This window comes from Melopsittacus undulatus, chromosome 4 (genome assembly GCF_012275295.1).
Source record: "Melopsittacus undulatus isolate bMelUnd1 chromosome 4, bMelUnd1.mat.Z, whole genome shotgun sequence".
Taxonomy (NCBI): domain Eukaryota; kingdom Metazoa; phylum Chordata; class Aves; order Psittaciformes; family Psittaculidae; genus Melopsittacus; species Melopsittacus undulatus.
In genome coordinates this window covers 89,363,109-89,425,001 of record NC_047530.1, presented here as the reverse complement: position 1 = coordinate 89,425,001, position 61,893 = coordinate 89,363,109, and the positions used below count along the sequence as shown (strand labels likewise).

Here is a 61,893-nt window from a genome sequence, read left to right as displayed (position 1 = left end):
CCTTCTGCCGACCACTGCTGGGCACAGCACTTATGTGCACAGCCCTGGGTTCCAGCTCTCTGCCCTGCATGGTGTGGGCTGTGTGTCGGCTGCTCCAGCCCTGGACAACCCTCTTGCAGTGTCCCAGTATCTGGGTTTGGTTCACCTTGAGGAAGGAGCTCCCTCCATGCTTTTTTCTAGATTTCTTTATTAGGATGTTTTCACCCAGGTTTTATGGCTGATGTCTGCAAAGATTTCTTGCCTGTGCAATTCCAAGGTTGCAGCTTGGCTTCCTGTACTTGCATCACCTTGGGATCTGTGAATTGGGCACCAGCCTGGATTGCTGATTCTTGGAGGCGTTATTTGTCTTTGGAGAGCCTCCTTAGGTGATACAGGGGACTTCAATGAGGACAGTAATTTGGGACTCTGCTGTGACCCAGACCCCCAGAATGAGCCTCACTCCCTGCTCCCACTGCCCAAGCTACACTGTGCTCAAGGCTTCACAGTGGTTACCCAGCCTCCCCTGGGCTGGCTACCAGCCTGTCTGCCTCTCCATGGTGGTCACTGTGGTGGGGACTTCTCTATTGTGCCCCAGTGCAGCAGCCCCAATCTCTGCCCTGGGTATCAATGTATGTTCCCTGTGCAAAGCTACCAAGCCACTGCAATTCTAGGAGCCAGTCTTGAGGACTCAGATAAGGAAGTGGTGGTTCCTCTCTTGTTGCTGTCACCATTGAAGGCTGTTGACCTACAGTAGAAGAGCTGTCCTACCTCTCCTGTGCCCTCTGGTCCTTGAATACTTGATGCACTTTTCCCTTGTGCTTGGGAGCCAGGCTGTTCCATTGCTCCCCAAATCTTGTCTGCCTATGCCTGCTGCTTGTCAGGGCTGGCTGCTCCAATGGCAGGGAGAGTGAAAGGGCTTGGGGTCTTTTTGTTTGTCAGGGATGTTGGCTTCTGTCCTGAGAAAGCAGAGGGGTGTGAATTTGGGGCTGGGGAGAGCCCTACAGCCTGCTTGATGGTGGAGAGACAGTATGGCAACAGGTGCATGGGAGCTGGGGATGGAAAGGGACCTTCTGTACCCTCTGTCCAAGTAGGGCATTTTACTATGGGGTGACACACCCCAAATTCCCTTCTGAGCAAATCCAGCTCTGGGCTGTACATAGGACTGATTCCTGCCCTCCTCCCTCCCAGAAAAGCAGCTGGAAAGGGGCAGTTGTGCATCTATTCCCACACAGGGGAAGTTTGGGGCCAACCCAGTAAAGCTCCTGAGTGCTGGGCTCAAGAAGTGAAAGGAGGAAGTTGTCCCACACGTGGGACCTTTAGAGCTCCCTGCAGTGGATGTCACGTGCAGGGAGCCCAGCAGGCTCCACACCAGGCTGGGTGGGCATGGGGAAGAGAAGCCCCTGGGGTTACTGAGCAGAGAAAGCAAAGGAAGCTGAGGAAAGCCCCATATGCTCCTGCCTTTCCTCTCCTTGGGCAACTGCTTGCAGCCTCTGTGGAACACAGGATACAGGGGGGGGACCCATCTCTTGCTCAGGGAATATTGAGTGAATATGAGGGAATATTCCACAGCAGTGCTGGAAATGCTAAATGGGGAAGAAATACAGGGATGGGAGCTTCCTTTTAGCCACCTTAATATTTAGGCAGGGCAATAATGGCTTCCTCACTTGCCTTTTGAAGAGCTGGACCCATCATTGGGCAAAAAAAAGCAGAGGCTTTTCTCACTATGCCAGAATGATAAAATAAAGTGGAACCCAGAGACACACAGCTGCACTTGTAGGCACTCTGCCTCTCCCTAAACACCAGTGCAAGGACATCTGGCCCTTTGGACTAGCTCTGCTCCTTCTCACCCACATCTCTCAGACAAGCAAAGGTTCTCCTCTCTACCCTTCCCTGGTGCTGGTCTCCAAGCTGTGTCCTGTCCGAGAAAGATAAGATCAAGCAAATGAGTGACAGTTTGCCTGCAAGCACCTGCTTTGTTGACATGGGTGATGGAGGGTGATGGCCTCTGTGTCCAGTTCAAACCATTGATCTTCCTGGCCCTGAGTGATGCACTAGGAAAGGAATGGCACAGCTGGGTACTTCTAGTGATTCTTTTTGCACTGGGTGTGAAAGACCCTGCCAGTGGGTGAGGGCCTTCCCTGCCCTCCCAGCTAGGCACTCTGGCCCCAAGTGCCTGGGGGCTCTGCAGAGCCAGGGCAGAACTGGAGTGAGTCCAGCAGGTCTTTGCCTCCCTGTGATGAAGTCTGTTGAGTCTCTCCAGATCTCTTCCAGCCATTACAGCCACAAACCCTCTTCTGTATGGAGGGTCTCTGAGGAAAGCGAGGTTGGCTTTGCACTGGGACAATGGGCTCAGCACCCTGGCCGGCGGGTCCTGCAAGCCGCGTGTGCACCAGGGCTGTGCTGGGTTGTGAGGCTGGGGAGGAGGCAGAGGGCTCCAGGTCAGGCGCTGGAGTGTCCCTGCTGCTGCGGCCGGGGGATGAGGCAGCCGGAGGGGAGAGCCCGGCCGGGGCCCGCGAGGAGGCAGGCCGGGCCGGAGGGGCGGGTGGCAGGCGCGGAGCCAATGGGGAGCCGGGGCAGTTGGAGGGAGGGTTAAAACCCCCCCGGTGTCGGCCGGCGAGCGAGTGCCTGGGAGGAGGAGCGACAAGGAGGGCTGCCCCCGAGGGCAGCCCCGCGGAGTGCGGCGCGGCGGGATCCCGCCGGCGCTGGCCCGGGGCTGCCCGGCCCGGCTGTGCCCTGGCAGGGGAGCAGCGCAGTGCGGGGGGGCCCGGCGGCTCCGCAAGCGGCCGGGCCATGCACAAGCCCATGGAGAAGTCCCAAAACTTCCGCATCGAGGCGCTTCTGGCTGAAGAGCCGGCACGGAGCGGGTCCCCATCGGGGCTGAGCCCCGAGAGCCCCGTAGCGAGCCCCGACCCTGCCGGACGCTCCGACATCGCTTCACCGCGGGCACTCCCGGCCTCCGCACCCCTTGCCCCAGCCGGCTTTGTCCCCAAACCCGGCTTGCTGCATCTCCCCGGGCTCGGGGCCCTGCCGGCCCTGTACCCGTCCGCCGTGTACCCTCTCCCGGCCCTGGGGAGCCAGCACCCCTCTTTCTCTTACACCGGCATCCCCCACCTGCCGCCGCCCGGCCCGGAGCACCTGAAGGCTGCCGTGGCCGGCTCCTTCCCCCTGGAGCACTGGATCCGAGCCGGGATGCTGGTGCCGAGGCTCTCCGACTTCCACGGTGAGTGACTCGGGGACCGACCCTCCCGTCGGGCAAGACGCAACTGTCGCCCCTTCCAACTATCGACACAACGGGGAGTAGGTCCCCTCCGGAGAGGTGAGGTTTTCCGAAGCCGCACCTTCGTGGCTTCTTGGCCGTTATTGTCCGAAGCCCGGAGGAGCGGTTCGTTTCCTGCCTGACTCTAGTGCAGCTCTCATGCTGCGCACTGACCTGCTCCCCAGCCAGGGCAAGTTTTGGGGTCCCACTGGGGAGGGGTCCGTGCTTCGTACACCTCTGATGGCTGCGAGCCCCTGGGAATCTGATCCGAAGAACAAAGTCTTGCCCTACCCCAACCGGGTACGGCCCCGAGGGGCACTGTCTGCTCCCGGGCTCGCCGGGCTCCGCCGCGGCGAGAAGAAACGAAAATAAATAAGTAGTGGCCAGAACCGGCACCGGGAAACGAATAAATCCTTCCCGGTGCGTCTGGGAACGAATCGGCCGGGGTCACCTGGCAGCGGGGCCCGCCCGCCGGGATGGAGCACGGAGGGATACGCGGGCCCCTGGTCTGGGGAGGGGCCGGTGCTCCGAGTCCCTGCCCGCTGCCGTGGGGCGAGGAGCCGGATGTGTCGGGCCGGAGAGCCCGGGGCCAGATGGAGCTGCGAGAACCTGGCGGCGTGCTCTGCTCCAGCCCAGCCCGGTTCCTCCTCTCATGGAAGGAGGATGCATGTTCTGTACACGGCACTGTGGGCACGGCTAAGGCTGCGGGCAGGTACCAGATCCTGCACTGCAGTGATTAGCCGTTGGTTGGGGGGATGTCCTTCAGGGCATGGACATCACAAAGACCGACTTCAGGCTCTTGTCCCACCGGGGACTATCGCTGCTACCTCTGGCAGTGTCACCCTTCTCTGTGCCTGTCGTGAGGGAGGGTCAAAGATGCGGTCGGTAGGCAATAAGCCAAGAGTGGCTCGTTGATAAACCCACGGCAGAGTATCTGGATTTATTAGCTAAGTTCAGTGTCTTAATAACATGGGAGCCAATAGGAAAAAATAATTTTTAAAGGCTGGATAAATTAACACTATGGATACAAAAATAGAGAATTTACATGCAGGATAAATCTAGCTATAAAGTGGTGGTGGCACCTTAGAGTGTAGAGCAAGTGTCCAGTGCTAGGGACTGTGTGCACTCTTCAAACATATCATTAAGAGCAGAGGGAGAAAATCTTTTATTTGTTAGGTGGTGAAACAACTTCCCACTCCTCTGCAGAGGCTGTGTTGCTCTCACACGGTCTATCAGTATCAGCATTCCAGTAGCTTCACCCAGGGCTGTGTTTCACCAGAGTGGGATCACACCACAGCACCTGCCTTTGAGCACAGCTTCTGGCTAGGATAATGTAGAGATATTTGTGCACCAAATTTGCATTTGTACATCAGCCCCATCCCTCTCATGTGCAGGATCTACTCCATAGCTGGTTGTTTCCAAAACCCTGTTGAAAGGAACCAAAGCCCAAATCACTTGCATGAGAGCAGCTTGTGGAAGAGCTTTTGGGCTGTGCTAGGGTGCCCAGGAAGAGCATGTTTAATGTGGGTCTTGTGGGAAGCACTGAACTGGGCTCAGGGGATAAAAAGCAGTCTCTGACCCACCTGCTTCCATACCCTCTGGGTCAGAATTCCATTCTGATGGCTTTCAGAGTTTCTTTCCACATGTCCTACTGACTCACAGCAGAGGGACCAAGCTGGGTGCAGAGCTTGAGCTCATGCCTTCCTGAAGTAGAAGGATGAAGCTTTGTGCATTTGCAGCTGCTCTGCCTTCCTGTGCTTCCCCGCAAACATCACTTGAGATTTGGTAGACTTGTGCTTACTTGAGGTCTATTCTCCTCTCCACATGGATCCTGGTCCTTGTTTTGTGTTATACTCAATACCATGAGGACTATGTAATCAGATCCTGTTCATTGTCTACCTTCAGATTCTTGTTTAAATCTACTGGGAGGATTTAGGTTCTCACATGTATCCTGAGCCTTTCCTCCTGTGGGCTTGCTGCAAGCTTCAAAAGCAGGTCTCTTTGCAGCATGCCTTGTCCTTGTAGTCACCAGGACCGGCCTCAGCTGTATGTTACCATTGTGTGGGCTCCTGTTTCCCCAGTGTGCCGGCCATGCTACTCCACAGCCCTTCCTCATTTGTCAGAGGGTAGAGGGCTGGGCAGGAGCCACTGTTGCCTCAGGGCTCCTGAGCTGCCTGTGGTTCCTTGGTGTCCTGTTCCAGCACTCAGCCTAGGCAGACCTACAGACTTGCCTGGCTGAGGTTTGCAGGGCACAAATGACTGCTGCCAGGGTTGATCATGTTTAGGTCTCCAGACAGTAGTGGACAGGACAGATAGCTGGAAGAGACAAACCTGAAAGCCTCTTAGGGCATTTTCTGGTGTATCACAGAGGGAAGTCACCCTATGATTTATTTATAGAGAATTCCAGGACTAAATTCTGGAATTAATCCATTCTTTAGCTGAATGTGTAGAGATGTTTCGCAGGCATGGTCTGGTTTGATCTCCTGGGGACAGTCAGTGTTGGAGAAGGAGCAGGACAGCCCCTGATTTGAAATTGCAAGCTCTGTGGGATGCATTTCACACACTCACACTGCTCTTACCTGCTTATAAGGGAGGTAGGATGCCAGGGAGATGGTCTGAGACTGAGTAACCCTTAACCTGGCCTGGGCTTGGGTGCTGGGATCACTCAGAGAAGTGCTCCTGCTGTGATGCAAGTGGGTACTGTGCCTTCCTCACTTGGTGCCTCTGTGGAGCTACGGGCAGCACCTGCCATCCCCTCACTGCAGCCAGCAGGAATATTGCCCACCCAGGTTCTGCTGCTCACAGCCTGGGTCCCTGTTCCAGAGCTTTGAGCACCTCCTAAACCACACAGGGGGAGCATTTGGCACTGGGGTGCTGTGCCTATTAGTATTTCTGGGAACTCTGATTTATTTGCCCTGGCTATCAGTATGAAAATGCAGCATGGCAATGGGAGCCAGGTGCAGAGACCCACCTTGGAGAGTTGTAGGAGTAGAGAGTGGTAACATCCAGCTGCAGACTCTCAGGAAGAGTGAAGGATTCCCCATGAAGGACCTGGCTCCTGGATAGCTTTCATCAGACACTGCTGCTCTGCATCACCCACTCACCACCTTGCTAGCCTGAAGCCCAGCTCAGATCCTGTCTGCAGCAACAGAGCTGGCTGATGGGCTATGCTGGGCTAGGACAGTAGGCAAGAAAAGTATCAAACTGCTTCCAAAAGCAACATCTTCCAATGCTTACCAGGTGCACAGAGCCTGGCATCAGCAGGAAACATGGGCTGGAAAACAGTCGGCAAGCAGCAATCAAGGGTCACTAGTGGAGCAAGCAAGGGCCCAGCAGAGGTAGCAACTGTCTTTACACATGCTGCCCTATAGGTAATGGTCAGGGCTGCCGGCAGGCCAGGAGAAGACTCTGTTGATGGCCCCAGTGCTGATGAGGCTTCTCTCCCACCAGAACTAACATTAGGGAAAACACCTCCAAGGCTGCGAGGGTGCTAATTTCCTCTCCTTTATCTGCCAGCCCACAAAGTTAAGTGAACTATAGCTAAACAAACCAAATTAAAACCAAGTGGGTTAATATCAACCTAGGATTACCCTTGTTATCAAGAAGACAGAACTGTATCAAATAAACCAACAATTCTTTATAAGCTTTATCTAATTATCCAGGAGGCAGCTGCCTTCTAGAGCTCCTGGCCTCAGACTTGGAGGGCATTCCTGGCTCCAGGCCAACCATTTATTTACCAATATTGCAGCCAAATAACAAACACCCACTGGAGGTCCAAGCCCTGCCAGGCTGGATATATATCCTGCCAAGGATATTGAGATGAGCTCTGATCCTGGATGTAGCACTCGAGGAGATGGCTGGGCAGATAGGAAATCCTTTGGCAAGCAAAGGCGTGATGCTGAGGCAGTCACTGGTCTTCTTGTAGGAGCTGGAGAAGAGGGAGAACGTTCCCAAAGAGTTACTCTTTCTATGGGATGCTGGTTGTGATGGGGATGGTGGTGGCATAGCTCAGCTGGCAATGACTGGGAGAGGTGATCCCTGGGGGGATGCTTGCAATGCATCTCTTGGGAGGATGCTGTCCATGTGCACACTGCTATCAGACTGTCCAATCAGACTGCTACAGGACAGCAAGGTACAGGACTCCACAAAACACACTGGCAGGAGAGGCTGGAGCTACCAGCAGTAACAAGGCATAGTTTCCTCTTTGTATGGGAAACTGGAGCCTGCTTGGTACCTCAGACACCACTTTCTCCACCTCCTCCCTTTGCTCCTTCCCTGGTGAGAAATTGAAGACCCTCTTCCTCCATACTCTCTCCATGCAAAGGAGCCAGGGCCCCTCAAGGAAGGTAACAGCAGGTCTGAGGCCAGAGATTCTGGTCATCCCGTCCCACACTGATGTGCTGGTGTGGGTGGCTGTGTCATTTGAGCTTTGGACTGGTGATGGCTTGAGCTGTATGACACCACCACTGAAGGGTTTGAGTGTTGGGTTTTTAGTCAACACAGGGGCAGGAGACAGGGTGGGTGTCCAGGGAAGTCAGGGTTTGTACAATGGACACCACTGCACTGAAATCCAATTGGAGACACTGAGATGCAGAAGTTGGGGCTGTTGGAGGGACCATGATCCAGCTGTCAGTCCCCTCATTGCTAGCCACTTGGGATATATCCTGTTTGGATTTATTTGGCTTTTGAGCAAGATTTCTGTTCTTTTCCTTGCTAGACCAAGTGGTTCTCAGGCTTTTACCCAGCCAAGAGTGAGTCTTTTGGAGGTGTTGTTAAAACGAGCTGCCTTCTTGCTTCCTCTGAAGCTGGACGGAGATCACTGCATTTGAGATTGAGACTGACTTCTGTCCTCCACTCTTCCCACATCTGTTTTTAGTCTGGCCACATCTGACCTCACTGAAGGAGGCACAGAGGAGACTTTCAGGGTGGTCTGGAGGATTTCTGTGCTTCCCAGAGCCAGGATGCAGTGCCCTAGGAGGAGCCCTGCACTTTCTGCATTGGGATGGCGAATTCAGGCCAGGAATATGATATTTCTTCATCCCTGGAAAAACAGCCTTTAGCTCAAGAAAGCACAGAATTCTCAGATTACTGGATGCTGGGGTGTGGGTACACCTTCTTCCCTTCTCTTTCTCCAAAGCATCCTCTACACACCATGCCCAGAAAGAGATACATAGAGCTGCTTTGTGTTGTGACCCAACCAATGCTGACTGAATGGATTTTCCCGCTGGTTCTTTCTGATACAACTCTGATCTTCCTCCCACTCCAAGGAGCTGCAGGAGGGTTTAGCATGTGCTACCCCACCCCTGCAGGTGTTAGTTCCAGTGGCACCTCCTTTCCTAGCTGAAGGGATCCTTTCCAGGTCTATTTGCTCTCCTGTATCCAGCAAGGATTTGTACAGTCAGAGCACCCATAGGAAGCCAGAGTCCAGATGGCAGTTGAGCTCTGCATAGCTGAGCCATCTTTCATGTGATATTCATATTTGTCCCAGAAATCTTGAGCCTCTCATTTCATGGAATCATAGAATAGTCAGAGTAGAAAAGGACCTTGAGATCATCTAGTTAGCTTTGTATATGTTTTGTACACCAAATAACAGTGTCTGCATGTGTGTCAGAGCTGTCGGTACAGTATGACTCTACTGAGTCCCTAGTTTAAGTGGCCCATGGCTGCAAGGTGGGTCCCATGTCTGTCTCTCCTGGCACCATGGGGCTGCAGGTGCAGGAGGGTCATGTCCATTCCATGAGGAGTTTGCAGAATCCCAGCCCAGCCCAGGCTCTGTCTGTTTGACCTGTTCCACCCGGCATCCAGGTACTTGGGATCAAACCTGGATCATGGTCGGTTATTGTCCCCTTCATAAATTCCTGCCTCATGTGTCACAGCTGTGTTTGTGAAGGGCTCTGTGGATGCTTCTGGAGATGGGAAGGTTGGGATCAGAGATGGAATCTGGGGGAGATGATGTGGATGGTACCCCAGCACTGTAAAGTGGTCAAGCCGAAGTGACCCTTGCCAAGCAGGAACGTCTCTGGGGCCATGATGCTCTATCTTTCCCCCTAAGACAAAGCAGTGGGGATGTGCCAAGGACCTTTCCTGCTAGTGCCCCCCCTCCACTGCTCCGGCACTTTACTCCCAGCTGCAAACCTCTGGGTATGGTTGCCACTGCGGTGCTGGGGGAAGCAGTAAAAGCTGAACCCCGGGGGGACAATAAAGCCAGCCGAGAGGAGATAAGCAGGGATCAAACACGGTGCGGCAGCCACCCCACGCTGGACTCTCAAAGGTCCCTTTGTTCCCGCTGCCTCCTGACTCAGCACCGCGCTGCCTTCAAGGGCTGCGGGGGAGATAGCGGGGCTCCCTGGCAGCCCTGCCTGCAGCCCCTGGCAGTTGGGCAGCCACCTGCACGCCCGGCAATAAAAAAGGAGGATTAATTCCAGTCACAGGACTGATCCCAGCTGCACATCGAGGCCTGATAAGGTATCTCGCTGGTTCCTATCAGCCAGGCAATAAAGCCATTACTGGGGTAGGAGATGAGGGAAGAGACACTCACTTTCCTCCTCATCCCAGCCTTGCTTGCAGAGGGGATGTCGCTCCAGCCCTGTTGTCCTCTGACCTGCTCTCTGCTCCACAGCAGCCCCACAGTCTGGCTTGATGGGGAAGTGCCGTCGGCCCCGCACAGCCTTCACCAGCCAACAGCTCCTGGAGCTGGAGAACCAGTTCAAGCTCAACAAGTACCTGTCCAGACCCAAGCGTTTTGAGGTGGCAACATCGCTGATGCTCACCGAGACGCAGGTACCTTCTTCCCAGGGGGATGGAGAGTTAACACCAGCCAGCTGCTAGGGAACGAAGTGTCAAGGTCATGGGCAATGCTGACGCCCCTCGCTTGGCTGCCATCTGCCCCACATCCCACTGCCCCATCAGCACCCATTCCAGGGTGTCTCCCACAGAGCCTGGTGAGCTCCAGGCTCTTCTCTTGTGAAGGGTATCTCAGAAGTACTGCTCCTTTTTTTACCCACAACCCCCAGCTTGGGTTTCAGAGCCTTCTCATCCCTCACCGCACTGTGGGAGGGGGCTTTTTGTGGGGCTAAAACGAACATGCCCTGGTTGATGTCCTTGGGCATCCTGCAGAAGTCAGGCAGGGGGAAGGGAGCAGCTCTCACAGGGACTTCTCTCCCCATTACAACCTCAGCCTCCTTGCACAGACCTGCAGCACCACGGGATGCCCCGCAACAAAGGGGCTTTTGGGAGGGCCACCATGCAGGGAAGGTGAGGAGAGAGGGGGTACGTGGGGGCAGGATGTTGCAAAGGGACACACTCTCCCTTCCGGGCTCTCCCTCGGCAGGTGAAGATCTGGTTCCAGAACCGCCGCATGAAGTGGAAGCGGAGCCGCAAAGCCAAGGAGCAGGGAGCTCAGGTGGAAGCTGAGAAGCAACGAGGGCTCAGCAAAGCCTGCGAGAAGCTGCTGTCCGGAGAGCCACAGGGACAAGCTCCAGGAAGCCCCGAATTCATGGGGTGCAGCCCCGGCTCAGGCTTCCTGCACCGCAGCTCCGCCCAGCTGGGCTATAGCCCGGACTCCTCCTGCTCGGGGGATGAGGAGGACGAGGAAGAGGAGGACGAGATGGGTGCCACGGAGAGGAAGATCGGCTCTGTGTTGTGAAAGGCAGATGAAGCCAGCCCGGGAGAGGGGCTGGGCTGCGGTGTCTGGGGTCTCTTTGCTGGCAGACACAGACTGTGCCTCGGCGGAGTCAGGGGGGTGTGCAGGGCTCCTGACCCACCTTTAACTTATGTGTGTTTGGATCCTATTTAACTCGTAATTATTCCTCTGTGTGTATCTGGGGGAGTTCCCACATCCCTCCCCTATAAAGCTGTTATCCGGTTGCCTGTGCTCTTCCTTAGGGGACAAGATGCTCTGCCCTACTCCTGCGCTGCGGTGCCCTGCCAGGGTCCCTGGGGAACCGGGTGGGGACAGTAGACTTGCACAGCTGGCAGCCCACAACACAGCTGGAGGGGAGAGACCCTGGACCCTCCTTCAACTGTGCACTGCCCTTCCCTGCAGATACAACAGTGACTGGAGGAGTGCATCTGTGCATGGTGCCAGCTGCCCTTCCTCTTGCCTGGATGAAGGGCTGGGAAGGAGGATGCCCAGGATGCCTGGCAGCCTGCCCTGCGTCCTGCTGTATCTACAGTGTCCCTGCTGGGGTCGGCACTTGTAGGACAAACCTAAACTGTCAACTCTGCAAAACAGAGCTGGTTATTAATTGGCTAAGGTAGTGCTGTTTCCCATGCTGCAATTAGTCTGGTTGTATCGGCATGGCATTGCCCCATAGTAAGGTGGGTATGGAGCCCTCCTGGGTTTAGGGAGGTGCTCAGGCTGTTTGTGAGCACTCACTGCTGTGGTAAGCCCCACTTTTTCTATGGTGATGTCTGAATCTCTCCGAGTCCCTTCATGGGCTGATTTCATGATCATCTTGGGACTCTGCTGGCTCTCACTGGGCTCAAATCAACCCCCGGTATTCGGGTGACAAAGGACACCCTTTGCCACCTCCCTATAAGCACCAGGATTAAGCCCTGACTGCCCCTAAGAGAGCAGGTTGCCCTTGTCCTCAGGATGCTGGAGGCTCCTGGCAGATCTCTTGTGTCGTCTGCATGAGGAGGAAAGTGAGCATCTCTTCCATCACTTCCTGCCCCAAAAATAGCTCTATTGCCTGGCTGATAGGAGCCAGTGAGACACGTCACCTTCTCCCTGTGTCTGCCTGAGAGTGGTAGGGATGCTGCCTGCCCATGGAACCTGCCATGAGGTGAGAACTGCTGAAGGGCAGCAGACCCTGTGGAGCCCCGTGTCACCTCCAGTAGCCAGTCAGCAATAGATGGGGCAGGTGAGGGTTGGTGTGGGGCTGCCAGCTTGCAGGGTTGGGGCTGGGACTGCTGTGGAGCAGCATCCTGGACAGAGGGACAGTTGTGATGCTTTTGAGACAGAGAGATGGACAGGGGAAGTAGATATTGGGAGAGCACGGGGATGGATGGATGGATAGAACAGGACAGGACACACAGGAGTGTGGGGTAACAGTGACCCGCAGTGGCTGCTGGCAGCTCAGCAGCTTTCCCCTAGGTTCGTGGCATCCTTTGTGCCCGAGTCCCCTGTGCCCAGACAACTCATCCCAGAGCACGGCAGGGCCTGACTACCCACCCAAGGAGGTGTCCGGATCCTGGCAATGCCCAGCGGGGGAGTTCTGGTGCTGAGGAGGTGCAGCTGTTGCTCTAAAGGGGGAAATGTGAGCCAGAGTAGGGACCAAGTGCCAGGAACCTGTGATGTCTGGTCTAACATGGTACAGGAGAGAAGTAAATGTGGAGAAGGGAAGGGGAAAGACAGGGAAGGAAAGGAGAATGGGAGAGAGAAGTAGGGAAGGATGGTACCCAGTTCCCCACCATTACCCCTGTGGGGATAGCAGGGCAGGAAAGATCCACTGTCCCAGGGGAGCTGTGCCCCCAACAGCAGGTGCACAGGACTGGGCACAGAGATGCTGGCAGATGCCAGTCCATGATTTTTGGAGCCTAAGGACCAAAGACATCTACTACTCGACTGATGTACAGCCTGGCCCTGCAGCAGTAGGGGAGCATGGAGAGGACCACGGGCTGGAGCTGGACACGCTGGGTTGGGGGTGAGATGGGGGGAAATGATGGCAGGGGCAGAGAGGAAAAGGAGAGAAGGAAAGCAACAACAGCAACAACAAAAGTGTCAGGAAGGAGGAAGGGAGCTAAAGGGATGTCACACGCTTAAAACGTTCACCTTGATGGGCCATGACAGGTTTAATTTCCAGAGTACAATCATTAAAGTGATGGATGGAGACGTTCATCCCTTCATCCCACACCTGGTGCACACGGGCCTGCTGTGGCTGCAGACGGGTTTGTTTTGTTGCTGTTATTTATGAGGTTGTTTCTGCAGGAGCCAAGCACTCATCCAGCACTGGGGGGACAGAGGACACTATTTGATGCTGGAGAAGTTGGGGCACTAATTTACAGCTGCTGAGCTGGATGTCTCATGTTGTAAACATCGGCAAATGTCATTAAAGCTGCATCTCCTTCCTGCCTCTGCCCTGGCACCCTCCCTGTGCTGTGAGATATGTCCAATCCTGCTATCCACCCCACTGCTGCCTGCGCATCCCAGGAGAGCTATCTGGCCCTCCTCACTAAAGACATGGGAGTCCTCCTGACCCTTGAGGGCCATCCAGGGCACTGGGACGATGCAGAAGTGTCCCATGGTAGTGGTGGCACCTTATGGGAATCATAGCTGGGATGGGCTTGTGCAGCCAGGGCTGCCCCCATCCTTCCCCCCCCTTCCCTCCCCCCCATTCCCCTTTGCCTGTCTTGGCCTCGTAACTTCTCATGGCAGTGGTCACAACTTATATGTGCCACAGATGCTCCAAGGAGCTCAGGGTGATCTGGCCTAGTTAAGGTGCCAACCCACTCTTACACCAGCACTCTCCAGCCTGCTGCATCCTGTGCCCTCTTGCCCCCAGCTTAGCTCCACAGCTTCCTCACCCACCCATCCCGTGCACCCACGTACTGCATGGCACCCCATCTGCTGACTCGGCTGTATGTTATCTCCCTCCCCTGCATTCATCCTCATCAGCCCTAAGCTCTCTCCTGCACCCCAGCATCCCCTGCCCCCCTCCATCTCCAACCTGCCCCCCTTCCATCTCCCCGTCCTCAATCAACTCCCGGTCCCCATCTGCCCCTGCACTATTTGCTCCCTCCCGTATCCCCACTGCACTCCTTCATCTGTCCCTGCACCAATCAGCTTCCCCATCGCATTCCTGAGAACTTCCCACCTGCTCTCTGAGACGCCTCATTTCCCCCCTGCACTCCTCCTTTTTTCCCGTGCACCCCTGAGAGCTCCCTATCTGCCCCTTGCACCCTTCCACCTGCACTTTGAACCCCCCCATCTTCCCCTGAACCCCTCCATCTGCCCCGTGCACCCCCATCTCCCCCGCTCTCCGCGTCCCTCTGCTGCCCCCTGGCGGTCGCCGCCGTCAGCCGTCACCACGGATTGACCCGAGGCGGCCGCCGTCGTTGCTCTGGGAAACGACGCCGTCGCGTTCGGTCCCCATGGCAACACGGGCCGGCGCCCAGCGGAGCTGAGCGGTCGGGTCCGGGCGGGCTCTTGGTGGGGAGGTGGGACCCCACCGGAGCCGAGGTGCGGCCGGGCAGGGCTTGAGGAAGCCGGGCTGGCCATGGGGGCCAGGGGGTGGCGGTGGCTCGGGGCCTGGGCTCGGCTCCGGGGGCCAGGCAGGTTTACAGGGGCCTGGGCCGTGCCCCAGGGAGCAGGGCAGGCTCGTGCTGTAGGGAACAGGCCGCGCCACAACCATCGATGTGGAGTTTTAGAGGGCCACGCAAGGCTATAGTGAGGGCTTTGCTGCACTGGGCTCTGTGGGTCTGTAGTGGGCTTCACAGGGCTGTGCTATAACTGCCTAAGGGAGCTCTGCCAGAGGGGTCTGAGCTGTGACTGAAGCTGGGTTCACCTGGCAGTATGGGGACAGTAGTGGGGACACTGCTGGGAGGTGTGCCACCCCGAGGCCCAGGAAGGGCCAGCGGATCTCTGGAAGCACCCAGGTCTGTGCAGCAAAGGCTGTCTGAATGCAGAAGCAGCGTGTGAGGACTTTTCCCTCTGGTTTCTCAGATGCTTGCTCAGGCGCATGGCGAGCCCCAAAACTCTGACGCTTTTCGGAGGCTGTCCTATGGTTGCGTCAGGAAGGTGAGTGGGGAAGCAAAGGTGCCATTGTGGTGCGGTGATTTACTGGCACGGCAAACCGGCGACAAAAGCAGAAAGCCCTTCAGGCTTTGCTTCACTCGTTCTTGGCATCCTTTAGAAGCTGTTGTTTGGGTTGTGGCCAGGAGGTGTCCCCTCCGGACCCCCGCAGCTTTGCCGCAAGGCGGCTCCTCCCGTGCTTTGCTAGAGTCGGGAGCTTTTAGCATAGTGGAACAGTTGTTTGAGTGATTTCCCCTCCATCCCAAACTCTTAATGTCCCTGTTACAGCTCCCTAAGCTGTCTGCAGGAAAAGCAAAGAAGAAGAAAGGCGTATTCTGGGGCATTGAGGTGACCAAAACACTCAGGTGGCATGGGTGGGAGCTTGGAAAAGAGACCATCAAACACCTGATCTTGAAAAATGTTAATGAGAAAACCCAGAAGCTAAGCTACAGGTGCGTGGAAGTTTCCTTCTCCTTTGCTCTCCTCATGCTCTCACTGAATCTTCATCCCTCCTGCTGCATCAGTCCCAGCAGCACCTTTGCTCAGATTCAGCTGGAGACAGCACTGTGCATCACTTATGTAGCATGAGAGAAACACGCTAATTCAGAAGCTTTGGAATTGCAGCCCTCGTTTCTGGCAGGAGTATTTTAAATTAAACATCCTTTTTGTTTTGGTTTGTTTTTTGTAATTCTGTTTTGCTGATACTTCTGTCTGTGAAGCATTTCCAGTCTGGTGAGATTTTAATTGTGGATGTGTGCCAGTCAGTCACTAGTGTGTCCTAAAACCATTGTTCACAGGAGACCCACTGGATGTTGAGCCACTCCAGTACTCCCTGTGACCCTCTCTGCTCTGAAACTGTTTCTGCCCAATGTGTTTTGCTCATGCTGCATGGTCTGGGAATGTAAAAAGTTGTTCAAGGAAAGGATAGGTGCCTAGAGCTGGGAATGGGTTTTCAGGACACCTGGGTTCTGCCCCTGTTTCTGCAGATTTGCTACCATGGTACAGCTGTGTGAAGTGCTTCTAATTGTGAGGTCTGGAGGGTTTTATGTTTTTCATTCTCTTTTATGCTGTTTAACTTAACAACAGCTCTATGCCCTCAGACAAAATATCTTGCTCTGATTTCAATATTTAGGTGTCCTTCCACGAGATTCTTCTTCACTGTTTTTCCACAGCCGATCATTCTGAGACCTGGAATGTCCTTAACTCTGCCCATCGTTTTCCGGCCCATTGAAAAGGTAAAGTGGCAATATTGCTCCCAGTGCCCAGGCTGGCCTCCAGAGGGGTGGTGGGCCTCTGCCTCTCTTGTCCTTTCTGGTTTGTTTTCATTTGAATGAATGGGTCCTTAGGGTTTCATCAGAGAAAGGCTGGGCAGTGGGATTTTCCTGCTCTCCCCACATTGTCAGCACCTGGAGGAGCCCTAACCCCTGACTTCTCTGCACAGTGTGCTATTAGCTGGGAGCGGGATCCTCACAAAAAGTATTCCCAGATTTTCATGTGCTGCTTCTGGCCATGAAATCACTAAGATAAAGCGCTTGAACTGTCCACATCTGATTTCATTCCAGGGAAACTCAGCTGGGTGGTTTGAGTGCAGAACCTTGGATTGAAGGACTCACTCTCTGCTTTCTTACAGGAGATCCCAAAGCCTGATTCTCTATAAGGCATATGTGAAGGGCCTCCCTTAGTTTGGATGGGGTGGGTTTCTTTAAGCTTTATTTTTAACAGCAGTGAACTATTCAGTGTTCCTTTATGAAATAGCTCATATTCATTCAATTTTCAGTGTTGACAAGGTCTACACCACATCAATCAGTGGAGCAGGAGGCTCCCTTTCTTAGACAGAGCAAGGACTGTGTGTGTTGCAGTGTTCAAGGTCTCTTAGCTGTATAATTGGTACTCAGGAAAGGTAACAACTGGGAGCATGGAAGACACGTATCTTGCAGTTCCTTCTATCTTGGCTGGTTAGCAGATGTCCTGGAGCTATTTGTACACAGTGCTGTCAATGCTGCATCTTTAAGCTATGTGTTATCTGTTTAGCTCTCTAGCTGACAAAGCACTTAAAGTGATATTTCTGTGTTTGTGAAGCTCAAAGAAATATTGTGCATGCTTCAGTTTAGCTGAATGGAGATCTTGAAAACACTGAAAGAAATCTTTCTGCATTGAAACAACTCAAGTGAAACAAATGTGGACTTCAACTGCTCATTCTGAGGGTGTTTGTTCCCTGACAGAGTGAGGAGTATGCCTGAGCACCTTCCTCACTGCCTGCCTTTTTTGAGCTCTTCAGATGCTCTCTTTCCTGCACAGGGACCTCCCCTGGTGCCTCTGTTGCTGATGTTTTTTTTCCTAACACCTTCAGAGATGAAGGTGATGGGTGTGCATAGGAGGAGCTGTAGTATGTGCAAGATGGGGCCCATCTAACTGCTGTATCACCTTGCTTTTCTGTGCAGAGGGAGTATGAAGACAACATCTGCTTTAAGAAGGATGAGGGTGAGTTCTCTGTCACCCTGCGTGCTACGCTCCCGCACCCCTGTCTATCCTTCCCAGCTATTGTCCAGTTGCCTGCCTGTGCTGTCCACAATGTCACGGAGATAACATTCCCTGTGCGCAACGTTGGGTGAGTGAGCTGTGGCTGGGAAGATCCTCTTTCTGTTTTGTCAGGTATTTTGTCACCTTCTTGGACTCTCCCATGAATGCGGCTCCTTCCAATTGCTCTTGGATCTGCTGACTGCCTTGACAGGCAGCAGACCTCTGCCTTCTCTGAGCTCATGGCAGAAAAGACAGCAGAAATGGTGGTGCACATTGGATCTCACCCTGAGCACATCTTGGCGCTTCACATCTGTCTGTTTCCAGCATACGTTGAGAAACTTTTCATGCACATGAACTAGCTGGGCACCAGCATGGTGTCCCATTAACTTCCCACATTCAAAGCAGAGGTCTGGGCTTCTACTTAGTCAAAGGCAGCCTGCCCAGCTGAGCAGGGAGAGATGAGCTGGAAATATTTCAGCTGGAAATATTTCAATCTTTCTATGATTTGACAAACCTTCTCTCAGCACAGGGATGCTGTAGGGGTGGCAGTGGAGTTTCTGGTGGTTGAGCTGAACTTTTTAATTTGGAGGCAGGCAATACAGAAGTTGAAGAGTCTTCACAGTGCCTGCTCTTAGGTTCATGGAGTTTCCCAAAGTAGTAGCAGTATTTTGGCATTTGGAGTCATCATTTAGAAGCAAAGATGTTCACAAGTACCAAGGACTGTCTTATTTTATGAGGGAAGGACAGTAATTTGGGCAGTATTGTAGAAAGCAGTGTGGTGAAAAAGTGCCCAGGCAAGGAGGAGGTGTACTTCCAACCATTTTCAGCAAGAGCAGAATAACCTTTACTAGCTGGGGAATGTGCTCCCCAAAGAAGTCACCTGCTGCAGTGGCGGGTGGAGAGGACTGAGGGCACACATACCTTCAACAGAGCAAGGTGTCAGCCAGAAACTATGTCAAGTGCATCATTTTCCTCTTAGAGAATTTATTCTATTTGAGAGGTCCAAGGTAGTGGTGGAGGATATGGATGATAACATACAGTTGGAATCAATAAAATATGAAAAGCTAATGGTGTATCATGTTCTTTGCACAAATCAAACAAGACAAGTGAATTCTTGAGAGCTGAATGAGGTATTAGGAAAACAGCTTGGTCTTCTCTTCTCACCTGGGCATATAACAGAGGAACAAATGTTAATTTGGAATTAAGTAAGAGGAAAAGCAAATACTTCATTCTGGAGCTGGTTTGGTTTTGCTTTTTTCATTTTTTTTTTATTTTTTTTTTTCTGACACATGATGAAGCTGAGAAATTTTATGGCCATTAATAGAGTCCTTACATGTAATAGCTAAGATTCATGGAAGTGTGAACAGAACATTTGCAGCAACTAGAGACAAATTTCTTCCCGTCATCACGTATTTGGTCAGGTGCATTGGGGATTCTGCCATTCAACGCTGGTTGCTTCACATCCTAACTGAATAACCTATTGGGAAGGTCCATCCTCTGTGTGATTGCACAGGCAGCTATAGATACATTTGTCTATTTAAGATGTATCTCCATTTCCTAGTGATCTCGTCACTGTGTTTTACTGGGAGACACCAAGCCCTTTCTACATGATTCCTGACTACAGCGTACTGAACCCAGGTGCTGAGTGCATGGTCAAAGTGGTCTTCCAGCCCAAGGTGGCTGCAGTGTATGATGTGGCAGCAACATGCTGGTTTGGAAGTGAAGAGAAACAGAAGAGGACTGTCCAGCTAAAAGCCCTGTGTGAGTCCTTATTGCATTTAACATTCAAAGAAGTGTGTATCATCCAGAACTATGACTAGCATTCCACAGGGATAAATGGAGATGCTGTGCTCTGAGACTGTGCCACAGTTGGCTCAGCCTACTGATGAGCAAATTAAGCCTATGGCTTAAAAGTGCCCTGTGAAATTCTCTAATGTACTTCTGCCAATTTGAAAACATGATCTGAAAAGACACAGGGTCTGATATGCACTGTGGCATGCTTTGGCCAAACCAGCAGTTCTGGAGCCTGCTTAAGTTGACAGAGGGGCAAAAATTAGATGAGTTCACCAGCACAATGCAGAAACCTCCAGAAGTTCCTGGTCTTTGCACTCAGTCTCTCTTGTCTGTCTCTGCCAGACAGAGAGATGGAGGAAAACTTCTGAATTTTTTTGAATTCAAGCTAAAATAAGCAATGTTTTGATTAGCAAGTCCTTCCCTGAAGTGTCTTATATAGCTATTGTCAAAAGATGTGACTGAGTTTAGTAAGTTAAGGCTGGAAGGGAGATTGTTTAGTTCAAAACAGGGCCAACTTCAAAGTTGGATCTAACTTCAGAGTTACCTGATACTATTCAGAGGCTTGTCCAGTTGAACGTTGAATTTCAAGGAATGGAAATTCCACCTCTCTTTCTTAATCCAGTGTATTATTCCCTTTAACAGCCAAATACCCCTACCTGCAGGTGAATGTGGTAGGGGAAGAAAAAGAAGGTGTACAACCTGGAAAGTTTCAGGATGTGCTGTGCTTTGGATCAGTGCCAGTGGGGACAGCTGTGGAGAAGTGTGTAGAAATCTTCAACATGTCCGTGGTATGTGGAGAGGGAGACTTCTGAGAAGTTGGCATGCTGGCACGCTTCCCTGCAATATGTGGTTTTGAGTATCTCCCTTAATGGTGTGAAAATAACCCAAATGGGAATGTGAGTAAAACAGAGCTGATGAGTCTTCCCCTACCAACCAGGCCATTCAACCTTGCCTTCCAGATGCAGTGCTAGCAATACATCCTTGTGCAGCATGGTATGACAGTTCCTGTCTTCTTCCCAATGTGCTTGGTCCAGATCAGGCAGCCACTGTTGTCCTTCCCACCCTGCAGCTCTCCTACTCACCCTGGACAAGCCCATCAGTCCTGTGTGACAGTTGTGTCAGTCTTAAATTGGCATGCGTCTCAGGCTGCTGATGGATCTTCTGCTGTCCTCAGTGGACTGCAGCCCTGTGAACTGCTCTGAAAGTCAAGAGGGCTGCATTTGGGCACCTTGTTCTCTGTACCAGCTCAACCCATTAAAAGATGGATGTACTCAGAGACTGCTGAGCAGTGCTGAGTGCTCCACAGGCTCTGCAGCTCAGGAGAGGCAAAGACCTAGTCATTTGTTGTACTGTTCTGATTCACACTGCAATGGTGGTTAACATCCCCATGAAAAGACCAGGATCTTTTCTTCTAAGGGACTTGAGGAAGGTATCAGAGTGCCAGTCCTTTCTTTAGTGAAAAGATCCCCAGACAAGGTGGAATTGTGGGTGGAAGTACCTGTTATCTGCCTGCCTGTCCCTCATTCACAGCACTCGGGCTACTTTGGCCCTTGGAGTCAGTCACCTTGAGCCATCCTCCACCCTACCAGGAGGGGCACTCCAACTCCAGAGATTACCAGGATATTTTGCTGCATTGACTTCTGAGCACATTGTGGGAGGTTGCCGACAGCAGTACTCCCACTGCTCCAGCAGGACAGGGTGGCAGAGGTTTGCACAGCACTTCCGTGCTGGGCTGCAGTAATCTTGGTGTTCTTGGTGGTGTTCAGCTCTGCTGAAAACACAGTTCTTCACTGGTTAGTATCCTGCATTCAGGGCCATCCTGGCTGCTGTTGGCTCCTTTGTTAATTTATGTATTTTTCACTTGTAGGTTGATGCACCATGTAGGATAGAAAGAACAGAAGATCCTCTGCTTCAAGATCATGCTTTCTCCTGTGATGTGTCCCATGGCATTGTCCCTGCCAAAGGGAAGCTGGTGTTGTGCATACGATTTCAGCCTCAGATAGTAGGAGAGCACAGTACTGACTATTTCACTATCATATCTGCTGGATACCTCCTGCAGACTGTCCTGAAGGTGACTGGCTCGTGTAAAGGTACCAGAGTGAAATCCTTCCCTATTCTCCCTGTCATCTTCGTAGCGCTGCAGGGGAAGGGCTAGTGCTTGAGGAAGGATTAGGAACTGTTGCAGCCCTCAGTCACAGACTTATGTTCTGTTCGGCTCCAGGCTGTCCTTGTGCACCATTTGGGTTTGTACTTGCTTGAGACAGATTTTAGACTGTTGGAAGTGAATGTCCTGCTGTTTGCTGGACATTAGGACTGGTGGGTTTGCTGATGAGGTGATTCTGGTTTGGGAAGATCAGTTAAGTGCAGCAGTGGCTTGTGACATGTTGATTGAAACAGCTATGACAGGTTCCGGATCTGTCTTGCATGTCATTGTACTAGGTCCTTCGGTGTCCCTGCGTCAAGATTCGTTGGACTTTGACTGGATCAATCTTGGGCAAAGTTTGATGCGGATGCTGGAAATCAGCAACACCTCAGATGTCCCAGCCTATTACCAATTTGATACTGGTGTCACAGGGAGCGTCTTCTCCTTGGATCGTCCCTGTGGAGTCTTGGAGGGCACAACAACACTAGTGTTGAAGGTGACTTTTCGACCCACTCACCCCATCAGCTATCACCGCAGAGTGGTGTGCCTTGTCCACCATCAGGTATGAGGGGCAAAGGGTGGCTTCATCGCTGTGATAGCTCAGAGGAATATTTCAATATAACCCACTGGGGCTGGCCTATGTCAGTAGCCCCCAGAAATCTCTTCCAACTGCATTTCCATTGATACCTATCATAGAATCATTTAAGCTAGAAAGGATCTTTAAGATCAAGTCCAACCATTAAGCTAGCACTGCCAAGTCCACCACGAAGGCATGTCCCTAAGCACCACATCTACATACCTTTTAAATACCTCCAGGGATGGTGACTTCACTACTTCTGTGTGCAGCCTGTTCCAATGCTTGACAACCCTTTAAGTGAAGAAGTTTTTTCTAATATCCAATCGAAACCTCCCCTGATGCAACTTGAGGCCATTTCCTCATTTCCTATGGTTTTTTACTTGGAAGAAGAGACCAACTCCCATCTCACTACAACCTCCTTTCACGTAGCTGTAGAGAGCAATAAGGGCTCCCATGAACCTTGTCTTCTCTAGGCTAAACAACCCCAGTTACTTCAGCTTCTCCTCATAAGACTTGTTTTCTAGGCCTTCCACCAGTTTTGTTGCCCTCCTTTGGACACACTCAATGTCTTCCTTGTAGTGAGGGGCCCAAACCTGAACATGGTGTTCGAGGTTCAGCCTCACCAGTGTCAAGCAGAGTGGGAGAACACTTTTCTAGTCCTACTGGACAAGCCAGGATGCTATTTGCCTTCTTGGCCACCTGGGCACACTGCTGGCTCATGTTCAGCTGGCTTTTGAACAACACCAGAGGTCCTTTTCCACGGGGTAGCTTTCCAGCCATTCTTCCCCAAGCCTGTTACACTACACTGGGCTGTTGTGACCCAAGTGCAGGACCCAAGATCTTGTTGAGCAGAATCGCCATGGTGCAGGTTCCTATGAGCAGTCAGGGGGCTGATGTGGACAGGCAGTCAGTAATGCTTATGGGTAGGGTGAGGTGCATCCTCAGTGGCTCCTGTTTGTTAGGTCTCTGAGTCGAATTTAGCTGCACAGCTGTGCACTCAGCATCTTCAACTTTCACTCCAGTTTCAAGAAAGTTCTTGGGCCACATAAAATAAGCTTTTCCCAGGCATGAGAAATTAGATACTGGGACAGTGTAACTTTGAAAGCCATCACAGAAGGGCTGTTTATTTCTTTCTGGTGTTTTCCCAGAAACCCTTGTATGTGGACTTTTTTGGTACCTGCCATTCAGACATGGCTAAGCCAGCCATCCTTCAGGCAAGACACCTTTCCTGGTACCGAACCAATATGATGAGAGGACTGACCTTTTACCCCCCTGATATCATGAGTACAATGCTGAAGAATGGGCAGTTGCAGATGGATGAAAAGGGAGCCCTCATGCTGCTCCCCGAGGTATGATCTGTCCTCCCTGGAATCTAAGATTCTCCCACGCTCTTTTCTGCAGATGTTGGGCTTTTGTTGCATTGGCCAAACAGATCTAGAAGGACTTGCATACCAACACTATCTTTACCAAGCTTAGGCACTAAGCCACTTTCTGGCTGTAACTCAGTCACAGAGTCTTCTTTTCCTTTGTGTAGTTTCAGATTGAGGACTGGTTTGCAAACAGGAGTCTCCCTGAAGCCTAGACTTTGACCTGTCCTGGGAACTGTTACTGAAGTGCATGCCCTCTTGTTGTGAGGGCAATCAGGAGTGTAGTACCTGGTGGCTCCCACAAGCACGCTTTCCCTGCTCACATTCAGATGTTTCCATCCTGTAGATCCCTCAGGACAAGCCTCCTAAGGAATACTTTGAAGTTGACTCTATGACTGAATATTTCTACGATGGTGAAACCAGCGACATGGCCTTGTTTCCCCCTCATGTTAGTGTCAGTCCCAGGGAGTACGATTTTGGTTGCTGCCTGCTGCTTCACAAGGTAAAACCACTTCCTCTCTGTGTGACCAATCACACCAAAGGAAGTATCACTGTTTTCTGGACTCTAAGCCATGGCAGCGCCTTCCAAGTGAGCCCTGAAATGTGTGACATCCCACCTTTGAAGTCCTCAGCCTTCCGTGTCATTTTCAAGCCCACTCAGCTCAACACTCTCTATGCAGCAGAGCTGGAAGGTTTTGCCTTCTACAAGGTGAGTAGGAATTACTAGGACCAGTTGCCAGGAAGTGCCTAGCAAGCAACTGTTTGCAGGCTAAAGGTTTTTGGGGAAGCTAAAATTCAAATGGGACCTTTTATTTTGAATTTGGTAAACTAGCATCTTCACTAACTTCTTTGGCCACTGCTTTGATACACTGGTAGGTTAAAATGTCTGCTTCACCTGTGTCCTGGCAAAGATAAATCAGCAAAGCAGCCACAGCTCATCTGTACAGACAGGTACACTTGCTCTTACTCCCAGTGAATGTGAAGTAATGTACACCTCACTGAAGGAGAAATTGCTGTGACTTACTGCACTATTAGCATGGATGGAAGCCTGCACAAAAATGGTTGTTGTGGTCTGAGTGATGAGCAGTTACTTGTTTTTTGTGTCTGGCCCTCCACAAGTAAAACTGCTGAAGGCATTGTATATAACTGCAGCCTCTCCTCCTGTGTGATGTGGAATTCGTGTCACACAAGCTTGCAGTTGCAGGAGTTTTAGCACCCAGAAACATCCTGGTAGGTGAAAGAGATCTTCATTACTTTGTTGATTACTCTGCTTGCATTTTTCCCCTTCTAAGCCAATGTGAAGGTTATCTGGGAGTAACCTTTGAGTCAGGGGTTTCTCAGGGTCAGGTAAAGGATAGCTGATTATTTTCAGGGACTCACTGTTGAGTGCTAACTTTAGCATCTGCAAGTACTTCAGAATGCACTAGAGGAGCCTCTGTAGGCCCTTCCCTAAGGCAACCTTTACACACGTACCACAGAGTAGCTTGGATGAGTCCTTCTGCTTGAAAGTCATTCAGTGGTCTTTTGAAAGTCATTCAGTGGTCTTTTGGGTCTAAAATACAGTTTCTTTGAGAAAGTGGCACTCATGTTGCTCATCCAGCATTGGTTAGCCCTTCTTCCCTGAAAAAGTAAATTCCTCAGCCCCAGAGAATTTTCATTGAAACAAACTGCTGCTTATGATGTTGAATGCACTTGAAGGCACCCTGCCACACGCTCTTCCTGCATGCACTGTGTTCTGTCCCTTGCATGCCTGCAGGTGCTGAGACACTACAACAACATTGAGGAAGATGCTACCATCTGTCCATCCTGGTGCCTGACTGTCAAGCTGAGAGCACACACGTTTGAAGAAGGACGGGAGCATTTCATCCCACAGTACATCCTGGATGTCCCAAAGGTGTGTGTGAGGGACATTCGGATCATTGCATAGGTGCTCAGTGTTTACCTCCGAAGTCTTCACTTAGTGTCCATTGCACCATCCTTAGATGTGGCTTAGGTGGTTTCTGATGGTGTGAAAACTCCTGCTTTAGTACAGAAGTAGGATGGCCCTTCTCCTGCGTTAACTTCCCAGCCTCCAGTTTGTCAGGATTCACTGAGCATCTCATTAGCTGAGAGGAAAGCACTTGGGATCTCGTTCCTTTCTGTTTAAGTGGATATAGGCACCGACAATGGTGTTTAGTCCCTTCCCGGGAGCCTCAAATACTCTGCCTGCACACAGCAAATGGAGGGCAGCACACAGAATCCACACTTATGGAAAACAAGTGGTTGCAAGTTAGATAGGAAGCTTCCCTGACTCTTCCTGATGTTTCTATAGTACAAGAAAGTATTGTTTCTATGATGCAAAGTAAGATCTGTTTCTCTAGGCAGTAAAAATGATCCTGAGAACATCTTAGAAAATCTCCTCAGCTCGTCCAGGACATGCAGCTTGTATCTGATATGCATGAGCTGGAGCAAATTTCAGTTTCCTGAAATTCTTAATCCAGGAGATCACTATCCACGCAGCTCACTTACTGGATGAACAGAATGCACTGCATAATGGAAAGTAACTTCACGGGTCCCGAGAGCCTGTGAAAGATGAAGGCCAGTGTGGGAAGGGAAAGACCATAATTTACATACACTTGGGTGATCTCCTTTCTTTCTTTGAAGAGAAGCTCTTATAAAGTTTTCCATAGACTGAGGATAATGCTTGTTGGAACCTGGAATTCAATACAGCGAAAGCTTTTTCTTTAAGCTGTTTTCTAAACCCAGTGCAAACAACCCTTCTTTCTTGCCTTCACCAGACTTTTCCTCCTGTGGCTCCTAACACAGATACCTACTGCAGCATGCTACTCTTGAACACTGGTACCTCTCTGATAACCTTCAGTGTGAACCAAGCTGCCTGTCCATCTGTTTTGGTCAAGCCCTGCTCAGGGTACATCATTCCAGGAGGCCACCAGATTTTCCTTCTCTCCACCCACCCAGTTAACACACTTTCACAGCAGCATGTCCTGCCTTTGCAGCTGAACTCTCACCCTGGATACACCAAGGTATGGAGAGGGAAGTAGAAGATAGTGAGCAAAGTCTTGTTCCCTTGTAATCTTCCCTTTTCACAGTGATACCAGTTGTATCTCCTAATGGTTAGTTTAGATTTTTCCCTTTGGAAATAGGAATGAAAGAATACCTTTAAAATTTAGGGCAGGGTCAACACTGCAGATAGAAGGTGCTTGTGCTGCCAGACACCCTGTACCCCTTATTCTCTTGGTTTCCATCTCCTAGAATGTACCACACTGTGCTCAAGGGCCCCTTTGACAGCACAGCCTGAAGTCCTTCCCCTCCTTCCTCAGACCCAGTTTTGCTCTTGCTTCTCTACTGGAAGTAGCAACATCTTTGCAAGGTGTCCCCAGAGGCTTATGTGTGATACTTTTCTCCTTAATTCTACAGGAAATTGCTCTCCAGAGTTGTGGGGAGTCCCTTAATTTGCTCTTAGAAGGTGAAGGGAATCTATACTTCAAACCTGTCTATGTAGGGACCTCTTTTACACGAATGTATACCATAAAAAACTGCACAAGGCTACCCATGGTTTTCACATGGAAGATCCGTCAGTCTGACAGCAAGATCCTGTCTGTCAGTCCCAATGCAGGGTTCCTCCAGCCCTATGAAGCCATGGTAAGTTCAAGTTCTGCCAAGTGTTTTGTTTTTTAAACTAAAGGTGTGGAATATTTATGGTGGAAATATAAGGGCTGCCAATCATTTGGTGATTAATACTAAAGTTGGAGAATACCTGTCTGTCTTAGTGTGGGTTGCTAGGCAGTATCTGCGGTTGTGCTGATTCCTATGATGTGGATTATCCCAAACATGATGACGCTGTCCTTGACTACAGAACAAACCAAGTCTTAAGCAGGGTTAATAGATAATGATACACTTGAGGGGACTGGGCATTAACACAGCAGCAACTTTGTCATGCACCAGAAGATGTTAATAGGCAGAAGAAAAATGAGAACACAAGAGGGTTTCTGATTTTTTTTTATTCTGTTCTCCAATCCATAAATCCAGGTTCTAAACTTTTACCGTTTTCCCTGAGTGCTTGTTCAGTGTAGTGAGGACTAGCACATCTCCAAAGCCTGGCTTTGGATATCTGAATGTGCGTTCCCAATATGAACCTTTGACACAGACAGTGATGGTGAAGGATTGAAGTGTCTCCAGAATTGTCTGTGGAAGACTAGGTTAGCTGTAATAGAGGAAGTGACTGTGTATTGAATGCAACTGATGTGGTGCATAAGTCTGGCTCTGATCTGGAGCTCCTGTGAGCACTCTCATTCCCTTTTGTGATTTCAGGCTCAGACATGGACTTTCACTCCTGACAAGGAGATCAAGTATCTGCTGCGAGCTAAGGTGTTTGTGAGGAGAAAAAACACAGACCCCATGTGTCCTGAAACTGTCTGTTATGCCTTACGGATTGTTGGAGAGGGAGCACTGGGCACCATCAGGGTAAGGAACTGGGACCCACTGGGTAGTATGAAGGAATACGAGGGTAGGATGGGGGTCTTGGGCTTCCCCCTTCTGCACAATCTGTACTGGAGGCAAGTAATAAGGATTTACAACAAAATTCCCAGTTGTTGTTTCAGTGAAGATGACAGAACTGATTCTGGCAGCCTAAAGGCAACAGCATGATGTAAATGTCCTGCCAGTTCAAATGTGACCTGCACAAATCCTCTGGGATTGCTCTCAAATCCTCTGTACCAGACCAAATCAAACAAGCTATTTAGCTCCTTGGACTTGGAGCTTTCTCCTCTCATTCTGTCTGCTCTCCTTCTCCATTTGTCCTGCTATCAGTCTGATTTTTAAGTGTAATGGACCTAACTGCTCAAGTGGTGTAGCCAGCACACATCCACCTGTCTTGCCTCTTATTATCTGCAGATCCTCATTTTCAGGCAAGTTTCTTAAGGAATCAGAGCTAAATAAAATAATACTTTGTAAGTCATTGCCCCATGTCAGTCACATTGGACAGATAGGTGGTAATGTCTTAGATACACTGAGTCATTATAAGTTGCATGTGAGTGGATGACTGCCCAGAAGAGAGAGAGACTCTTAATGCAGTCATGGAGGCACCAGCAGACGTACCTCAGCCCTTGTCCGAAGTACAGCTGGCCAGCTAGTGTCCTTACAGGCCTGAATACACTGCATCCTGTCCAGCAAGCAGCCTAAGTAACAGCAGGAGAAAGAATTTGGAGGAGGGGTTGAGCCCTTGCAGCCCTCTTCTGACATCTTCCAGGGGATGCCACATCCTACACAAAGCAGGGAGACCTTTGCACTGCACTGTGTGTGCCAAAGGGTCAGCATGTGGTGAGATGAGTGGTGGTGACACTCAACTGCATGCTCAGTGACCATTGCATGGTGGGTTTGTATTCCAGGCAGAAAAAGAGCACCTGGACCTTGGAAATGTTCTGGTTGGTGACCTGCAAAGCTGCACCATTGTATTGCTAAATGATGGGATCTGCTCTCTGAAGTACATCCTCAGTGTGGAACAACTGATCACTGAGCCTTCTGACTCTGAGGAGGTCCACAGTGATCCTCTGGGTACTCTAAGGGAATTAGCATGGGATAGGGCCTTGGCTTTCCTCTCTCTTCTGTAAAATCAATCTAGCATAAACTCAGAAGTTGGGTTGCTTGCTGGCTAGCTTGCATTGATTCTTTTAAGTACCTTAAAGTGTCTGCTTCTTTGCTGAGGGATTTACTACAGGTGACTTTTCTATCTTGCTGGCAAAAGCATAACCCAGAGCATGACAACCAAAGTTAGACCAACTTGAAATTAGATGTGCTTTTCCAGTAGAGAAGAAAGTTAAAGGAGTTCCCAGAAGAAATGGTGGAGTACAACCCTTAGCTGCCTTTCTAGAGGACCTCCTCTGGGGAAGTTCCCTGTTATTGCTGGCCAAAGGCAGGCTGGGTAGACCCAATGAGCTGCCTACAGCTGTAGTCCGGGAATCCCAATTTCAGCATCTGAAGCTGTTCCTAATGATTAGGCATGGGAGGGAAGTGGCTTAAGTGCAGGAAGGCTTAGCGATCTTTGTGCTGAGCACATGTGAGCCAAGATCTCATACAGTCTCTTTTCTCCTACAGCTCTAGAACTGGAACACTCCAGAGGGACAATCCCTGCAAGGTCAAGAGCTTTCGTCCGAGTAACAGTCAGGCCAGCCCGTCGGCTGCATTACACCTGGTCAATCAAATATGCTCTTTGCACGCTGACAGGTGAGAGACGTGTCTTTTGAGAAAATCATTCCCTCTCAAACAAGTAGACTGGGCCATAACAGGCTGAGCTGCACAGTTCTGAATGTATGAGTTCTGCCTGAAGAAATCTGGTGATGAGCAATTCACCAGAGCCAGATCCTATGTGCTAGCTCCTTTTAGATGCACCTTTTGGGGTTAGAGATGATTGAGCCATAAGACACAGAGGAGAGCTCCAAGTTTCCTTCTGCTCTGGTCACAAGGTTCACTGCTCCTCTGTGTGATCATGGCCTTTTAAAATCTGCCCTGAGACACATTCTGAGAGCTTCATGCAACCAGTCCCATGTAGCTGGGGTCCTTTTGGCAGATCCAGATTTGTCTCTGTATGAGAAAGAAGGAAGTTTAACTAGAAAAGGCACAGAGAGGGATAACAGGGAATGTAACAATGTGTAGCATGTAACAGGAATATTCAGAGGTGAGCAACAAGAAGACACTAGTTATACAAGGGGTTTCCAGCTTAGAAGGTAGAGCATGGCAATGCCACGTGAATGATGTGGAGAAGACAAGATGTAAACAAATGTTTATGATTTTCAGCTTGAAAACAAAGGGCACTTCATAAAATAGCTAGGCTGTAGGCTTAAATGAAAAAAGGGGGAGTTCACATAGTGCATTATTAACCTGTGTAAATACATTGTTGAGAAGGATCACATTCGTAGTCTTGGTGATCTCTAAATGCGGAAGTCGAGGTACAACTGGAAGTCAGGGGTTTACAGGTTTTCAGAAGCTGCCAAAGTCCTGTTCTTTCTTTGGTCTGCGTAGGGCCTCTCTGTTTTGCTGTCCCAGGCAGCTGTACCTTAATGATCTATGACTACTTTTTGCCATATCTTTCTCTTCCCAGCTACGGATTTTACAAGCACAAAAGAGAAGCAGCACCCTCTCTGCTGCATTGTAGCAACAGGTGTCTACCCAACTTTCTGCATCACAGATGCCTGTTCAGCAGGGAGTGGCAGTGGTATCAGCAAATTGCACCTCTGGAGGCTCTTTTCCTTGGACATGCTGAATAAGTACTTGAAGCAAGACCCGACTCCCAGTGAGCTCATCTACAGAGTTCCCACTAGGCACAGGTAAGATGAGGAAACGGCTCAGAGGATCTATTAGCCCCTTGCATCAGCCAGAGATGCTGTGGCCATTGGCTTGTGTTGCAGCTCACTGCTGTGTGGCATGCTTATTCCATCCTAGCTGCTTCAGGCAGTTACTCATTTCCACTTCTCTGCTTATCCACCCTAGAAAGGAGCCACAGAAACAAAGAATAATTTAATTGCAATGGACTTCTAGAAGTCTGTGGTCTACCCCCTTGTTCAAAATAGGGACAACTAGATCAGGTTGTTGAGGGCCTTGTCCAGTTCAATGCTGGATATCTCTGAGGACAAAGAAACCACAGCTTGACAGGGGACCTGATTCTGGTGTTTGACCACTTCCATGGTAAAAACTTTTTTCCTAGTATCTGATCAGAATATCTTGTGTTGCAACTTGTGCAGTTGCCGTCCATGAGCCTTTGCTTCATAAGGCTGAACAAACCCAGTTGCTCCTTGTAAGTAGTGTGCTTCAGCCCTCAGCCATCTTGGTGGTCCTCCACTGGACCAGCTCCAGTATTGTCAGTGACTTTGTTGTATGTACCAGGGAGCTGAAAAGAGACACCCTGCCTTACACCTCGTTTCCTTCTTCCCAAAATGGCCAAGAAAATGAGGTCAGATAAGAATTACAAGGAAGACAGCCAGTATAGAATGACCATTTTCCTTGTCATGCTCTACTGACTTCCTCTTGTCTCCGTTTAATGTTTTCTTCCTCTCCTGTGGTCAGCCCATGCTTGAGCCCTCCAGTGTACACCCCTCTCCTGCTGGATTTCAACTTTGGGGCTGCTCCAATAGGCTCAGAGCCTACCCTCGTGATGCTCCTGCTGGAGAACAAGGGTGTGGTGCCTGTGGAGTGGTAAGCAGTGCTCTGGGGAGCTCAGCCTTCTTTCTGGAGTCTGTCAGGGGGTATGCAAGTGTTCACAGGGGCTATGAGATGTTTGCAAATTAACAGGGTGGGTTTTCTAGTTGCAGCTTGTGTTGTGGAGCTGCAACTGAGATCTGTTGGTGGGTCTGGTGGGGGGAAGCAAACAAGGAATGTCAGAGAGGTCTATAGATCAGACCTGACAAAATGCAGTGTATCCACCAGCTATGCTGAGCCTGGCTGGACTGATTATGCTGACTATGGCCGTAGGGAAATTGTGTTTTGTTGACCAACTGACTGGTTCCCTAGGGCCTTCTTGTTTCCTTCTGATCAGAAGATGGACATGGAGCACTGGGCAGAGGATGCTGAGTTTAGCTCCCGTGAGCTGCATGAGATGAGAATTCAGGATAACCAGCTCTTCAGTGTTTCCCCAAAGTCAGGGAAACTACTTCCAGGACAGGAAGAATCTATCCAGCTCTCACACAGGTGATGACAACTACCTGTACTTCAGAGCCTCATGCTGTGTACCAGGACAGCGTCTGACATCACGGTCCCCTGTATTTCCATGCTGGATCCTTTCCCTTCACATGCCCCTTGCCCAGCAGAGGTTGGGCAAGTAAAAATTCCCTGAGCATGTCCAGTTTCTGGATCGCACAAAGCTTATCTTCCTTAGGGGGATGTTGTTAGTGTCCTTTAACACTGCAGTGCAAGAGACGTTTAACCTGACATGCTGGGGACACTGGTCTACCTTGACCTGACAGTTGAGGAGACAAACAAGATGCTGCACTTCCTGTGGCATAGATAATATAGTGGTATTTTTGTCATCAGCTACAGCTGCTAGCCCTTTTATGCCTGTGAAGGGTATGAAGAAAGCTGACACCTCCCCTTTCACAGAAGACCTGATCTGTGAAGGACTAGCATTTCAAATGACATTAGCCTAGAAACTTGGGTCTCTAAATGCGTGTATGACTAAAATCAACACTGCATCACTAACTCCCACCCAAACACAACAGTTCCCCTCCTTCTCTCAGTGGCCCTTACACAACAGTGACTCTTTAGCTGGGAATTGAATTGTCTCTAATGTACTGTGTGACCCTGATTATATCACCCTGAGCACAAGGTTGGTTTCTAATGTTTTCCTCTGTCTCTTCTTTCATGTTAGACATTATTTCACTGGCATTGATCGCCTCCCTGTCCTGCTGAAGGTTTCCTATGGCCATGAGATTCTGGTAAGATAGCAGGTGTCTTTTGCTTCTGTTTGCAGAACAGCAGCAGGTAGGAGCTGAATTAAAATTGCTGGAAGCTACATGACATGTAGAAGGCTGTGGCCTTCCCCTATAATTTGCACTGGCCAGGCAGTAACAGAGGGACAAGCAGAGACATAAAACCAAGATCCTGACAAACTCATGGTTTCAGCATAGTGTGATGTGCCAGTGCGCTGGCAAAATGACTCTTGATGTAGCATCTGCTGGTTTTTCTTCAGTAAAAGGATAATTTTTATTATTATTGTCATTGTTTATTATTGTTGCAGTTATTCTTAGTGCTATTACTATTGTTATGTTTGTTTGTTTGTTAACCTTTGTATTTTATTGGTGGTGTTAGTACAGAATTGCTTCCTCTTCCAAGCCAGCTTGAAGCCCAGGCCAGCCTTCCTGGGTTTTACAGTCCATGTGTGCTTTCCACACTTGAGCATTTCTGTGCTTGGTTCCCCTAGTTTCATCTGTCTCACCATGAGCTCTTCATGCAGTGATCGTGGAGCTCAGATCTGCAGCCCGTCATACTTCTCTCCTACACAGCTTTCCTGACTGTCCCCATCTCATCATCTCTCTGCACTCTTCAGCATCCTCTGGAATGTGCTTTTCTCCAAAAGTACCACCCACACTGGCTGCAGTTTGGGCACACACAGGCCAGCATGTGGTGGCAAAGCATCCTCCAGTTCTGAGGTATGGAGGCAGCTGCTTCCCCAGGCCCAGAAGGTACTCCCTTGCATCCCTGGTTGGTTGTTCCCACTGCAGCCCTACTGCCTTTGTCCACCCACTTCTCCTTCCAGCTATAGACGAGCTTCCTACTCACTCTTCTTGCTTCATTGCTCGCTAAAGCACCCCACACCTGATATGTAGTGTGTTTTCCTGGAGCATTTCCTCAGGCTTGGAACTCTTTTCTCTCTCTTCCCCCTTTCTCAAACTGTCATGTAGAATCAAAGTCACCTTGTGCTCTGTGGGGCATAGCCCATACCCAGCTGAGCCTCACTGTCTCTGAAGTTTCCTATGAGAACATTGTGTTCACACATCTCTTCTATTTTTCTTTTCTTTCAGGACTGTTGTCAGATGAAAATCCAACTCTTTGACCAAGCTGTTCAAACAGTGGCTTAACTGTGCCTTCCCTCAAAGCCCTTGGACGAGCTCCCTGTGCTCTGCCTGCCTGGCACAATCCTGAGAGTGGCTATGAGCATTTCACCAGCTAGCCAGTGAGGGAATAGGCTTTGGAGCAGACAGAAGCCTGCAGGGCACACCTCCTCTCTTGCCACATAGCCAGTTGCTTTGGTGGCTACTAGAGGCCACCACCCTACCTAATGCTGTCACTGCAGAAGGGGCTGAAAAAGAATGGGAGGCCCTGGGGATGATAAAAGATCTCTGACTGACAGTACATAACTGCTAATATCAGAAAGTGGGAGTAGAAAAGGTTCTACCCTCTGCAGAGAGGGCAGTTGATGGGGCTGAACAGAGTGTGCCTTCTGGCCTTTCAGTCATGGCATGAAAGGCACAGAACTGCCAGGTCCCACAGCAGAGACTGCCCTAAGCAAGCTCACATGCATAGCAGATCTTCACGTGTGAATGTGGTGGAATGTGCAGAACGTAAGCTAACATTAAGGGAAGGTAACCTTGGGGTGACATTTTGGGTATTGTGAAGCCAAAAGCTAAGCTTTGGAAAGCTGAGAAAACACCAATAGGTGAAGTAGAGATCATTGGGCTGGGGTACTGCTTGGTCATTCTGTCAAATTCCCAATTGCCTGGCTTCAGAGCAGTGATGTTAGCCAGCTGCAAGCCAATACCTCATTTTTTGGAGGTCCAAATTCACTTGTGTTATGGTTCTACCCATGTGGTCAGGTTTTGACTTCCCACTCCTCTGCTTCCCCAACAGAACCTGCCTGCTTCATCTTCAGGAGGACCTCCCTCTTTATTACTCCTTCCCCTCTCTGTGGCCAACTTTCAGTCCTGTATTGTAGCTAGATTTATAGGTGCTCTGAAGGATTCAAACCGATTTCCCATTGGCAATTTCTTCTGGCTGCAGGATGAAACTTCAATGGGACTTGTGTGTTACCCAATCCCTTGCACAGCAGGGAAACAGGGCCTCTTGCTGCCTAATGCTCTCACAGGTTGTCCTTTGCCTCACTGCCATAGCCTGCCTGTAAGAGTGCAGATGTGACCTTGTTCTCAGAGTTCCAGCATCATTTGGCCAGCAGAATCTGCAGCCCTCAGCAGTTTTAGTAGGAAAAGCTCAGCCAGCTGCAGGTGTTGCAGGATGAGGTAGGCTGGTTCCCAGAACTCACTGGAGAGAAAGCTTGGATTCCCAGGGAGAATCCCTGAGCACAGAGGTTATTGGAAGTGTTAAATTGGAAGTGTTTGCGCTTTGCCTCAGAGCTGCTAATTAGGTTTTATGAGATGCTGTCACCTGCACCATATGTTCTCCAGGCAGCTCTGCTCCCTGGGGAATCTGGCATCCATGCCCCTCTCATGTTCCAAGACATTGCTGGGAGACAAAATCTCCACACTATGGAAGGAGAACTGATTGCAGCAGGTCTTTACATTTCACTATTTGTCTCCCTTTAACTGACAGTCCTCTGAATGTTGCATCTTGTGTCTATGAAAATTGTTGGCAGTTTTTCTTTGGTAGTTCTGGTCTAGTGGAATCTACATTAGTTTTTTTTGACTGAAGTAATATGAATGGGTGTTTTACTCCCAAAGCTCAGGAAGGTTCCTGACCCTTTTTCCCTTGCAGTTTGAAAGCATCAGCTTTGGTCCTCTTCCTGTTTGCACTTCATCTGGCTTGCTGAGGCTCTCCGGAGGCTTAATGTAGTGCTTTGAAGAGATCCCATGCGAGACCTTGTTAGCATTGTATTTCTAGTCCCTTCTCCCTCCTCACTTTGCTTATGGAGCTAAAACAGAATGTGTTGTTTTAGAGGAACTAGCATTCTCTGCTCTGCTTTAAGCAGCTGATACAATATCTCTTGCAGGGGTCTGTCCAAGGCATCCACCTGCCATCGCAAACATCCTCTCCATCTTCTGCATATGCACTTGAAAAATAGCCATGCTTTAGCTAATTACGAACTGCAGCAACTTATCTCCCTTTGGCCCATACAAAAATATTACTAGCTCTGTGACTGCTTTGCAGCCTCTGCCTCAAGGCAGACAGCCCCAAGGTTGCTTTGGGTGATCCTGCAGGAAATCATGCATCATGGCTCACCTCCAGGCTCCAGAGAATGCCGTGTCTCTTCCTTTCCATGAAAGCTCTGCAACTCTGCTTGAAGTGCCTGGTGGCTGCTTTGCTGTTGATTGTTACTTGATTGCTTAAAATTCAGCTGGGATCTTCTTGCAGTTTTTGGACTGATAGTCATATTCTTGGAGCAGGATGTCCTCCAGAGTGACGACATCCAGATGGTCCTTTCCAAGAGGAAACCGTTACTTACCTAAAATCCTGTGTTTCCAAACAATTTGTTTGTCACAGCTGCACTGTCTTACAGTGTCCAGACACTTTCATTCATGGAGAATTCATTCATGGAGAATTTCTACCATATACTTGCACAGAGAAACACTGAGGCTATTGCCTGACACAGCAGAGAGAAAAGTACCTTCCCTCTGAAACAAGATGCAAAAACCTTTCAGAGGAGAGCCAACTGTTGAGTAGGCTCTCCATCTCCTTGCTTTTTTCTTAGCGCAACTTGAATGTGTAACTGTTGACCTCAACTTGCAAAGTCCTTCAGAGTCCTTGTGCAATTGTTCATGATGGGACCAAGCCCCTGTAAGAAAGTGACTGTTTTTGTTTGCACTGTAGCTGAACTTCAGCGGTGTGACAGTGGAAGAGGGCCAGCAGTACATTCATTTCACATCCTCAAAGCACCTCTTCACACCCATTGCCATTGGGACCTCCAACCCCCCCACACAGGTGAGCACCCTGAGGCCAATCCCAGCAGCAAGTGGGGGGAAGGAGCTAGTGTTACTGTGTCCCAATGTCAAGCAGTATCCAAGGCATTTCCCAGAAAACAGAATGGCCTCCAAAGGAAAGCATTACAGCAGAGCTTTGAGACTAGCAGAGTCTGGAAACGGCTTCTGGGATGGCAGCAGGGAAAGTACCTTTCACCATCTCCAGTTTGACAAGATTTGGCTTTCACTCTAGCCAGAATGTTTATGAGGTGTGTTAGGCCATCCCCTTATTCTCTTGCATTGGATCCAAGTGAAAACTTGTCTAGCTGCTCCAGGCATTCTGGAAATAAATCCTGATTAGCTTTTTAGTAAATGAATTAAACTTCCTTAAGCACTTATTCAGCAAAAAGGCAGCTTTGATTCTGTTCTACCTAATTTAGTTGAGAAATGAACAAGTCTGAATTGAATTAAGATCACTTTAATATGAGTGGTTTTGCATTTCAAGTAATCCGCTTTACAGTGATCCCTTTAGCTAATTTGTATTAATTTTCTCCTAGACTGAATTTGCAGGGCACCACTTGGAGAGGCGCTGTAGTTATCAATGTACATGGGTGGTGATAAACCCTCAGCACAGTCTCCTATTAGAGCCTCAGTGATAAATCTTGACACTATGAGGTCTCGTTCTTAGGAGAAAAGCTGCCTAATTAATTATTAATGCTTATCAGAGTCCTCTGAAGAAGTGCTACCTAGTTGAACTTGTGCGTGGTGTAAGAAGCTCTGCTCTCTCTCACTCACTTTAGATTTATGAACTCTACAATGGTGGCTCCGTGCCAGTGATATTTGAGGTTCAGTTGGATGAGGTTATGAAGATCCAGAAGGAGAATTTTCAGCATCCTGTGTTTGTCTGCCTAACTCCTAGAGGTGAAATCCCCCCTGGTATAACAGGCCACATTGAATGGATCTTCTCACCACTGGAAGCTAGAACATATGCGGTAAGACCCTCCTCATGATTGCCAGAAATCGTTTATTTCCGCTGTTGTGTGCCTAAAACTCTTTAGATTTCTTAATGATGGCTGGTCCATGTCATGCTACAGCTGAATTGAGCTCCATTCATTCAAGAAGCAAAGAGTCTTGAAAGCTAATGAGTGGCTGGTCTGTTCAGGAAATGGAGTAGATAGATTGCTATCTCATAAGTTTCTTCTTCTCAAAGAATAGGCTTCTTCCACTACCAAAGTCATCCTATTTTTCAAGGATCAAACAGTGGCTGAGGATATCAACAGTATCTGTTCAGATTTTTGGTTCATTGTTGGCCTCCAGTAACTTCACCAAAGAGACTGAAATTGGTGTCTTTTGTCAACGCAGTGTACATTGCTGCAGACCTCTGCAAACAGTGTTCCAAAGACCTTTGTTGCAGGCTGCAGCAGGCAGGCAGGGCCAGAGCTGGAGAACCATTAATTGCCCCCCTCTGCAGTGGATGCATGGAAAAATAAATAAATCTAAAACTCCAACTTTTGCTCCAAGAGGGACTCTCTTCCCATTTCATAGTTAGCAGGGAACGGCAAGGCCTGAAAGAACAAAACACTGTATTTCTTTTCATTCATTCATGTGTTGTATTTAAACTAGTCCATTAGCAAGTATATTAGCTTATTGCACATCTCTTCCAAATATGACTCTGGACTTCAAACTCTGTTCTTGTCCAAGGCAGGTTGATGTTCCCATCCACATCCTGGGAGGTGAATCAGCTGTGATCACTTTCAAGGGAGAAGGCTATGATCCAAACACTATAGAAGAGACTGCTTCATCCAGTAAAGTTTTGCCTCCTCCAGTCTTTTCAGGTTCTACCAAGCTAACTGTGCCTGGGCAGGTAAGTTCAGGCATGCTGATATGGGCAATATGAACAATCCAGAAATGTGTGTGAGAGACTGAAATATACAAGTGGCCCCATCTAGCAATAGTCTTTGTTGCAGAAGTGTTCATTTGCCATGAAATAGAGCTATATATTTACCTTCCAGCATGTCATCTAGAGCTTAACTCATAAAAAGCAGTTGTTCTGAAAGGTGCTGTCTTTCTAGCTTGCTGCTTCCACTGCCATTAGAACAAAAAAGGTTTTAGGCTTTGTTCATGTTCTGAATTTTCTATTGAAAATTACCCCTCCATCACAGCTAGCTTTTACACTGGCAGCTACAACACCTTTTTCTTTGGCAATTAATTCACAAAAAAAAAAAGCATTATGCTCCTGACATCCCCTACCAGGGCTTGGCTGCTACCATTTCACAGCTAAACTCAGATGATTCATAACCTGAATGCAGACTGCAGGATAGTCACTCATTCAGGCACATCCTGAGGAATGCGTGTGTTTAACCTGTCACTGGCTCAGCAGGAGCTTGTTTGGCATGGTCTGAGCCAGCCTGGGAAAATTGGTTAAATTCACCCACAGTGTAATGAATCAGCATTAAACAGCATCAGCAGAGGCATAGTCCTCGCAGGTAAAGGATTCATCCTTGGTGACATTAGTGTGCCTAGCTTGGAGCACAGCCGTATCTACATATGCTCTTTGGCTTCCAGCAGGGCAATTTTATTCCTGGGTGTAGCAAAGAGATTATTAAAAACTGTCTCAGGCTGGCAACAAAGATGTCATTCCACAAGGCTCTGTTGTCTGTAACCAAGAGTCATTAGCTTCTCCAATGATCAATGTCATTAATTGGAGTTTGCCTGGAGAATGGGACAGACTAGTAGCAAGGTGCGGTAGGGAGCAGTTTCCCAAAACTTACATTCAAGTTGATGATGATTTGGACAAAGACACACCTCACGCATTTGCCAACTGAAGCAGGAAAAGGCCTGGACTGCAGGTGCTGCAGAGGAAACCTGAGTGCTGCTGGTCCCTGCCCCAGTACCAGTGTTATGTTCTATTCATTGCTCATTCAATCCCACTGCAACAAGACTGTCCTCTTGATGTAGAGTCACTGTAACCAGAGCAAAAATGAGAGAAATATAACATTCCCTCAAGTTGTTATGGTAAAGGTAACTGGCAAATATCATCCATGAATTGCTGGATAACTTCAAGGTGACTATGATTGCCCTTCCCCAGTGGCCACATCTCATCTTCCTTTCCTGCTATTTCTCCTGGTTTCACCTTGCTTCCTGCAGGCAGCCACCTTGTCCCACAGAAGGATTTGTTTTGGAAATATCCCAGACTGTGCTAAAACTAGTCAACTTGTCTTTCTCAACAATATCTCAGAAAACAAGACTGTTGTGTTTGCCTGGCAGATAAGCACCTACAAAGACAAGAGGGTAAGTCCTTCTCTTTCCTCTACATTCTTCTTGCCCATCTCTGTTGTGTCCTGAAACACCTTACAACTCCATTTTCAACCAGACATTCAGAAACAGTCCTAAGGAACTGGCTTTTGTACTCGCTGTTGAAAGGAAAGGGCAGAGAAGAGTGAAGGCAAGGATCAGAACAGGGGGGAAAGACAGGAATTCAGAGGGAAATCTGAAGACTTCAGTGAGGATACATGAACCTGGAACTACAGGATGCAATACTGAACCTCAGGACCATGTCTACCGGCAAAGACCATGGTTGTTCTTGCACTATATCAGCTGTACCTCACTCATGTCATATACCCGTGAAAGGGGAGGGGAGAGAATTCCCACAGTCCTGTGTTTCCTACAAAGAGAAGGCACATAGGAAGGTTCCAGGACAATGAAACAGCTCCTCTGTGGCTTGGGTTTGTTTGTTTTTTTCCCCAGGTGTTACAGATTGCTCCAGAAGTAGGGGTTGTGCAGCCTGGAGAAAGCATCCCCTGCTTCATCACACTGCAACCTTCAGGGACTGCTTCCTTCTGCAGCACAGATCTGGTGTGTGAGGTGAGACCCAAGAGATGCCTGTGTATTACCAACACCTGGGCATGTCACTACAGTTCCAAATGGCTGCCCCCAGCAGTCAGCAAGCTGAAGGAATCCTACTTTGCTCCATAATGCTGGCCAGTGCTTCTCATTCCTGAAGATATTGAGCTTCAGCTTTTCTGGTGGTTTAAGTGCCTCTGTGGCTCACTAGATGAGGTTAATTGTGAAATGCGGCTTTGTGACTTGAACACAGCTACAGGAGGTCACAGTTTGAATGGAAGTGGTTTTCAGTGGATGTCAGGGATTTTAAGTATCTGTAAAAAGCAAGTTTTGCTTCTGTAATCTTAGTGAGGGCACAGACTTGCAGTAGTGTCCCTCTAGACAGTTGTTCTTTGGCAAGAGATTGTGTCTTCTCTGTATCAGTCTTACAATAATGGTTCTCTCCCTTTCTGCTACTGGAAAACATGGAAAGGGAGTGGGCTTCTGTCTGGGATCTCTTGGAAGGGAGGAACTGGTGACAGGCATGGACTTGAGCCAGAGACTGTGTTATTTACAGCTCCTTTCTAGCACTGCTCACTCCAAACATGGCTTGCTTCATAGCTGTACATCCAGGAGTCCCTGGTTCAGTATGAGAGGGAGCTGCGGGAGTGGGAGAAGGAGAAGGCAAGGCAGGCTGTGGAATTCACCATCACAGAGAAGGACCTGGGGAAGAAAAAGTCACCTGCAGGGGTAAGTATTGCCGGAACTTTACACCAGCTTAGCTCAGCTCAGAAACAGCAGCCCATGTTAACAAGAAATGTTCTTTAAGAAAATCTAGGCAAGTTGATAAGAGGACATGAAACTCTGATCTATTCAAGATCCCATAGCTGGTCTGTGGATAGCAGAAAAGGAGATGCTGGTTTTTAGACAAGAAACACAAAGTCTGAAATTGCTAATTATTGTCTGAAATTTGGAAGTGTGTGAGAAGCCTTAGGGGAAACAAAGCCAGTGGCTCTGGAAACTGATGACTAGATTTTTAACTATGAATAAACACTGGAGAGAAATGTGTCACTGCCAGTAAGAATGTGACCTGAGTGAAGAACGGGAGGATGAAGTCATTAACTCAGCTGGGACAAAGTAAAACAAAATCCTGGAGTCTTGTTCTGCTCTGTATCTTTCCTATAAGACAATTTCTTTTCCTTCTCCCTACCATCTCCCTTTCTTTTCAGAGGTCATCAGATTCTGCTGCAATAGAAATTCTTCCTGAATCCTCAGCTGTGATGAGGAGATACAAGGTAAGTCAGACCTGTCTCACCCATAGTAGAATCAAACCGACTGCTTTAGAAAAGAGGCAGATGCTGATATCACAGCATGGGAGCCTGGACAGAGAGCACAGCATGATTTGTAGCTTCAAGGCTTTGGGAGAAAGACTGTTTGGAGAAGCCAGAAGCAGCAGACTGACCGTGCCATGTTGGCAGTAACTTTCCAGCTGAGGCGAACAGGAAGTGAAACTGAAACCAAATGTACACCCATGACTGGAGAAAGGTGGAAAGGTTTTGAATAAGCAGGAAAGATGTACACAGGGCAGTCAGTACCTGGGCTGGTTTCATGCTGTGGCCACAATGGAATGTGTGACATGACAGAAAGCAGCAGGGTCTTGGCTTGACGTGGTGCAGACTTTGTCCTCACTGCTAAAAGAGCTGTGCTCTGTGCCTCAGGAGAAACTGCAGGCTGGGACTGCCTGGAGCTAAGCACCCAGAAAACTTTGAAGCTCAACTTGCCCCTCAGGTTTGCTCAACTGTGACAGCTTTTCTAGCAGTTGTGGCGAGGTGTGAGACAAGGTCCCAGCAAATGCTCTGCAGAACTGCCTGAGCCCAAAGGCAGAGCCATGCTGTCTGTACAGCAGTCTGCAGTACATGCTGTGGGAATGACAGGACTTGTGGAGAACCAGGAAACCCAAGAGGTGGAAAGGGCAAGGGCAGCTCGCGTGAGGCTTGGCCTGAGCAAATTGACTTGGCTAGGAGACACAGCTTGTCATCTCAGGATTCCCATCATAGTAAGGCTGTAGCAGTGCTCCTGGGACCCTGCAGAGTGCCTCTGCATATCCTCAACTGTACTGTGTGAAGATGTCAGCTCAGGGCAGCTCTAGCTTTGGATTGTCTGCCCTGTGCTGTTTTACGTGTAATCAGTGATGCAGATTGAGGCATTCACTGGGATGAATATAAGGATGGTTGAGGAAAAGTAAAAGCAGTTTTGTTTAGTCCTATAGGGTTTTTCTCCTAGTGTTAATGTGGAGCCTGCAAACACCTGTTCTGTGTCTGGAGCAGTGAAGGCCTCTGGCCTCATTCTCAGAGGCTGGACAGTTATGTCTCAAAGGTTACTGAAGTCTTGCAATATGTGAGGACTTCTCCAAAACTGTCTGTTGTCCTTCTGGTCCAGGCTTCTGGACTACTCCTGCTCTAAGAAACTTCCCCCAGATGAACTGCTGGTAATGCAAACATAAACTGGCCCATGTAGTATGGCTGGAGTCAGTTCCTGGTTCCCTTCCAGGCTTGGAAGACTGTTTTTGCATGCATTTCTGCACATCCTGGAGTTCCAAAAGGGATGGATAGGAATACAACACCCCCAAGCACCCTGGGGAGACCTTGGAGTGCTGCTAACCCTCACGGCTGGCACACTAGGCAGGGAGGATAGAGTAGACCTGATTGCCAGCATGGCCACTTGTGTCTGATGGGAGAACTGCAGTGCCAAGACCATTCTGACACTCTCTCTTGTCCAGGGTCTTGGTGCTGGCTGCTGGGCTTCCTAGTACTCAGGCCTGTGCTCACACCTACACCAGCCTATCTGTGGCCAAAGAAGCAGCTCACTGTCTGCCGTTTCTTTCTCTCTAACAGACATTACCCCCTATTAAAAACCACCCTACACCAAATCAGCCAGCTGGACACATTGACAGGAGGTGGCTGTTGGACAAAGAATCCAGCCGGGTGTGGGTCAAACCAGAGCCTCCCAAGCCCATCCTCTTACACCTTGGTGTGACAGCCACAGCCTACTCTATTGAGGACTTCTTCAACAAATTCACATCTGAACTTCACAAGTACTTCTTGTCCTGGTAAGCTTTTTGGATTTGCATCTTCATCTGAGCCAGGGCTGCCCATGCTGTGGTATGCACTGAACTTGCAGCTCTGCTCTGTTCCTCTCCAGTGCCACAGTATTAGGTAACTGGTGCCTTGCTTTCCCCAGCATTAGCTAACATGACCTGTTCGTCTCTTTCCCTCAGAAAGAAGATACTGTCAGAGCTCAGTGCTCCTCTCTCATGACAACATCCCTGCTGCTTTCACAAATGCAGCAGCTCCCATTCCTGTGCTGCTCCCTGCTTGCCTGCAGCACTGCTGCTCAAATAGGGGGATGCAGGTCTTTGGCAGTTTGGTTCTGCTACTGATAGAATAATCCCTTCTTTTCCAGGCCCTTCAACTACCAGCCCTTGGAAACCAAATTTGTGGATGGGAGAAGGGACAAAGACAGAATGGAAATGGAACCCAAAAGGTTGTCCCTGGCTGCTGCTTCCAAACAGGAATTGCAGATAGTGACTGACATACTCGCAGGTGTCATCAGGTGTGTATCCTTTTAGCCCCACCCAGTGTGTGCAGCATGGTCAGCCCTCTGCTAATCTCAGAGGAATCTGTACACTCCTGCTTCACCAGAATGGGAGATGCAGCCTGAAAAAGGCTGCACTGGGAACTAGAGCTCAGAAGCCCTGGTGTGATAGCCAGAGGCAGGATGTTACTCCCTAGCTAGGGGCTGGGCCCATCCCTGCTTAGTGAATGGTATCACTGCCCAGGACACCAGGACACTTTGCTGCCATGAGCTTGGAACAGGCTGCATTGGGATTCACCTGTTTTTCTGTCAGCTGCAAAAATGTAAAGAACCGGTGCTGGGGAGGGAAAGGAAGATTCCTTAGCTCAAGCCATCTTTATGGCTCTCTCAGGCCCAGAAAGCAAGAAGGGACAGAGTAAACATTGACATCGGTCACCTGACTTCCTGGGACTCATCCTTTATGTTTGTCCTCCCAGAGGCCTCTTGGAGAACACCCAGCTCCATGATGCAATAAGAAGCACCCTGGATGAGCCCATTCCATATTTCTCCCAGTTTCGGTGTGCAGAATCAGCAGAACTCCAGGAGAGGAGACAGTGCTCCAGAGTCCCCTCTGGGGTCTCTGCATCACCAGATCTTCACCCTGAGAAAGATGGAGAGAGGAAACAAATGAGGCAGGAAACCTCTCCCAGTAATGATTGGCTGGAGATTTCCCACCATGAGCAGTTGAGGGAGGAGATAATAAGCAGGTGAGGAAGCTGCGCAGGCAAGAGAGCCATGGCAGCGCACTGCCTGGCCAGAAACTCATTTCTCCTTCTGTGGCACTTCTGAGTTGTTCTGTGTGTCCTGGGTGGAAATCAACACTAGCCCACCTAGCCACCCTCTCCTGAGTGTGGTTTATGATGAGTGCAGGTTTGCTGTATCTTAGGGTCAAGCTGTGGGCAGTACCAGGACACTGTTAGGGTGATGTCTGCTTTACCTTCAGGCAGTCCTGGATGTACTGGACATTAGAGTGCAGTGTGTGCTAACCTTACCTTTTACTTCCCCTGTAGTATTTCATCACCTTGGATTTGCTGTGGCTACACACTGCTACAGGCCACAAGCATATGCACAAATACTAACTACAGCACATCTTGGAGGGAGGAACCATTAAAACCACAGCCACCCAGTTCTGTTTGAGGTCAGGGCCTGATACCAGCTGGTCGCAGCTCTGGGAGGGGGGTCAGCACCCCACTGCTTAAGTCTTTGGTTCATTGGCCTCAGTGTGTAGGAAACAGTGTGTGCTGGGAGACGTGTCCTGGGAGGAGTCACCGCAAGCAGCCTGCCTTATCTGCTTTCTGATAGCTGTCCTCTGCCTGTACATTTGTCCCTCTAGGCAGCCAGCCTTTAGGAGCCTGGTGGAGCTGGTGCTGGAAAACACCCTGCATAATATCCTGATTGAAGCCAGCCGTGGGGAAGTGGTGCTGACAGCCCAGCCCAGGGTCATTGCTCTACCCTGCAGCCCTTCCCAAAGGTAGCAGAATGTATCTATGCTTTGGCAGGGGTTGGGACCTGTTCTTAATATGTCAGGCTGAAGTACAGCCCATTTTCTAGACCACATGGATTAGCTGGATCACTGGCTGTCAATGTCAAGGGTATCTACTCCCAAAGCCTCTGCCCCTTCTTGGCTTGTCCTAGGCCACAGAGCAGAGGTGACAATGGTACAGCCTTTCTGTGGACCCAAGACCACCACACAGCTCAGGGGCAGGGCCCTGTGGGTGGACAGCTAGCAGAAGAGTCTGAGGCACTGGAGAGCCCAGCACAAGGAGGGTTTCTTAGGTAAAGGAGCCAAGGAGCTGGCAGCACAGCCTCTGACAGCAGAAAGGGGGAAAAGCTTTCATCGTCTAAGATAGTCTAGAATTTAGTTAGGATGAGGGAATGGCCACTGGTAGTGAGGCAGATTTGGGGCTGAGAGCAAAATAGGAGGTTTTGTGCCAGCTTGGAGAGAACTGCAGGCAGATTGGATTGGGGGAGGATAGGAGAAGGCTGTTGGGTGGAGATGTCATCTCCAGAGCTGCAGAAGTCTTGTCTAGATAGATGCTGGGTGTTCCCGTGATCCCTGGGGCAGTGATAATTGCCTGGGGGGAGGCAGCAGCAGGCTGTGCTCTCCCCAACCCAAAACCAATATCTTCTTCTTCAGAATCACCAGTCCAGCACTACCACCACCCTCAAGAGCATAGGTGCTGGGCACGGGGCTGCTTGAGCTTGTTACATACATCAACTTTCTCCACTCTCCAGCCTGTCCCTGTGATGTCCAGTGCAATTCCAGTCCTCCCACCCCATGACGGGACCTCAGCATGCTGTCTGCCTCTGAGGGCCTATGTCCTGCTTATGGCCTCATTTCCAATTTGAATCCCCTGGCAACTCCACAGCAGAGTTAATGAGATCTTGGCTGTCTATATGTAGCTGGTCACATCATCAGAATAGAACCTCCTTCTGCTACAGGGAGCACATGGACAACCTCTGTGATGTTCCCACTGCCCCCATTCTGTATAAACTGGGAGAGGAATCTTCAAAATGTGGCAGAGGATGGACTGACAGCTGGGTGCTGAGGTGCTGAGCCCCTGGCAACATCAGTAGGTACAGGTACTGCATCCTCCTGTCTTCCTTTCTCCAGAGGCTGCTGCAGAACCCACATACAGCAACCCACCCCAAGAGAGAGGCCGCAGCACCGTCCAGCCCATTTAGTAACCCAATAAAAGCAGCTTGGCCTCTGGGCACACAGACACCGGCGTGTAACATACGTAATCGATGCATCTGGGTTTGGGGGCACCTAGACAAGCTCTTCACTTTTCAAACTGGGGAAGGGGATGCTTCGAGCCTTGGCCTGGCTGAAGGGTCCCGCCGGGCTCCGGGAAGGTGTCCCTGTGCAGAGCGGGTTTGTCACAGCCGGGAGGTGGCAGTGTTAGTTGTGAGAAATGCCAGGTACCAGCGCAGGGCTGAGGATCGTGCCGGGCATCGGCTGCTTGCTTCCCTGCAGAGGCTGCAGCCGGTCCTGCCAGGAAGCCTGGCTATGTTCGCAGCATCTCCCCTCTTCTGCAGCCCCGCTACGGGTTCTGTGAAGCTGCGAGTCACCCCGCCATCCTGCTCCAGTGGGAACACAGCTGGTGTACTCCTCCAAACCCTCCTGCTTTGTGTTCCCAGTGCCAGCACTCAGCCAAGACCAGAGCTGCACCTTCTCGTCTTGCAACCCAAGAGAAGACCGTGCTCCAGAAGCTCCAGAGGGCTTTTGCCCACAGCTGCCTGCTGTGCCCGGGGGAGGCGCAGCTCACCCAGCACCACCTCAGCACTCTGTTCTGTACAGGGGGGCCCTGTCTGTGTAACGGTTACTAGGCCCCAGGGCTGAGCTGTTCCTGTTGTCAGAGATACAGCGAAGGCGCTGACAGCTCCTGTGCTCAGTCTGGGTGCCTGGGGCCTTCACGTGGGTCCCGGATCCCTCTCATGCAAGTGCAGATCCTCTCTTCCCTCCCAGACAGCCTGGGTGCCAGGTCTCCAAGGTCACACAGCAGCCTTTCCGTCTTCTGCTGGTGTTGAAAGGGTGATGGGGTCCTACCTCTTTTCTCCCCAGCTCAAGGCAACAGCAGTGCCAGGCTGTTGGGGTGACCCTGCCTGGTCCAGGCTCCTCACTACACATGCTCTGTAGTTCTGTGCCAAGGTTCCTAAGTGGGTAACACTTGCAACAGCACTTTTGAATCCAGCTGCCTGGAGCAGCAGACAGGGTCCTCAGACCTCCCATGTGATTTGATGCACTCTGAGCTGAATCACCGTTTAACTCCTCTGCCTTGTGGGACATATGGGGCAGCACGGGAAATGCTGTGTTAGTCTGGTGTTAAGGCCCAAGAGCAAATGGATGGAGCCTGAGTGCAGGCATGTGTGCATGTGCAGGGAAATATTTTTTTTTTGCCATTAAAGCTTCTATTCTCCCCACTTTCCTGTGCTGAACATGGTCTGGACCTGGAGGAAATATTACTCACACTTTACCTGCCTGTTGAAGCATTACAAGAGGTAAATTCAATTCTCTAATTAGCATCTCTCTAGTAGGAGCCCTGAGATGTTTTCAGCAACAGGTGAGTCAGGGAACAAGAGGTCTGAAAACTACCCCTACCTCTGAGAGAGAAGCCTTTTTTCCCTCTGCTCTTTGCAAGGTGTGTGAGATGGTGGTGTATCACCTGTGTTCTAGGTCTCTTCTGGTGCCTGTCAACCAGAAACACTCTGCATGCACTAAGTAAAGCCCTTAGCGACTGTCACGCTTTTCTTCTTTTATCCTCATCCTAAATTAAAAATACACCAGGGCCAGCCCCCTTCCCAGGCTGGGGTAATTTCTGCTTCCTCTTTTTAAAATGGGAACTAGGCCCTGGCCCTGGTTTTGGAAAACACGCGTGACCAGGCAACACTGCTGTCCACATCAATGGAGAAGTGGACCCTCCCCACCAGTGGCCATTCCTTCAACCTAACTGAATCCCACACCGTCTTAGACTATGAAAACTTTGCCCCCTTTCTGCTCTCAGAGGCTGTGCTGCCAGCTCCTTGGCCCTTTCACCCAGGTGATGTGATGGAGATGTGCAGTACTGGCAGGGAGGACTTGTCACTTTGTAAGCAGCTTTGTAAGAGGCCCTTTGCCACTGCAGAGGGTGAAGGCAATGAACTGTGGGACTGTAGTGAGACAGACCCACAGCCCAGCTCCCAGAAGAGGGGAGAAGCCCCATCTCCACTAAGTGCATTTGGTTCTCAGGCAGGAAGAACTCTGAGCTTGTACTGGCTCAATTTGGCCCCTGCCCCAACACCAGCCACTTTTTGTAACACACATTTTTCCAACAGAGATGTCGAAGATACAGGACCTGCTCCTTCCCCCTGGTATCAGGGTGGTGAAGGGGGGTGATGTTCCCATGAGGCTGGGGCTGGTGGCCAGGTCAGGCTGCTGGCAGGTAACCAGCCAGCATGAGGGTGGCCGAGTGTGAGCTTGGCAAAGCTAATGGGGTACCCCTCATCCTTGTGCTGGTTATCAGGAGTGCTCAGTCATCAAGCCAGTTAATGCAACACACAACAGGCCTTTTCTTCTTGGCTGTTAGTTCTGGTTCCTAGGGAGGGGTGAAATGTCCTTGGGGCAGGTGGGCAACAGAAGCTATCCTGAATCCCATTAAAACATTTAACACCTGCTGAATGTGCCATTGTCTGGGAGATAAAGGGAAGGGAACAAAGCTGCTTTTGGTCTTCCCTGCCAGGGTGTCTGGAAGGCTCTGCTGTCCCATTACAGCTGGGGATCCCGAATCCCCTGCAGAGACCCACTTGGCAAGGCTCTGCATCCATGTGGGAAGGAGGCAGTGTTAGCAGACAGTCCCTGGTCCCCCTGCTGCAGGGACAGTCCCTGGCAGTCTGACAGTCCCTGCTTAGAATCAGCCACTTCTCTTCCCCCTGTACTGCATATTAGGTAGGAACCTGGAAAGTTTGTGCCCTGGCTATCCTTCAGTGTCTGCACAGGCAAGGCAAAGCCTTGAGGGTAAAAACATGAAGGTGATGCTCCCAAAACCCTCAGCAGAGATGAGCAGAGGCCCTCTTCCCCTGGCCTCCCATGTCTGAGATAGCGGGGTTTTGTTGGCTCAGCTGTGTTGCTTTGATATTTGGGAATGGGATAGTTGTCCAGCACAGGGCCCTCTGCAAGCTTAAGGGACCTGCTGTTCTCGCCTTATCCATAGAGCAGACCTGCAAGGGCCATCTTTGCTGTGAGGCACTTAGAATGGGTTGCCCAAAGAAGTTGTAAATGCTCCATCCCTAGCAGTGTCTGAGGCCAGGTTGGACAGGGCCTTGGGGTGACACGGTTTAGTGGGAGGTGTTCCCCTCATGGCAGGGGGGTTGGAACTTGATGGTCTTAAGGTCCTTTCTAACACAAATCATTCTATGATTCTATGACTCCATGGTGAGGCCCTGCCCTAGCAGGAGTGAGGTTGGGTAAGAGATTGTCTTTAACATAGTACATAGGCTTGGAGATGTCTTCTGGAACCACAGCATCACCAGTGTGAGGTTTTTCATGGCTCCTTTGGAAAGGTGGGCATCAGCCAGCCAGCCTATGTATGCCAGGAGCTGCTGCTCTGCAGGGAGAGGTGAGAGTCCTGCCCAGCATGTTCCCCACACCAGGAAAGAAGAAGTTCCAGGGTCTGATAGTGTCAAAACAAGGGGGAACATCACATTTCATCTTAGCACCACAGCCCAGGGCAGCAGTGGTTCCACATATCCTTGGCTAGCAAAACTACTGGAAATGAGGATCGGGATGAGCAAGGCCAGCAGGTTGACATTGCTCCAGCTCCTCCCCATCCTGCAGAGGCAGCAGCAGGCAGGAGGGATGGAGCCTGCCTTTCAAAATCCCGACTCTGAGAAGGACAAGGCTCCAGGGAAGAAGGGTTGCATGGCGGTGGCTAAGGATCTGCCACTGTCCACTCACGTTTGGAATCATCTACTGCAACCTGTGAGCACACTTCAGCTCTGGAAAGAGCAATGATGGTGGTTTCTAAAGCACACCTAGGACCAGGATACCTGCAGGTTTCCACTGTGGGGGTTAAAGCAGTGTTACACCCATCTACACAAACAAACAGGCTAGTGCACTTGGACAAAGGAGCTTCTGCCACTGCAGCTGCACTTCATGCTCTGTTATCCAGGAGCTGTGGGTGCCAGAGAAACCCAGAGAGATAGCACAGCTCCTACTGGCTCCAGCCAAGAAGAAAGCTGGAGAGGGACTTCTTAAAAGGGCATATAGGGATAGGACAGTGAAGAAATGTCTTTAAACTGCCAGAGAGTAGAGTTAGATATTAGGAAGAAATTTTTTGAGGATGGTGAGGCGCTGGCACAGGGTGCCCAGAGAAGCTGTGGCTGCCCCATCCCTGGCAGTGTCCAAGGCCAGGTTGGATGGGGCTTTGAGCAACCTGGTCTGATAGAAGGTGCCCCTGCCCATGGCAGGGGGTTGGGACTAGGTGAGCTTTAATGTCCCTTCACTCCAAACCGTTCTATGATTCTATAACTGTCAGGGCTGGGTGACGTGGCTGGCTGCTCAGGAGTGTGCTTAAACTTTTCTTGATACCCCCTCCCCGTGTTCTCTGCACACTGTCCGCAGAGCCAGCATGGAGGTGCCTGCACCCATCACCCTGCTGGGTAGTGACACAGCCAGGATGCGGGAGAGTACCATGACTCTGGGATGCAGTGACCCCACTGGGAGATGTGTGCATGGAGTGAAACACATCCTGTTCTTGTGGCTGCACTAGGACAGCTGGCTCCTGGCCCATGCGGCCATGCTGGAAACACTCCCAGACAGAGTGAGCAGGGGTGATTTTGTCAAGCTCTGCTTTGCTGCCTGACTCAGAGGTCTGTGGGCTCCTCTAAATGAAGTGTGCATCATCCTGGTGTGCCCAGGGGGTTTTCAGCATGAGCTGGAGGATTGGGGTGAGAGCAAGAGAGCCCCTCAGTGTCAGGCACTAGCTTTGCTTTCCTGCCCCGGGACTGTACTGCTTGCTCACCTCCTAGCAGCCCCAAGCAGTGCAAGCAAACAGTCCTCATCCCAGAGCTACCCAGGTAGGGTTCCCAATGCCTGCCTGCCCTGGCTCTCCGCTCTCCCCTCACCCCCGGCTGCAAAGTGAGCCGGGCAGGTGGGTGGAAAAGTGACAGCTGGTGTTGTTCCAGCGCAGGTTAATGGATGTCTCCTCCTCTCTCCCCCTCACCTCCTCCTCCTTCCCACCACCCTAGCACCCAGGCTCCTGGCTCCTATCAGCCCATCAGGCTCCCATTAACAAAGGCAGCGCTGCAGAGTTTGCATAGAGACCTGCTCTGCCTCTAATCTAGGTGGGCTAATCGCCTCCCTTGCCCAGCCTGCCTTTCCTGGGTCAATATTTGCTCTGAGCAAACACAGAGCCGTGACAGGTGTGCTGGGAGAAGGCTCCGCCGCCGCCAGCCCAGCCCTCTCGCCTGTCTCTGCTCAGTCACATCTCTCCGGCCCCCCGATCGCCGGCCAGGCAGCGCTATTTTTATCAGGGCTATAAAAGCCCCATCCAGCCCGCGTCACCCTCATTTTCTGCCGTGAGCCGGTGGGGGAAGGCGAAGCCGCTCACCTGCCAGCTGCCAGCGTGTCACCGGAGCCAGGTGAGCTGCTGCACCCCCGCAGACATGGGCAGGGGTCCTGCCTGCGAGCAGGGCGCTGGGCATGGACAACAGCCTGGGGACCCATGGGATGAGCAATGGGACTCTGGTGGCACCCCCGAACTCCCAGGAGGAAATGGAATGGACTCTGGGGACACTGCCCCGGCTGTCCCTTTCCCTTAACTCTTCCCTTCTTTCTCACCTGTATTTTACAATGCTTTCTGTTCCCTCCCCTCCTTCATTTACTTTCTTCCTTCCTTCCTCTTCTGTTTTCCCACCCTGCCTCCCCACCTTGCCATGCCAGTTTAACCCGCCCCTGCTCTGTTTGGCTTTCCCAGGCAGCAGGTGTCAAGCATCCACCTTCCGGACTTTACCCCCAGAGGAGCTCATTTGGAGCTGATTCAGAGCAGCGGGTGCAACAAGGACACCGGCTCTCAGCCTGGAGGCACCCGGCTCGGGAGGAAGGATGGGGAAGGGGCTGCCAGCAGCCCCCAGCAGAGCACCCCCGGAGCCCACGCTGTCCCAGCCTGGAGCACCTCTGCACTTGCCTGGCGTCGAGCCCCACGTGCAAGACCTGACCTGAACGTTTTGTTCGTTCGGCTCGCGTTAGGCAGGTCCAGCCCATCTGCAAGTGTGCGGCACAGGTACCACAGCACCCGCACACCGCTGACCTGCAGCCTGCAGAGGGAACGCACGCTTGCTTGCAGCACCTGTGCCAGGATGAGCATACATCCCATTTGTGGAGCGTGCAAAGGACATGCACAGCATGAAGGCTTCACCCAAACAGGTGCAGGCAGCATTTAACCTGTGTGTGGCACATATATGAAGCGATGGACAGGCAGCGCACACAAGGCAAGGCGATCCGCAAGCACCATGCACGAACACCACAGGAGCCACACATGTGTGGAACAGGGGATCCACGTGGCATTAGTACACATGGGGTCTCCGGCACAGCTTTGCAGGCTGTGACCTGCAGGACCCATGGGTGCCCATGGCATTACGAGCATGTGTAACACTAACACACTAGGCACACACGCCTGCCTGCATGGCTGACCACTGTCTGCTGCAGCCCACTGGAGAAGGAAGGGCAGCCTGGCCCTTGCACCCCAGCAGCACTGTGGCAGGCACAGGGAGCTCTGGCAGTGCTGCAGTGCCGGCTCAGGGTGCAGCTCACCAGGCTCTGCCAAGTGCTCAGGTAGGTCTCAACGGTCTCCTGGCACCAAGGGAGCTTTCTCTGCTGATGCTGACACAGGCAGCAGGGAGAGAGGGCAGGAGCAGGCACAGGGGAGCAGGGCAAAGGATGAGGGGTGCTGTATCCTTTCCCTCACACTCTGCCCTGGCTCACTCCCAGAAGCCCTTCCAGGGTGCGTCTGCCCTTGTGCTGGGCTGCCCAGGGTAGGTGTTACCTGCTGCTCACCCTCACCCTGCAGGCCAGGTACCAGCTCCGGCAGTGGCAATCTCTGCCCATGCTTGCTGTGAAAGAGTATGGAGGGGTAGCTCCGGCAAACAAGCAGGTCTGCTCCAGGACAGCCCTGAGCACTGCCTGCCCAATTCTCAAAGCACAGTGCAGAGTTTGACCTGCACTCCTGTTTCCATCCCATGTCCTGTCCCTGTCGCCTTGCAGCCAGTGCAGACATTCAGAGCCTGGGGCTGCTCTGAGTGCTGTGGAAACAGCAGGGAGTCCTGCAGAGCTGGCAGATGGGACAGCAATTGATCTGCTTTCCTCCCATCACAGGATGTTGTATGGGGATGACAAGAGCCCCACACCTCCCTGAGCAGCCACACTGGTCTCTGTTTGCAGTTTCTCTGGAAGCCCTGACTGTGCTTCTGCTGCCCTAGGGAACAGGCATCTCTCTTGTGGCACCTGATCCACCTCTGGCCCCACTGTAGGTGGGTCCTGGGTGCTTCCCGCAGCCTCTCCACAAACACTGAAGGCTGAGCACAGCCCCATGTTGTGTATGGAGGAGAGGCTGGAGGTGAAGGAGTCCAGGAGTGTGCCAAGGAACAGGATGATTCTGCTGCTTCCCCTCACCCCCACACAATCCATACACATGACAAGGCCCAGCAACCTCTGTCCTGGAGCAGGAGACCCCTGTTCCCTCCCGGGCACCCTGCAAGGGATGGAGATAAGGCAGCTCCTGGACTCCTGCCTGAGCAGATGCTTGGAAAGCTTCCAAAAAGTGGTGTTGGAAAACACCAAAATCAAAGAGCATCACCACACTTCTCCAGGGGAAAGTGCTCATCCTTGCCTTGGAACAGCCACCAAACGGTGCAGTGACTGGCCATGGTGGTGGCCATGGGCCCCTTTGGGCTGTGTCTCCAGGCTCTGTCTCCTGTCACCAAGCCTGGCAAAGTTGAAAAGCCAAGAAAGCACAACACATCCCCCAATATCCACACTCTCTGCAGCTGCCCCCCTTAGGCTGGGATCAAACAGAGCATGGTTAATAACTCTGAGCAAAGCCAGACCCTGCTGCCAGTGCTGCTCCAGCTGCCACACGTGCATCCCCATGGGGGCTGACCCCAGCAGAGATGGTATCTGGCACAGCAGGGCTCTGGAGGTGCTGCCTTGCTCTCTCTCATTGGTTCCACACACCGCTGGCCTGCCTTGTGCCCTGGCAGAACCTGGGATCCATGGGACCCATGCTGCACCCTCTACATAGCCTGGATGCTCTAGAAAAGTGCCTCTTTTTTTCTGGCTCTTCAGTGTATCTGGGCAACGACCAGGAAGCCAGGGCCCCCATGTGTGTCCCAACAGGAGAAGGGGATAGCTGCAAGAGGCAGTACTGGGAATTGCCCCCCTGCCATCTTCTCATCCTGCTCCCCCTGTCCTAGCTCTGCCAGCCCAGTGGCACTGGGAAGCTGTGACACCCTTCGAAGCTGGGGGTGACCCCTGGAAGCCTGCTGCCCTGCAGGCTGTGTTGGCTGGGGAATGGCCCTCTGGCAGGGTTAGTACCCAAGGGTGAGCTGATCCCCAGTCAGGTAGAGCTGGGGTATTTGAACATCATCTTCTTCCATGTCAGAGCCAGCACTGGTGCCAAGGGCTGTGCCAGGCTGGCAGGGGACAAATTACAGGGGGGTGCTGCTGCCTGCACTGTGCAGTGCTGTGGCCCCCTGGGCCCTGCATGGCCCTTTGCCTGGCTTTGAGGACCTGGGAACCTGGGATTGGCATGGTGCAGTTCTGCACAGGGAGGATTTGCTGGGGAGGCATGTGTGCCCAAGGATGCATTTGCATACAAGTGTAGCTGCACACAGGTGTATGTGCACGCATGCACGCGTGTGTGTTTGCTTATATGGTTTTATGTGTGTGCATGGCTGGGTATGGGTCTGTGTGTGCCCTCCCTGGGTCAGGCAGGCAACGCAGAGCTGATGTATCTTGCTGCTGCCCTACATCTGCAAGTGTATGTGCACACACATGTGCATGTGTGTGTGCTCCTGCTGAGCTAAACATATGGCACTGGCCATCCCCCTGCCACACTCACTGCTCTGCATCCTGGTGTGCATCAGATGAAGCTGTGAGTATGAGCAGAGGTGAGCGCTGCTGCAGGCTGGGTGTCCTGCCCAGCCCGGATGGGGTGTGCTTTGCTGCAGGATGTGGCAGAGGCAGCTGGTTGCCTGCTGCACCCCAGTGCCCTATGGGGATCAGCCCAGGGAGCTGCTGCCACACACCAGGCTGGTTGGACACTCCAGGAGCAGAGCACCAGGATTGCATGGGCACCCCTAGGTCCCAGTTGTCCCCCACCCAGCCTACGCCACGGCTCTGTTGTGCCTGGAGGAGATGCCCAGGCTCCCTGCCACTGAAGGTCACTCTGTCCCAGTGCTGCTGCAGGTACCCAGCCAGCTTGCACAAGGAACCAGCCTGCTTGTATCCCTGGGGCTGGGCTAATGTCAGAGATCAGGGTGCTGCTGAACACCCGCTGGCTGTCTCCAGCCCCCCAGCCTGTTCTTGGCCAAAGCCAGGACTGCAGCAGGGAACATAAGGGACTGTCCTGGCTCTGTGTGGGGGTCCTGCACTGGCTCTGCCAGGCTGTAGCTTCAGATACAGTCCCAAGGTGATCGGTCTGACCCACACGTTCCTCCCTAACTCAAGACCATGGAGAGAGGCAGCCTTCCACCTAGCTGCAAGCGGGACAAGCTAATTGCTATCTGAAAGGCAGGGTGGACGGGAGAGGTGGTACCAGGCATGGAGCTGCATCCTGACATAGTGAAACAAGAGGCAGCTCTGCCCACCCCTAGCCCATTCCTGGTTGTGTGGAGCACCAAGCAAGGCAGGGTACAACCTGGCATCCTCCTCCTACACCCACAGGTGAAGTGGTGACATTCCAGAGGGATGAAGAAACAGTTTTATCATTTCCCTTGTAAAGGGCTCTGAACCTCCACGAGAAAAGGGCATAAGGGGGGGTCCTCCTGGAGCACTCAAGGTGCTGGGGGAAAAACTGCAGAGCTTGCACAAGTCCTACATCTCAGAGTGCATCCATTCTATCCTCCAATGGTGGCTCTGGGGAAGGGGTGAGTGGTGGGGGTCTCCTCTCTCAGGCCAGCTGGTGTCCCCAGTGCATGGGCAGCCTGCTCAGGGTGGATGTGTGTGGAGCAGGGTGCTAGGACGGCCACTCCTGCCCCAGCTGTTGCCAGCTTTGGGAGCCTTCAGGCAGGATGTTCTGTTCCTGCCACAGCACCTGGCTCAGCCCCCACCTGCGCAGCTTCCTCAGAGCCAGGCTTTACCTCTGCCTCCTGGATGAGCCTCGCCGTGGCTCAGGGGGCTGGCACTGCAGAGGGTGCCAACAGGGAGCAGAGGAGCACCAGGGCAGATGGGACCTTGGCCAGGTGCTGGCTGAGCTGTCATCCCCTGACTGTGGGGTTGAGGGAGATGGTGAAGGGAGGTCAAAGGACCACCCCCTCAACCCCCATTGCAATACTATAGGTGACTGGGGTAAAGCAGGGACTTGGGAAGCTCTGCTTCTCCAAATACGATGGGGTGTATCCAGGATGGGCTGGGTGTGGGATTGGACATGCCCCTGTCTCTATCAGTGCTCCCCTGGGACTGGCCTGCATTGGGCACTTTGAAGGGACCAGAATGTTTCTCCAGGACACTGTAACTATGGGACTGTTACACTGTAACTGTAACATCTGTGGCATTAGGGAGGAGGTTGCAGCAGCTGGGACCAGCAGGCTCTGTTTCAGGTCAGGATCTGGACCTGAGGACCAGATACCAGCTCCTCTGCCCCAGCCCCTGGGTAGGATATGACAGATGTTGGGGGACACCTGAGGCTGAAGGGACCTGCCACCCCTGGGACCCTTTTGGAGCAGCCCAGCTGAGTTTTGTCCCATTGTCAGCCGAACACCAGGGCCAGGCCAGGATGGGGATGCAGCAGTTGCCACCTGCTCACACCGGGGCTGTAATCCACAGGCAGGAGGTGAGCAGCTGGTGGAGCCTTCCTGACCTTCAAGTGGGATTAATCCCCATGGGAACAAGTGGGGAGCAGGCAGGTGAGGCCCCCGCTCCCCTGGCAGCTCTTGGAAGCTGAGCAAGGCTGGCAGAGCCGGGGCACTGAGCACACTCCCATGCGGGGGCAGCCCATGGCCAGGGCCAGGCAGGTCCCCAATGGGTGGCAGGGGGTGAGTACGTGTTCCTGGGAGCACCCTTGTCTCGGTGGGTCTTTGTGGGTGCACCTCAGGAGCTGTGGGTGCCGTGGGGCAGGGTGAGTGCTGTGGTCCTGCAGGGAAGGGGTGAGCAGCATGCCTGGGGGTGCCCAGGGTGCCGGTGTGGGTACCAGGTGGACAGGTCTGGAGGGCTGCTCCCACCAAGGTACTGGTGGCTGGCTGGGCCCATGGGTACATGGGCAGAGCGGAGGCTGGGATGAGGGGTGCTGTGTGGAAGACCATTTGGGAAGCTGTTTGTAAGACCCAGCTGTGAGCATGAACACGCGGGTATCCCTTGTGCTGCAAATGGCTGGGCCTTTAACCACATCCCTGCCCATTGGCTATTGGTGACCAGTCAGTATCTGGCTTCCCACTTCCCATTGGGGTTCCTCTCCCTCTGCCTGCCCATCCTGCGGACTCATCCTGCCCAGGGTGCAGCAGGAGCTAAGACAGGTACCTGCCAAGCTCTGTCCTGGGGGATCCCAAGTGCCTGGGCCCTGTGCGGGCACGGAACAGCTGGCAGCAATGTGCATGTGTGCCTGTGTGGGAGCTAATCCCGGCAACATCTGCCAGGCAACACGTCCTGGCAGTTCCGGCTGCGGTGCACAGGGGACACGTGTGCGGGTGGCTGGCGTGTGCTGGGGCTTCCCTGGCAAGGCAGCGCCTCTGCAAGGGCAGGTACGTGCCTGCATGCATGTGTCCGATGTGGTCAGCAAGGGCCCAGGAGGGGAGAAGTGACAGTGGGGACCCCAATGAGTCCCTCAGCTCTGGGAACTGGGGACCCAGCAGGTGGCAGAGGGGGTTTTGGCTGGGGTTTACTAAACCTGGTGTGGCCATATTCAGAGCAACCCTAAATGGGAGATGCTTTGAGAGAGAAGGGGGGTATTTGTGTCCTTACCAAGGACAATTTACCCAGGAAAATGGGGCTGGGGAAAAAAGGGAAGGAAAAAGGAGCGGTGGGGTGGGGGGAACAACACACTGCCCCTGATCTTATCAGCCAGACCCTGCAAATATAAGCCACCTGTTTAGGCCCTAGCAGCAGGAAGCCATCCCCAGAACAAATAGAGCACCAAGCAACTGAGAGAAAGACAAACAGGGGCTGGCACCAGCTCCATCTGCTCCTGCTTGGCCCAGCCCCTGCACCTCCATCCCCATGGGGTAACAATACAGCCCACAGAGTGGTTGGGGGCAAGGAGAAAGGGGCTACCTGGGCATGGGAGGGGTACCCAGGACTCAGCCCATGGCATTGGCTAGATGAAGGACTGTGAACAGCTGTGCTGTCCTGGACAGCTAGCCCAGGTACTCAAAATAGCAGTGGGAAAGAAAATATGCTGCCATGAGCAGCCCCAGATGCGTCCCAGGTGTGTCATTAGCATCACTATGCCCACCAGCATCTGCGTTACCTCCCTTGGGGCTCCCCAGGCCATGCACCATGCCTGGAGCAGCACCTGCACAAGGCACAGGGAATATCCACGTGTCTGGGGACCACAGGCAGCATGGTCTGGGCTTATCATGGGGCACTTGGGCAATCTGGTTCCCCCACCGTGCCCCAGGGCTGCCAGCCACCTACGCTGTGCCTGGTGGTACAGAGAAATTGGATCTGTTTTGCTAGCACAGGGAACAGGCTGAGCTGGGAGTGACGTGGGGTCCTTATTAAATTAGCCTATGCAGAAGGCCCTGGGCAGTGCTAACCAGCTTCCAGAGCCAGTATCAGCAGCTGCCCTTGAACAGAGTCACTGCCTGCCCCTGCGCCTGTTGCCAGCTGGGCAGATGTGGCTGGGGGCTGGCAGGTGACCCTGCCACCGGGGTGCTGGCTGGTGGCAGGGACTGTGTGGAGGTGCTGGGAGATGATGCCAGGGAGGCCAGGCTTCATCAGCATGCTGGGGTGCAGTGGGGAGGCCCCCGATCCACTGTCTGTGGACATGGCTGTGGCTCCCACGTGGCTGACCCAAATGTGCTAAGCAGGGGTTGAGGCACATCCCAGTGTGCGGGACGAGCTGAGAAGAGAGGAAGTGGCACAGCCTGCATCCATGTTTTTATCCAAAGGGTTGGAAGTGGGTGACTTAGCTGCTTGTGTGCCCCTCCTGATACACCATCAGTGCCCCATAAATCCTGTAGCACTTTACACAGTACCTTACACACCCCACAACAGCCCACAACATTCTGCATATCCTACAGTTTCTCAGCCCTGGGCTCTGTAACACACCACAGAGTCCACTGCACCCCATAACCTCAGCCTGCTTTCACATCCCACAGCACCCCAAACTAAGCAGTGCCTCACACAGCTCAGGTGCGGGGGGACCCTGCGGTGTGCTAATTCTGCATTTCACCCAAGGTGCTGGTATCCCTAAGCGCTGCCCAAACCTGTTCCACAGCACTCTGAGGGATATCCCAGGCCACTGGGCTGCATCCCTGGGGGTCTGCTAACCTCCAAGCATCACCTTCTCTCCCCTGGGATCATCCTCATCCCTTCCTCCATCCTCTGCTCCCCACACAGCTCCAAGACGGCCTCCCCTCACCCTCCTACGCGCACCCAGGGCGTCGCAAGCTGAGGGTCGCCTCCCCAGCGCTGTCCCCGGCCGAGAGCCGGCGGAGTCCCTTGGCAGGAGCCAGCTTCAACCGCTGCCAGGCTGCACCCTCTGCTGGGACCTGCAGGCATCGGCGCAGCTCGCACCAGCCTCGGAGCGGGGAGAGAAACGCTGCCAGGCGCCTTGCAGAGCAGCGGGGGGAACACGGAGAGGAGCTGCCCCCAGCCCCGCCCTGGTGTCACTCCGCAGGCCCCAGTTCCTGATGAGGACGGGGCAGAGATGCCAGGAATCCTCCCACCACCTCCAGCTGCCGGTGCTGCGCCATCCACCGCCAGCGCTGCTGGGCTTCCTTGGGATGCTGACCCCGTGCGTAGGACCCCCAGGGGGGCTGGGTTTTCTCTGGGAAGGTTTGGGGTGCTCTGGGCCAGCCCTTGCCCCTCCTTCCCAGCTGAAGGTGGGGAGTGCCCAGCCCCACCACAGGCTGTGCAGGGATGCTGCAAAAGAAATGCCTCTGCCAAGAGACCCAGGATTTCACAGTGCAGCAGGGCATCCTTCTTCCATTCCTTTCCAGCCTGTGTTGGCCTTATCCAGCCCAAGTCATTGTGGGAGGCGCTGGGGATGTCTGCATGGCAAGGCACAGTCCCAAGCAGGGCTCCTGTTGCACAGGTGAAGGACTCGGCTCTGCCCCAGTGTTGGTTTCCTCCTGTTGTTCATAGTGTCCCTTGCCTCAGCAGGAGGCATGTGGGGAGCACAGGCACCCCTTTGCCAGGCCAGAAGCCATGCCCAGGGCATTGCAAGTGAGTAGCATGTAACCAGAGTCCACCAGGGCCCTGTCCAGAACCTCTGCAGGGTGTTACATCTCCCAGAGCATGGACAGACCAAGCTGTGGCTGTGCCAACACCTCCTCCATCACCCCTCTCACTCATCCTAACCTCACACCACACAGAGCCCTGCCTGTGCAGGCTGCGTCCCTGCCCTGCTCTGTGAGCACAGGGCATGCAGGGCAGAGCCTGGCTGGAGGAGGAATCTGTGGTGGCAGAGGGAAAAATACAGCCCCAAGCAGCCCCACACTCAGTGTGAGGTCATCAGTGCCCCTCAGCTCCCTGGTGGCAAATCCCTCCATCACCCTGGCACCCCCTTCCCATCAGCCTCAACCTTGCCAAGGTCTGCTGGTGCCTGGGAAAGGTTGGGTCTCTAATCCCAGGCCAAACAGGGACATTGTCCGGGGGCAGAAAGGAAAGCATTGCATCAGGCCCTTTGCCCATTGTGCCCTGAGCTCTGCACAAACACAGCCCAGCACTTTCATTGTCACCCTGCGGGAGGCGGGGGGCCGCTCTCGCCACACTGCCTAAGTGGAATGGACAGCCAGAGCCCGGGGTGGGTGCGCACCCCGCCGCCCCCTTCCCCTGCCTGCTGACACAGCGCCCTGCCCGCCTGCACCATCGGCACTTCGG

General features: G+C 51.7%; 2 protein-coding genes across 2 annotated transcripts; both read left to right on the top strand.

Moving 5' to 3' along the window:
* The first annotated feature begins 2,769 nt into the window (after positions 1-2,769).
* LOC101875401 (motor neuron and pancreas homeobox protein 1-like) lies at positions 2,770-10,880 on the top strand. Its single transcript, XM_005153848.1, has 3 exons — positions 2,770-3,199; positions 9,855-10,015; positions 10,566-10,880. The coding sequence occupies exons 1-3, from the start codon at positions 2,770-2,772 to the stop codon at positions 10,878-10,880; spliced, it is 906 nt and encodes a 301-aa protein (XP_005153905.1).
* A 3,462-nt stretch (positions 10,881-14,342) lies between these two features.
* Positions 14,343-46,687, top strand: CFAP65 (cilia and flagella associated protein 65). The gene is made up of 33 exons (XM_034062571.1): positions 14,343-14,417; positions 14,901-14,975; positions 15,258-15,421; positions 16,102-16,204; positions 17,411-17,577; positions 19,051-19,250; positions 19,926-20,071; positions 21,151-21,373; positions 21,723-21,988; positions 23,152-23,352; positions 23,717-24,079; positions 25,127-25,264; positions 26,148-26,393; positions 26,788-27,012; positions 27,682-27,834; positions 28,758-28,923; positions 29,464-29,592; positions 30,467-30,692; positions 31,429-31,557; positions 31,873-32,049; positions 32,726-32,792; positions 36,616-36,726; positions 37,505-37,696; positions 38,410-38,568; positions 39,852-39,995; positions 40,452-40,568; positions 41,148-41,276; positions 41,756-41,821; positions 43,421-43,635; positions 43,989-44,138; positions 44,597-44,866; positions 45,493-45,630; positions 46,395-46,687. The coding sequence occupies exons 2-33, from the start codon at positions 14,901-14,903 to the stop codon at positions 46,405-46,407; spliced, it is 5,268 nt and encodes a 1,755-aa protein (XP_033918462.1). The 5' UTR covers positions 14,343-14,417; the 3' UTR covers positions 46,408-46,687.
* Positions 46,688-61,893: the final 15,206 nt, after the last annotated feature.

Coding starts and splice junctions, on each gene's coding strand:
- LOC101875401 (XM_005153848.1), top strand. CDS start 2,770: ATGCACAAGCCCATGGAGAAGTCCCAAAACTTCCGCATCGAGGCGCTT. Junction 3,200..9,854: donor GAGGCTCTCCGACTTCCACG/GTGAGTGACTCG, acceptor TCTGCTCCACAG/CAGCCCCACAGTCTGGCTTG. Junction 10,016..10,565: donor TGATGCTCACCGAGACGCAG/GTACCTTCTTCC, acceptor CTCCCTCGGCAG/GTGAAGATCTGGTTCCAGAA.
- CFAP65 (XM_034062571.1), top strand. CDS start 14,901: ATGCTTGCTCAGGCGCATGGCGAGCCCCAAAACTCTGACGCTTTTCGG. Junction 32,793..36,615: donor CCTATGGCCATGAGATTCTG/GTAAGATAGCAG, acceptor TTTGCACTGTAG/CTGAACTTCAGCGGTGTGAC. Junction 44,867..45,492: donor AGGGAGGAGATAATAAGCAG/GTGAGGAAGCTG, acceptor TTGTCCCTCTAG/GCAGCCAGCCTTTAGGAGCC.